At 45.1% G+C, this 63,105-nt stretch overlaps 1 protein-coding gene across 2 annotated transcripts; it reads right to left on the reverse strand.

The window, feature by feature from the left end:
- Positions 1-3,327: 3,327 nt before the first annotated feature.
- On the reverse strand, positions 3,328-46,840 carry DPY19L3 (dpy-19 like C-mannosyltransferase 3). Of its 2 annotated transcripts, none has more exons than XM_040409951.1 (19): positions 46,595-46,840; positions 42,780-42,919; positions 34,893-35,017; positions 30,951-31,041; positions 28,688-28,809; positions 27,118-27,263; positions 25,764-25,887; positions 24,826-24,960; positions 22,677-22,808; positions 22,082-22,183; positions 20,921-20,991; positions 20,586-20,744; positions 19,580-19,702; positions 17,675-17,786; positions 17,284-17,340; positions 15,057-15,139; positions 12,409-12,541; positions 8,828-8,986; positions 3,328-4,563 (listed from the first exon to the last, which is right to left on the reverse strand). In XM_040409951.1, exons 2-19 carry the CDS (start codon positions 42,880-42,882, stop codon positions 4,396-4,398), a joined length of 2,145 nt encoding a protein of 714 aa, XP_040265885.1. In that variant the 5' UTR covers positions 42,883-42,919; positions 46,595-46,840; the 3' UTR covers positions 3,328-4,395. The 2 variants fall into 2 exon arrangements, with proteins under 2 accessions (XP_040265885.1, XP_040265886.1); XM_040409952.1 differs by having other exon boundaries at positions 42,789-42,919; positions 46,595-46,839.
- Positions 46,841-63,105: the final 16,265 nt, after the last annotated feature.

The raw sequence follows: 63,105 nt of genomic DNA on the forward strand, positions 1-63,105 counted from the left end.
TACTCTGACGCCCCTAAATAAAATCCAGTGTTACTAATTGCTTTCAGAAGTCACCTAATTAGGAAATAGAGTCCTTCTGTGTATAACTTATTCTCAGTATAACTACAGCTGTTCTGTCAAGGTCTCAGAGGTTTGTTAGAGAACATTAGCGTTTAAACAGCATCATGGAAACCAAGGAACACATCAGACAGGTCAGGGATAAAGTTGTGGAGAAGTGGAAAGCAGGGTTAGGTTATAAAAAATATCCTAAGCTCTGAACATCTCCAGGAAATGGAAGGAGTATGACACAACTGCAAACCTACCAAGACATTGCCGTCCACCTAATCTGACAGCCCAGGCAAGGAGAGCACTAATTAGAGAAACAGCCAAAAGGCCCATGGTCACTCTGGAGGAGCTGCAAAGATCCATAGCTCAGGTGGGAGAATCTGTCCAGGGGATAACTATCAGTATTGTACTTCACAAATCTGGCCTTTATGGAAGAGTGGCAAGAAGAAAGCCATTTTTGAAAGCAAGTCAGAAGAAGTCCCGTTTGCAGTTTGCCATAAGCCATGTAGGGGACACAGCAAAGATGTGGAAGAAAGTGCTCTGGTCCGATGAGACCAAATTTATCTTTTTGGCCTAAATGCAAAACGCTATGTGTGAAAGAACGCAACACTGCACTTCACACTGAACAAACAATTCCCACCATGCAATATAGAGGTGGTAGCATCATGCTGTGGGGAGGCTTTTCTTCATCAGGGACAGGGAAGCTGGTCAGAGTTGATGGGAACATAGATGGAGCTAAATACAGGGCAATCCTGGAGGAAAACCTGGTAGAGACTGCAAATGAAGAGACTGGGGCATTGGTTCACCTTCCAGCAGGACAATGACCCTAAACATACAGCCAGAGCTACAATGGAAGGGTTTAGATCAAAGCATAGTCATGTGTTAGAATGGCCCAGTCACAGTCCAGATCTAATCCCACTGAGAATCTGTGCCATGACCTTTTCATATGGGGTCTCATAGGGTGATATTGCTGGTAGAAGGAGCTAACACTTATTTCACTTAGTGTCGCCTCCTAGTGGCAGCAGCTGTAACCACGGTCGGTTTTCGGTGCCCTCAATGAATGTAGCAAGAAAAGGATTTTACAGGCGATTCCAAAAACCCCATTTTTATGCTAGGTAGTATTACTGCAGACTCTCTCCCCTCAGGGTAGAATTACATACACTGTAAGGCCTCGTGCACACGACCGTTGTTGTGTTCCGTTCCGCAAAATGGGGTTCCGTTGTTCCGTGATCCGTTTTCGTTGTGTCTTCCTTTATTTTTGGAGGACCACCAGACATAAGGGAAAGTAAAAAAAAGTCTAAGACAGGTTTGCCATGCAAATGATAGGAAAAAAAACAGACACGGACGCGGATGACAATCTTGTGTGCCTCCGCGTTTTTTAGCGGTCCCATTGACTTGAATGGGTCCGCAAACCGTTTTCCGCGAAAATAATAGGACAGGTTATATTTTTGGGACGGACTGGAACCATGGATCACGGACGCGGATGGCAAACGGTGCATTAGCCGAGTTTTCAACGGACCCATTGAAAATCAATGGGTCCACAGAAAATCACGAAAAACGGACACGGAATAAAACAACGGTCGTCTGCATGAGGCCTAAATTGCATCAGTAAAATCTGCTGAGAATCAAGCAGGACTTACATGCAGACTTGTTGCAAATTTCATCCAATGCATTTTGCAAAGGGTTCAATCTCCAACATAAACTGACATGCTGTGGATTTAAAATTTTGGTAAAATTTCATCCAATTTGCTGTTACTTTAATATGCTGAAGACTTTCCCCCTTCAGTTCTGTAGTGGAATATCTGCGGTGTTTCTGCCCCATGTAAACATTTTTTAGAAGTTTTTTATACTTTTCTACAACCATCCTGTAATCGAGAACATCCGACATTCCTCTGCTAGCAGACTATTATACATTTTAGATGAATATTTTTTTGCGCCTTCACGCCTAATAGATGTTTTATTTTCTTCTTTCATCAAAACTCAGTTGCAGTTTACGGGACATTTAATACTAAAGGGTTAAAACTACAATATGTTATTTTTATGGAAAAGACAAGCACCACATCCACAACTGTGACTGTAAAGATAGCGGCCGATGAAATTCACAGCGATTTTGCAGCAAAATCCACGTGTTACATGCAAATGGGTTGCAGGTTTTACATTACAAAGGGTAAAATCCACAGCGGAAATCTGCAGCATAAAATTGAACTATTGCAATATATGGTCCGTGCTGCAGGTTAATTTACTGTGCAGATTTTTATTTTCGGTAACGTGTGGATGAAATATGGTAAAGTCTCATCCATTTTGCTGGGACTGAAAACACTGTAGAAAATCACGCCACCTGTAAACTTACTTTAAGGGCTACCTGCGCAACTTGCAGTTTAGGTGCGGAAAATAAAAAACGCAGTGGAAGGCCCCATTCACACGACCGTATTTTTGCTCCCCATCCGATCTGTATTTTTTTGCGAATCGGATGCAGACCCATTCAGTTCAATGGGGCCGCAAAAATATATGGCTGTATGTCCAGTCCGCAGCCCCGCAAAAAAGATACTACATGCCCAATTCTTGTTCATTTTGTGGACAAGAATAGGAATTGTTACAATGGGTCTGCAAAAAAAAAAAACTGATGCAACACAGACATCATCCGTATTTTTTGCGGATCTGGGTTTTGCATGAATGCACCCTAATATAGTTCCAACAAAATGATTGCGATCTAACAAATCTCATGTGTGCACTTTGCCTTTTCTTTCCGTTTGGAAATTGACCTGTTGCGCAGATTTAGGCTACTTTCACACTAGCGTTCGGAGCGGATCCGTCTGATGTTTCATCAGACGGATCCGCTCCGATAATGCAGACGTTCGCATCCGTTCAGAACGGATCCGTCTGCATTAAAACTTAGAAAATTTTCTAAGTATGAAAGTAGCCTGAGCGGATCCGTTCAGACTTTACATTGTAAGTCAATGGGGAACGGATCCGCTTGAAGATTGAGCCATTTGGTGTCATCTTCAAGCGGATCCGTCCCCATTGACTTACATTGTAAGTCTGGACGGATCCGCTCGCCTCCGCACGGCCAGGCGGACACCCGAACGCTGCAAGCAGCGTTCAGGTGTCCGCTCACTGAGCGGAGCGGAGGCTGAGCGCTGGCAGGCGGATGCATTCTCAGTGGATCCGCCTCCATTGAGAATGCATTGCGGCCGGGCGGCTGCGTTCAGGACCGCTCGTGAGCTCCTTCAAACGGAGCTCACGAGCGGACACCTGAACGCAGGTGTGAAAGTAGCCTTAGAAGTCGGCAGCATGTCAACTGCTTGAGCGAATTTCATCCTTTAGAACAGCTGCAAATCTGCAAAGTAACACATGCAGATTTTGGCGCAGAAAACGCTGAGAAATCCGTGCGGAATTTCTGTTTGTCAACAGGCACCCATGTGCAGGTACCCTTAGCACCAATAATATATAATACTGACCCTTATGGAGAAGATCTTAGATCTGACCAGGTAGACTATGTTTCCGCTGAATGTGCCACCACTTCTGTCCAATCACTTGACGGTTTAATAAGTCCATATCAATATACAAAACATCACCGGCTACGACAACATCTCCGAAGGGGAGTCTTAGGCAAGGGCTACACCTGTCGCGGCTGGGATCGCTGAGAGTAGCGTTGATCCCATAGAAATGAATGGGATCGCCGCGGCAGTCGCAAGAAATCCAGCCGGGTTGGATTTCATCCGACTGCTGCGGCGATCCCATGCATTTCTATGGGATCACCGCTACTCAGCAATCCGTGGCTGCGACAGGTGTCACGTGACCAGTGTCGCCTTGTAGCCCTTGCCTTAGTCCCAAGAAGAATCAACAGGAATCTGGTGCTGGCTGTTCACAACCGTCTACAATTATTTTCTAGCTAGACTGTAATAAAACCAAGAGTCCTTGAATTCATAAGCAGGATCTGAACGATACACAAAATCACTAAAAATGACAAAAAATAAAATAAAAATAGAAAAAACTTGATCAATGGCCAAAGTCCCATCATTTGAGAAATGCTGGTCCCTCGTTTGCCACGACAACTCATGATATTGAAGTATTTGGCACATAATACTATGAATGGTCACAGTTGGATTGTAGTTTTGTAACAGCTGACCCCCAGTCTGTTAAAAAAACAAAAAGGGGGCAAAAACGGCAGAATCCAGTGGAAAGAGTGGACAGTGTTGCCCAAGATTAGGTCTCACAGTCCGCTGTGGTTCATAATTCCCCTCACTTCCAGTTCAAACACTATGCTAGTAAAAACACAATAAAACAGGCTAGACCTGGCCGGGCGGACTGCACACCGAGGAGCCCTCCACCTTCTGCAGCGCAGTTCTACTACTTCACCACTTTCCGAGATAATCTGTAAACATGGAAAGTTTTGTTCTTGAAGACCCTGGTGAAATATTTTGTGTAGGAAGGCGAATCTCGCTTTAATTCGTCACAGAAACGCGGTGACGGTGAAGGCTTCAAATCCGGGTCGTTGTATCCAGGACCATCCATGATCTGTTGCAGAATATAGAAAAAAAATTATTATAATTTCTGTTGTGATACAGAAGAGTGACGACGTGCAGCAATACCAACACATGTATTTAAAAGGGATTTCCCATGTAAAAAAAAAAAAAGGAAAAAAAAAGCAATACTCGCCTCAGTGATCCCCTTCCCGTTCCCGTTCTTCATACAGAGATGCCTGCTCAGCCAATCACTGGTCATAGCGGTGACCTGGCTGAGCAGCCATCTTGCTGTTTGTCGAGTGAGGACCTGGAAAGCAGGGGATCGGTGAGTAATGATTATTTGGCAACTTTCTGCTTTGCGTTTTAGTTTCATCTCTCTTTTCAGGATGTGTGATTGCCGTCAGCGACTAGGAACATTCTTCTTTAAAGCCAGAGACTCAGTCTGCCTCCTGATCTAATACTGTTCACAGCTGAGGTTTTGCTACAGTTCTCTACCTGTCTACACAACCCTCTATGAGTTAAATACATCAGCTGCGGGGGGCATGTGAGAGGACGCACCATCCTGAGTCCGCAGCACTACTCACTGCTCATACGGACCCCGGGCAGCTTCCCTGTTTCGTACAGCCCCCCCCTTTGCCGGAATGACCCGCACCGGGAAGAAGGAGAGGGAGTAGAGCGATGTAGGGCCTCTGGCAACCCCGAAGCAGGATGGCGCAGCGGCAGAGGTTGCGGCCCACCTGGTTAGATATGCACACTCCTCTTCTGTGCCCCTTCTGACACCAACGGTCAACACCCCTGTACACCCCTTAGGGGAGCCCATCCTAGACTCTTCTGGAGGTACTGATAAGGCCAATATGGCCCCCAAAATGGCAACCTTACAATTAGCAGGGGGAAAAGAGATGCAGGCAGACGCCCCAGCCTCTGAGGTACCAGCTGGGAAACTATGTTGCTCCTGGAGATGAGCCCACTATTAAAGATATTTTAACTCGCTGCACATTCTTAAAGGGGTTGTCTCATCATGGACAACGGGGGCATATCGCTAGGATATGCCGCCATTGACTTATAGGTGTGGGTCCCACTGCTGGGACTCGCACCTATAATCGAGAACGGAGCCCCGCAAGTGAAGGTGGGCGCACTGCGCATGCGCAGCCGCCCTCCATTCATCTTCTATGGGGCCGGCGAAAATAGCCGAGTGCTGTCTTGGTTTTTTCCGTCGGCCCCATAGAAATGAATGGGAGCGGGGGCCGAGCATGAGCGGTAAGCTCCCATTCACTTCTATGGGGATCTGGCTTGGTGGTGGCCGGACCGGAGTATCACCTGCACCTATAAGACAACGGGGGCATATCCTAGCGATATGCCCCCATTGTCCATGATGAGAATACCCCTTTAATACACATATAGGCAGCCTGCAGGAAAATGTCTTCCTCATCAGGCAAGATCTCAGGCAGGTGAATGAGAGGATCAAAGAGGTGGAGTGAGAGAGAGTGAGCACTATTGAGGATCAACTACCCCCAGTGAAGAGGGATCTCGGCAGAATCATACATATGTGTCTTTATTGATGTTCAAAACTGATGACGCAAGAAATAATCTCAGGGTGATTGGGGTCCTTGAAAAGGCTGAGGGTGTTCTTTGAAGATTGGCTGACTAATCCACGGCCATATTCTATTTCCTCACAAATGCAGCAATTGAGGGGTTGGGGAGGACACCCGGGGACAACGCATCTGCGCGGCTGATAGCCCACATTATAGAAAATGAATCCCCTATAGCCCTACTAGAGCATAGTGGTCTCTCTGACAAGTTGGTGGGATATCCTACACTTAATTTGATATATAAGGTTTGACATAAGTGTTGTGACTTGCTGTCTACACGGGGCTTCACTCAGGTCACCCCTCTATGGAGGAATCCTCAGTTGCCTGAAATGTTTCGCCTAGAGGGGTTCTCCCCTTGGGAACGGAAGGGTGCGGTGTTCTTGTATCAGCTGCAAAGAGATGGTGTGTTCCAATCATTCCAACAATTCAGGAATCAGTTTGCTCTTCCTCATACAACCCGTTATCAATGCAATCCAAGCTCAGGCACGGTCTGTGTCGCTTACATGTACAGTAGTCCCATTGTTGCAACAGATTCTCACATGCGGATTAATATCATCCATATACAGAAGCCTTTTAGTGAAATCTGTGAAATGTGACCCCTTGGTGGTCAAACAAAAATGGGAGGGGGAAGTTGGTTCTATTTCAGAGGATCAATGGAAAACAGTACTGGCACTAACACCTCGGTTATCAGTCTGCGAGGGCCAGCGTATGTCCCAATTATTTCTTGTTCATCGGGTATACCGGACTCCATCCTTTCTGTTCAAGATCGGGGTTATGCTTCCTGCCCCAGATGTGGGGAGAGTCCTGGATCCCTGATGCACATGTTTTGGGAGTGTGCGGAGCTTCGGAATTTCTGGACAGGCGTGTGAACTTGTATTAAAGAGGCAGATCACATTGTGGTCCCGCCTGGTCCGAGGACGTGTGTATTGGGAATGTTGGACATTACAAACTGTAAGTCGCGCCTGGGGGTGCAGCGTCTGCTCTTCCAGGCCAGGAAGTTGATTGCTAAATACTTGCTTAGATCCAGTAGGTGTCGCTTTTTTGTGACTGTTGTGTTGCAGTCGTATTACGTCCCGCGCGGCACCGCAGCCGCATCACGTCCCGCGTGGCACCACAGCCGCATCGCGTCCTGCGTGGCACCACAGCCGCATCGCGTCCCGCGCACTACCGCAGCACTTCCCGCGCAGCACCACAGCCGCATCACGTCCCGCGCAGCACTGCAGCTGCATCACGTCCTGCGCAGCACCACAGCCACATCACGTGCCGCTTAGCACCGCAGCCGCATCACGTCCCGCGCACTACTGCAGCCGCATCACGTCCCGTGCACTACCGCAGCCGCATCACGTCCCGTGCACTACCGCAGCCGCATCACGTCCCGTGCACTACCGCATCACGTCCCGTGCACTACCGCAGTCGCATCACGTCCCGTGCACTACCGCAGCCGCATCACGTCCCGTGCACTACCGCAGCCGCATCACGTCCCGTGCACTACCGCAGCCGCATCACGTCCCGTGCACTACCGCATCACGTCCCGTGCACTACCGCAGTCGCATCACGTCCCGTGCACTACCGCAGCCGCATCACGTCCCGTGCACTACCGCAGCCGCATCACGTCCCGTGCACTACCGCAGCCGCATCACGTCCTGTGCACTACTGCAGCCGCATCATGTCCCGTGCAATACTGTAATCACATTTACCATATGCAATGTGACTTTGGTGTTACATGACCAAACCCCTAGACTTACAAAGCCACAAATGGGTTTGTAAACCAGCACATGTGGAATCTGGACCTGGACGTTCAGTTTATCTATACGAGTAAAACTACATGAGTGTCTCTGCAGCATATGAAGGGTTACGTTCTGCAGAGAATAAATGCACTGCTGCAAAAAAAGAAAAAACCCGACGTCCTGTAACACTGTCCGCGCTTGTGGCTGTCGGCCAAGTCCTTGCAGTGAAGTCTTCAAAGTGATTGACACGTGTCAGCTGAATACTCAAGGTCAGAAGAAAGCTACTCAAGAATAACTTAATATACAGCAAGAACTCAGCAGGGAATATTTTTAAACCACTGCATCAAATCCACAGATGACGACATCAAGGAATTGCAATGTCTAATATAATAGTACAATGTAAAGTGAGGCACACGAGTAACGTGTAGATGATAAACTAAAGAGAGCTGCAGGAATTAGCCCAATGTGCAGAATGTGATTCCTCCTGCAGGTAATTGGAGGAATTATGTCATCAGGATATATATGATAGGGAGGTATATCAGCTCACAGTAAAATATACATGAGCTGCAGCTAATGCCAAGTAATACTCAGTAATAAATATGGTGACGCTTATAAAATATTAGCACCAAGTAAGTCCGTGCGTTGTCACGGCTTTCCCCAAAAAGCTCATCAGCAGTCTATTCATAAAAAGACGCCACAGAACCAGTTCAGTTACCAGCAAAAATTGTCTTAGGTAGTAAAATTATGTATAGACCTGCGTGTATTATACTGAATATTACTTGTCAATACATAAAAAGGCGTCACAGAATTACTTCATTTAATAGCAAAAACCTTTCTATCAAAATATGCACAATTCCACTGCATGGCATGCCAGACGAGTAATATTCCGTATCATACACACAGGGGCATACAGAATTATACTACCTAAAAACAATACATTATGGAAAGAAAAGCAGAAAACCGTGCACTACACTGAACAGACATGTAAAAACGGTCTTACGTGTCCATTATTAATATCCAGCAGATCTCGCAGACGACAACCTCGGCCGTGTCTTCTTTCATAACATATGCTGTCTTCTAGTATCACATAGTCTGTCCCAAACGACCTCAGAATGCTATGGACGTCTTCTGGGGACCTCTTTGCATATACCTGGTACACCTAGTAAATGAAGCCATCACATTAAAAAGAGAACTAATCTAAACTTATTAACCATAATACTATAGCGCTATACTGCTCCCATGTACAAGAATATAACTACTATAATACTGCTCCCATGTACAAGAATATAACTACTATAATACTGCCTCCTATGTACAAGAATACAACTACTATAATACTGCTCCTATGTACAAGAATATAACTACTATAATACTGTCTCATATGTACAAGAATATAACTACTATAATACTGCCTCCTATGTACAAGAATATAACTACTATAATACTGCCTCATATGTACAAGAATATAACTACTATAATACTGCTCCTATGTACAAGAATATAACTACTATAATACTGCTCCAATGTACAAGAATATAACTACTATAATACTGCTCCAATGTACAAGAATATAACTACTATAATACTGCTCCCATGTACAAGAATATAACTACTATAATACTGCTCCCATGTACAAGAATATAACTACTATAATACTGCTCCTATGTACAAGAATATATACTACTATAATACTGCTCCCATGTACAAGAATATAACTACTATAATACTGCTCCCATGTACAAGAATATAACTACTGTAATACTGCTCCTATGTACAAGAATATAACTACTATAATACTGCTCCTATGTACAGGAATATAACTACTATAATACTGCCTCCTATGTACAAGAATATAACTACCATAATACTGCCTCCTATGTACAAGAATATAACTACTATAATACTGTCTCATATGTACAAGAATATAACTACTATAATACTGCTCCTATGTACAAGAATATAACTACTATAATACTGCTCCCATGTACAAGAATATAACTACTATAATACTGCTCCCATGTACAAGAATATAACTACTATAATACTGCTCCCATGTACAAGAATATAACTACTGTAATACTGCCTCCTATGTACAAGAATATAACTACTGTAATACTGCTCCTATGTACAAGAATATAACTACTATAATACTGCCTCCTATGTACAAGAATATAACTACTATAATACTGCCTCCTATGTACAGGAATATAACTACTATAATACTGCTCCCATGTACAAGAATATAACTACTATAATACTGCCTCCTATGTACAGGAATATAACTACTATAATACTGATCCTATGTACAAGACTATAACTACTATAATACTGCCTCCTATGTACAAGAATATAACTACTATAATACTGCCTCCTATGTACAGGAATATAACTACTATAATACTGCTCCTATGTACAAGAATATAACTACTATAATACTGCCTCCTATGTACAGGAATATAACTACTATAATACTGCCTCCTATGTACAGGAATATAACTACTATAATACTGCCTCCTATGTACAAGAATATAACTACTATAATACTGCCTCCTATGTACAAGACTATAACTACTATAATACTGCTCCTATGTACAAGAATATAACTGCTATAATACTGCCTCCTATGTACAAGAATATAACTGCTATAATACTGCTCCTATGTACAGGAATATAACTACTATAATACTGCTCCTATGTACAAGAATATAACTACTATAATACTGCCTCCTATGTACAAGAATATAACTACTATAATACTGCTCCTATGTACAAGAATATAACTACTATAATACCGCTCCTATGTACAAGAATATAACTACTATAATACTGCTCCTGTGTACAAGAATATAACTACTATAATACTGCCTGCTATGTACAAGAATATAACTACTATAGTACTGCCTGCTATGTACAAGAATATAACTACTATAATACTGCCTCCTATGTACAAGAATATAACTACTATAATACTGCCTCCTATGTACAAGAATATAACTACTATAATACTGCTCCTATGTACAGGAATATAACTACTATAATACTGCTCCTATGTACAAGAATATAACTACTATAATACTGCTCCTATGTACAAGAATATAACTACTATAATACTGTCTCCTATGTACAAGAATATAACTACTATAATACTGCCTCCTATGTACAAGAATATAACTACTATAATACTGCTCCTATGTACAAGAATATAACTACTATAATACTGCTCCTATGTACAAGAATATAACTACTATAATACTGCCTCCTATGTACAAGAATATAACTACTATAATACTGCCTCCTATGTACAAGAATATAACTACTATAATACTGCTCCTATGTACAAGAATATAACTACTATAATACCGCTCCTATGTACAAGAATATAACTACTATAATACTGCTCCTATGTACAAGAATATAACTACTATAATACTGCTCCTATGTACAAGAATATAACTACTATAATACTGCTCCTGTGTACAAGAATATAACTACTATAATACTGCCTCCTATGTACAAGAATATAACTACTATAATACTGCTCCTATATACAGTACAGACCAAAAGTTTGGACACACCTTCTCATTCAAAGAGTTTTCTTTATTTTCATGACTATGAAAATTGTAGATTCACACTGAAGGCATCAAAACTATGAATTAACACATGTGGAATTATATACATAACAAACAAGTGTGAAACAACTGAAAATATGTCATATTCTAGGTTCTTTCTTCAAAGTAGCCACCTTTTGCTTTGATTACTGCTTTGCACACTCTTGGCATTCTCTTGATGAGCTTCAAGAGGTAGTCCCCTGAAATGGTTTTCACTTCACAGGTGTGCCCTGTCAGGTTTAATAAGTGGGATTTTTTTGCCTTATAAATGGGGTTGGGACCATCAGTTGCGTTGAGGAGAAGTTAGGTGGATACACAGCTGATAGTCCTACTGAATAGACTGTTAGAATTTGTATTATGGCAAGAAAAAAGCAGCTAAGTAAAGAAAAACGAGTGGCCATCATTACTTTAAGAAATGAAGGTCAGTCAGTCAGCCGAAAAAATTGGGAAAACTTTGAAAGTAAGGGCTATTTGACCATGAAGGAGAGTGATGGGGTGCTGCGCCAGATGACCTGGCCTCCACAGTCACCGGACCTGAACCCAATCGAGATGGTTTGGGGTGAGCTGGACCGCAGAGTGAAGGCAAAAGGGCCAACAAGTGCTAAGCATCTCTGGGAACTCCTTCAAGACTGTTGGAAGACCATTTCAGGGGACTACCTCTTGAAGATCATCAAGAGAATGCCAAGAGTGTGCAAAGCAGTAATCAAAGCAAAAGGTGGCTACTTTGAAGAACCTAGAATATGACATATTTTCAGTTGTTTCACACTTGTTTGTTATGTATATAATTCCACATGTGTTAATTCATAGTTTTGATGCCTTCATAGTCATGAAAATAAAGAAAACTCTGAATGAGAAGGTGTGTCCAAACTTTTGGTCTGTACTGTACAAGAATATAACTACTATAATACTGCCCCTATGTACAAGAATATAATTACTATATTGCTGCCTCCTATGGACATATCTAGTGTCTTACCTGTTTTGTCCTATCCCTGAGGACCTTGTCTTCATAATGGGGGTGATTGGTCAGTATTCTCCCCGTACACAGTTTCACCCCTGCCAGTAGCTGCATGCTTCCAGCAAACACTGCATTATTTGGGGTATTTGACCTACAGGACAGAAATATACATTAGCTACACATCACTATATCCACTGTTCTTAAAGGGGTAACATTTATCACCGATCTGCAGGATTAGGAGAATGAGGTTCCCTTGTCTGGATATAGGGGCGGTGTCCCTGTGTGACTAGGGTTGTAGCGGTTGAATCCCCAGAGAACATAATTTCATCAGTGAACCTCTGCTCAGGCAAGGATAATGTCGGGGACACAGTACCATCACTTTATAAGATAGGGGGAACATATCATTTACTGATGGTTTTAAAGCCAAGTCACAAATTTCTCCCGAGACTCATAGCCGTCATTGGCTCTAATCCAAATGTACTGCATTTTAGCGCGGCAGCGACATCCTGAAAGACGAGTACATCCCTAACTTTCCTCTATTCAAAAAAAGCCCAGCGGAGATTCTGTCCTCTCAGCTTTTTTTATCCTCTTCCTCCAGGATGCCGACGATACAGTCTACGTATTGAGTTATATCTGCTCCAACATAAAACGGCTCTCCGGAGACAAAAAAAAATGCATAAAGTATTAGGCGGCGTTAAATAAGATGATGGTCTTAAACATCTTGTCACCGGAACAGTTTATCAAAAAAAAAAATATCAATAGTTATTTCAGAAATCGCCGAGAACGGCTTTTTTCGCTTTCAAGGACTTTGCATCCTCTGGCGGAGAGCCGAAAGATTAGCATAAAGCAGATGTGATATCATTACTTAATCAGGGAGAGAGATGACAAAGTGGGGACTGCACACGGGTGAGCACCATCATGACACCGGCCCAACAGGCGGGAGGCTAGACATAATGAGCTGCTAATAGGAAGACTTGTGGTAGTGGTGCTAGAGAAGCTACGTACCGCACAGTTGTGGCCTGTTCATATGGAGATATATATATACAGCTTCTTTTTATTTTCTTTACAGTTGGCTCTTCCCACAAGATTTAAAGACCACATGTCAGCAGGATCAACCCTATAAAAAGCGGATCCTGCTGATTTAAATCATACCTTATTTATGGTTCCATAGGGCGTGGTTCCCAAAAGAAACGTAAATGTTTATATGCAAATGAGTTCAATGGAGCACCGAGGGGTTGGCCTGTGCCTTCAGAGCACCATATTGTCACCAACCCGCAGCTCCAGCCACTCCCCCCCCCCCTTGATTGGCCCTGTATTGTTGCACCTGAACTGTTTCTCCGGGTATCGGCGCAAGCATCTAGGATCTGCTGCTTCCTAAGCAGTGCATATACCTACTGCGCATGCGGCAATGACATCCGCATGCACCCAGAAGTGGAGGTGGCGATTTTGGTTGGAGGAGTCAAGCCGATTGGTGCATGTGTAATAGGCCAGAAAGCAGTAGATTATAGGTGCTTGCATTGATACCCAGAAGGATGGTGCAGGCACAAGAATATAAGGCCCAGTTAATCAAGGGAAGGGGGGAGAGGCCGGAGCTATGGGCTGGTGATGATATGGTGCTCCGAGGGCTCAGGACGGCCCCTCAGTGCTCCAATGACCTAATTTGTATATTAATAAAAATGTAAATTTCTCTAGAACAGTGCCACGTAGAATCACAAATACGGTATCATTTGAATCAGCCCTACCAGACGAGATGCTCTTTTAAAGGGGTTTTCTGCTACCACTATGCATTTTTACTTCCATTTAATCCCCACCTAAAATCCCATGTACATATCCCTCTACTACTTTATCCTTTTTTTAATTGATCTGTGCCTTCCTCCATGAGGTGCTAATGTCATCACCAAAAGGATGAATGTTTTCAACCCGCTGGGATGCATGCCCATTAATAAGGGGAAACTGCGCATGTGTCAGGGAAGTACGGCTTCTCCTCCAAAGCCAGCCTGCAATGTACACGACATTACTGATGACGCCCGTACATTGCCTGGATTTGGAAGACAAAACGTAAGAAGTGCTGAAAACAGGAATGTGACCGCCATGTGACCACAGCATGAAAGAACTGGCGACACTTCGATAAGGTAAGTCGTTTGCAAATCTCTTCTTTCCACAGGTAGAATTGAGGCCTGTTTTCAATAACTGTCCTGGAGAAACCCTTTAAACCAGATGACAAATTTATCAACTGTGAATGTTTAAAGACTCACAGAAATTGTCGGAATCTCACTCCAGTAAGAGGGTGGCATAGAAAGCAGAAGTATCAGACTTAAAGCTGCACCACGCGTGAGAAACATCAGGCGATAAATCTGCCTCAAAATTACAGCAACGCAGACTGCAAGACTGACCTTAAAAAACTCCCCTCATGATAAATCTCCCCGTTAAGAGCCAAAAAGATCAGTAACCTCAGACTGACGGGGAAGGATGTTCTGTCTGACAATCATTAAAAACATTCAGGTCGGCAGGCAGAGTGTCCCTAGCAACTAGGCCTGACTATGGCGTGTCACTGTGCCAAGAATGGTAGCAGTCACACCATGAGAGAGACCGCCACCATCAGCCCTGCTCCTTCTATACGCTCTGCAGTCTCTATTGCCCGCTGACACGTATAAGCTTCCTCTTACTTGATCCAGTTCATTAGCTGCACGGTGTCCGGGTCATAGAATTCCCGCAGCTCGGAGATCTCCTCAGCGATCCGGGGCCAGAACTAAAAACACACAAGGTACCCAAGTTATACTGGGGCAGAGCGATGCATCACTGTATAGACAGACCCTGGGTATATGGGGAAAAGAAACAGGCTACCGTCCTCTGTTATCACCAGTCTTATACCCAAGGCGCTGCATTATGTTTAGAGACAAACTTGTGTTTGGATAGGAATGAGGCAAATTAAAGGGAGTCTGTCAGCAGTTCTAACCCTTTAAAACTGCTGCAGCCCTATACAGGTGACGGGAAGAACAAGGTAATCATATCAGGTGTTAAACATCTCCCACAGGACTACGATCACAAGTGCCGGGGGGTGATCCTTCAATGGCCCGGGAGGGAAGGGATAATAAAACTTCAATTTCTGTGTCAAACAGTCTGCATGACCATCACCCCAGGTATGTCTGCATGACCATCACGCCAGGTATGTCTGCATGACCATCACGCCAGGTATGTCTGCATGGCCACCACCCCAGGTATGTCTGCATGGCCACCACCCCAGGTATGTCTGCATGGCCACCACCCCAAGTATGTCTGCATGGCCACCACCCCAGGTATGTCTGCATGGCCACCACCCCAGGTATGTCTGCATGGCCACCACCCCAGGTATGTCTGCATGGCCACCACCCCAGGTATGTCTGCATGGCCACCACCCCAGGTATGTCTGCATGGCCACCACCCCAGGTATGTCTGCATGGCCACCACCCCAGGTATGTCTGCATGGCCACCACCCCAGGTATGTCTGCATGGCCACCACCCCAGGTATGTCTGCATGGCCACCACCCCAGGTATGTCTGCATGGCCACCACCCCAGGTATGTCTGCATGGCCATCACCCCAGGTACAGTACAGACCAAAAGTTTGGACACACCTTCTCATTCAAAGAGTTTTCTTTATTTTCATGACTATGAAGGCATCAAAACTATGAATTAACACATGTGGAATTATATACATAACAAACAAGTGTGAAACAACTGAAAATATGTCATATTCTGGGTTCTTCGGAGTAGCCACCTTTTGCTTTGATTACTGCTTTGCACACTCTTGGCATTCTCTTGATGAGCTTCAAGAGGTAGTCCCCTCTAATGGTCTTCCAACAGTCTTGAAGGAGTTCCCAGAGATGCTTCGCACTTGTTGGCCCTTTTGCCTTCACTCTGCGGTCCAGCTCACCCCAAACCATCTCGATTGGGTTCAGGTCCGGTGACTGTGGAGGCCAGGTCATCTGGCGCAGCACCCCATCACTCTCCTTCATGGTCAAATAGCCCTTACTTTCAAAGTTTTCCCAATTTTTCGGCTGACTGACTGACCTTCATTTATTAAAGTAATGATGGCCACTCGTTTTTCTTTACTTAGCTGCTTTTTTCTTGCCATAATACAAATTCTAACAGTCTATTCAGTAGGACTATCAGCTGTGTATCCACATGACTTCTCCTCAATGACACTGATGGTCCCAACCCCATTTATAAGGCAAGAAATCCCACTTATTAAACCTGACAGGGCACACCTGTGAAGTAAAAACCATTTCAGGGGACTACCTCTTGAAGCTCATCAAGAGAATGCCAAGAGTGTGCAAAGCAGTAATCAAAGCAAAAGGTGGCTACTTTGAAGAACCTAGAATATGACATATTTTCTGTTGTTTCACACTTGTTTGTTATGTATATAATTCCACATGTGTTAATTCATAGTTTTGATGCCTTCAGTGTGAATCTACAATTTTCATAGTCATGAAAATAAAGAAAACTCTTTGAATGAGAAGGTGTGTCCAAACTTTTGGTCTGCATGGCCACCACCCTAGGTATGTCTGCATGACCATCACCCCAGGTATGTCTGCATGACCATCACGCCAGGTATGTCTGCATGACCATCACGCCAGGTATGTCTGCATGACCATCACCCCAGGTATGTCTGCATGACCATCACCCCAGGTATGTCTGCATGACCATCACCCCAGGTATGTCTGCATGACCATCACCCCAGGTATGTCTGCATGACCATCACCCCAGGTATGTCTGCATGACCATCACCCCAGGTATGTCTGCATGTTTGCAGAGACTATTTGGACTGTTTCCCTAAGAAGCATACAGTTCCTCAATAGAAGGGGCAGGAATAAAGAATCTTATTAGTATATCCATGGAGTAAGAAGTACACCCACCTTGTATACCACAGCAACAACCACCAGTATAGATGCAGAATATCGGAGAGCACTAGTCTGGAAAATAATTAATTCTCATAAATCAATTGTCTCCAACCCATGGCTCTGCAGCTGCTGATAACTACAACTCCCAGCATGATCTAAAAGATAGCTAATGAGACCTGATGTGAAGAAATGGAAAACTTTTACTTGCGTCTATGTAATCGGTGAAATGTGACTCGATGCTGCCATCTAGTGCACTGCAACAGAATTACAATCTCAAGATCTCTACCTGTAAATCTGCAGGTAACTACTCATTCCTTTCTGTGTTGGAAAAATCATGCGCTTAAAGCAATGCTTCAACCTTAAGAACCATATTAACTATAACAGCAAAGTGAATGCTAGTACTAACCCTCTGTGGTGTGTGCAGGCGCAGCAGTCTCAGTGCAGCTCCCCAAATCTCCATACTGGCAAGGCCAAAGGAAGCAAGCACGCACATGTGGGAAGTCCAGAGGTATTTCATTCTGCAACACAACAGGTAAATGTACAGGTACAGATGTAGCGGAGCTAAAATTGACTCTGGTGACACGTGGCACAGAGTTATCTTGGTTATCTCGTGACAAAAACCATTCAAATCCATTGAAAAGTTAGTGGTCTTTTTCTTGCCATTCTTTATTTCATGCGTTAACCATCAAGTTTAGCTCGGCAGCATCTGTATTTTTAATGATAACATGCTGGTCCTTTAGATTGGTTGCTATGAATATCTTTACCTTTTTCTTTGTAGCAGGTTTGATAAATCTGCCCCAATGTTCACAGTATCCAGGTGTATAAAGTATACACTACTTACAAAAAGTTAGGGATATTTGGCTTGTGGGTGAAATTTCAGGAGGAACCTAAAATGCCCTCTAACCTTTACAGGTGAACTTAAGGTGACCTTCTCTAAACTTCTGAATGCACATGTCCAACTGTTCAATGTTTTAGGACTTTTTGCACAACTTGCTGTTCTCCAACAAGGAGCTTAACAGCAAAATTCATGAATTGCCCAATAAATTTCCTGGTTCATTTAGAATTGGTATTTAAACAGTCCTCCTCATCATGATGCTCACATTTTGACATCATGAGACTAAGACGACTCCTAATAATTGATCAATAGTACCTCGCCATTGCGAGGCTTCAAGCAGGAGGTTCTCAGATGGAAGTGGCCACTGAGCTTAGAGTGTCACAGAGTGCCATCATCAGGTTGTCACAGAGATACAGAGAGACTGGAAGAGTCACAGAAACTCATAGAAGTGGACGTCCTTTGGCCACATCCCACACTTCTCACTGCTTCATGCCCTACGGAACTGGACAATGAATGCCACACAACTCCAGGCACATTTAAGGGAGGTGAGAGGCACCCAAAAGTCACGTCAGACCATTTGAAACCGTTTATATCAGCGAGGTCTGCATGCTAGACAACCTGCAAGGGTACCTGACCGCATCACCAGGCACAGGCATCATTGTCTTGCATGGGCCAAGGAGCATCAGTGCTGTTCACTGGTGAAAGTCGATTCACGCTGAGCAGAAATGATGGCTGTCAACACTGTTGGAGACGTCAAGAAGAGCGCTCTAGATCAGCCACTGTTGTTACCAGACGAGCCTTTGGTATTGTTACAGTGTGGGCAGGTGTGTTAGTCAATACAGAACTGCCCTACACTTTGTGAATGGTCCAGTGACAAGCCCATACTACTTGAAGAACATCATTAATCCAGTCATTGTGCCTCTTCATGAACAACACAGGCCTAATTTCATGTTCCTGGACGACAATGCGCCAGCTCATCGAGGTTGCATCATTAGGCAACGGCTGCTGGAGACTGGGGGACCTCAAATTGAGTGGTCTGTACTTTCTCCAGACCTGAATACCATTGAAAACCTATGGGATCAGCCGAGTCGCCATATAGAGGCTCGTAACTCTGTACCCCAGAACCTCAATGACCTGAAAGCCGCCCTTCAAGAAGAGTGGGATGCCATGCCTCAGCAGACAATAAGTCGACTTGTGAACAGCAGGAGACGTCATTGTCAAGCTGTAACTGATGCTCGAGGCCACATGACAAGTTATTGAGACACTGACATTTTGGGGGGGGGGGGGGGGGTTTGGCTTTTGTTTCAATAAATTGTTGGAGATGAGGAAGTCACCATTGCTGCTTCTACTTAAATGTCCTACTTTCATGATATAATATCACTGTAGCGTGAACTTTTTTACGTTTTCCATAAATTTCACCCGAAAGCCAAATATCCCTAACTTTTTGTGAGAAGTGTACATGCAGGACGGGCTCACCTCATAGTGCTGATGGCCAGGCCCCCGAACAGAATGCTGTGCATCAGGTTGTAGGCAACGTCTGCTCTTACTAAGCACGTCTTCTGTTCTTGCTGATTCATCTTTTTAGAAGTTGATGGATTACTGCAAATCAAACAAAAATCTTTATAAAGTGACTAAGTCGGTTTCAAAGTATGACGTAGAAAGGAAAAGAATCCCGCTTCAGCAGACATTTCAAGGGTGACGGGGGCCCTTGCACAAGAACAGTGTAAAGGCCGCTTGCTCTCTAATAGCTCCTCACAGAGTAATTATAAGCTGTGAAACTCCTTACCTCAGGGCAGTCTGATAAACCTCAGTAAGATGCTTTTAAAGTGGCAGTAGGCCCACCTACCTATTGGGACCCCAGGCCGGTGGCTCAAATCGCGAATGTGATGTGTCCATTTCAAGTCTATACAGAGGAACATGGAGCTCCCGTGGCACCGTACTACAGAGCTGTAAAGACTTCATGTGGGAGACCACTGCATGTGTGACTCCATTTACTTTTATGGGACTACTGAGTACAGCACCTGCAGCAGTCCCAAAGAAGTGAATGAACGGGTGGTCACGCGTGCAGTCCGCTTTTCCATTCTCTTGCAGCATTCAGCGACACTTGCGGACCCCCATTCTTCTGATCGCTGTGGTACCAGCAGTAGGACCCACATCGATGAAACACTTATTCCCTATGCTGTAAATAGGAGATAGGTGTTACTAGTGGATTGGGCAGAATTAGACAGACATGGCGGCTTCTGTCCAGGAACAAAGTCCCGCCTGTCCATGGGATGGGTCTGGTTTTGCATTTTACTGCAGCTCCACTGAAGTGACTGAAGCTTAGATCCAATAACACACATAATAGTGAAAGATAGGACATGTCATTCAAGTCAATGGGTCCGCACCGCAGCACGGTAGTCCACTACACAGGCATGGCGACCGTCCGGTCATGTGAATGAGCCCTTAGACAGTGTCACTGACCAAAAATAACATGAATTACCTGAGGTTGTAGAACACAGTGATGGCGGTCACGATGATTAAGAAGAAGAGAATGATAACATAGGGGTAGAGTAGAAAAGAGTCCGACAGTCTCCCAAATGTGTCCAGTGGCAGTAGCTGGAATGGTTCCTCACAAAGGTAAAGTTTGGCATCGAAGTCTCTACAAGAAGCAATAGGCCGTATAAGACATCACGGTCCTTACAGGACAATTATCAGACTAGTCTATAGGTTGGTCCTGGAAAAGGGCAGCATCCAATATAAAGACATAAACACTGGGAACTTTGGTGCGCCCTGTACCTGCGACATGCATCGTCAAGTGCTCATCCACTAATGTACCTCAGTTTAAAGCCCATCTTTGCCTGTATGAACTTGAAGATATGTTCATCCGACTGCAGGTTGAGAGCTTTCTGTTGGGGAAATAAATCTTTAGTTATCTGCAATTTGGAAAACGGACATCAAATCTTTAAATTAATGTAATTTAGTGAGAGAAGTTTAAATGGAACGTCCAAGAAATGGACATTTACCCCCCAAATCTGCCCCATATAAAAGAAATATATAAATACTCTTACCATTAAAAGTAACCCTGCCCCGTGGCACCTTCAGTTCGTGTGGGCATGTATATGACACCTGGCCAGTGACATCACTATGGAGGGAAACACCCTGTGGCCTATGTATATACCGACCAGGAACGTGGGACAGGAGGTGAATTTTAATGGTGAGTATTTTACAGGTTTTTTTTTAGCTATTCTTTGCAGATTTCTGCCATTTTGCATTTACAGAAGGGTAAGGCCTCGTTCACTCTTCAGTGTTTGGTCAGTGATTTCCATTAGTGATTTGTGGGCCAAAACCAGGTGTGGGTCAAAACCACAGAACAACGTATCTCTGTGTAGGCTGCACTTCTGGTTTTGGCTCACAAATCACTGACCAAACACTGAAGTGCGAATGAGGCCTAAATGCGGAGATTATAGCAGCAGGCCACAACTGAAGGCAGTGGTCAGAAAAGCTACCTCTTGGCTCACAGCTATCCTCACAGCTCCCTCATAAGAGGCTGTAAGATACCTGTAGTGCTGATTATGTCTTGTGGAGCCAACAGATTGAAATCCAACCTGTCTCATCCATAGATTCCCCCAATAAACAAGTCATGAAATAGTCAAGCTGTTCCCAAAGACAGAAGATTCTTCCGAGATAAGTGTGTAGCCAGCTTAAAGGTATTATCCCACCACCAATGCAGCACAGAAGCTCCAGCGACCACAAGAGGCCTGCCCATGACTGCTGCAACCAATTGGTGGCCTCAGAGGTCACATGGCATACTACTGGCATCATGGCTCTCAGCATGGCACATGACCACTGAGGCCACAGTCTGGAGGGGACTGCTGGAGCTCCTGCGCTGGATCTGTGATGAAATGATGATGTGTAGTTTGTCCGATGGCTTTTGCTGCTGCTTTTATTATGACTTTTTTCAGAAGATGGCTATTCCTTACATAACTATCTATTTACCTTCACCAACACATTGATCACCGCAGTGAGACACAGGACGATCGCTACGTGAACACACAGGCTCCAGATCCTTCTGTGAAGACGACCACTTTTAAGATTTTTCTAAAAGAAAAAATATATAAATTTGGCGATTATTTTCCAGATTATCAGACTTTGTGGACTACTGAATACCACTGGATTGTATGTAGCAACACTTCAATAGTTCATGAGAAGTGTGATGCCGGATGAAATGATTTTCCATGTCACGTCCTGCTGGCCTCTGTGCGCACTGGCAGAATTTTGGGTATGTCTTCCATGGATGTTTCTGATGTATGTGACTCTATAGGCATACAGTGGCATGTCACCCATAGACTCCATGTTAAAAAACAAAACAAAAAAAGACGGTATACATTTTTTACTGGATGCCTATGTATAGAATAGCACAACTAACTGCTAAACCACAAAAAACAGGTATACAACATATACTGGACTGACAGAGGGCAGTTTGAAGTATAGACCTAGCACATAGGCCACCTGACGTGTGAATCCATTCTAATCTAGTTCTGGTTTTCATTACCAGTACATATAAAGAACCCCCCGGTGACACGCTGCTCACCTGTATCTTTTGGGCTATAACCACTGCCAAGATGAAGCTGAGGAGCAGAGACCCTAGAATCATGGTGTTGAAGAACTGCAGAACACACACCAGGACCAGGCTTGCAGCTTGGATCATGTACAGACTCCTTACCTGGAACGACATAACGCCAGAGGGGCCCAGAATAAAAATGGAGAATATCTCAGTCTTCATGCACCACAATCAGACATATTAAAGGGTTATCTTGGGAGTTTTACACTGTGGATCAGTATCTGATCGGTGGCGGTCCAACACCCGGGACCCCCATCAATCAGCTGTTTGAGAGAGGAAGCGGTGCTCACAGTAGCGCCATGGCCGTCTCTCAGCGACGTTATGGGGCCGAGCTGCAATACAAAGCACAGCCACTATACAATGTACGGCACTGTGCTTTGCCACTGTCAACACCGATGTCCTCTCAAATGGCTGATTGGCAGGGGGCCCGGGTGTCGGACCCCGATGATCAGATACTAAAACTCCAGGAAAACCTCTTTACACAGTTACGGGGTAACATAAGGTCTTGTGTGACTAAAGCTGAATGACTATATGACTTCCTCAGCTTTCTGATAGATTTCTATTCCTCCCCACTTTCAAGATCTCTGCTTTGCTCTCAGTGAATGCAAACCTTGTTCACATCCAGTTGTGTCAATGTCCATTCACTGACAAATACCACTGAAAGTTGTAGGACTTTTTAGCATACAAGGATGCGTACATATGCAGTTACAGTCATAGCTTCTACATGCATGCCATCTCCATTACCTTCACAGGGAGTCGCCGGCTGCAGCAATGGATAAGGACTGTGTAAAGCACAGCGGGCAACAACGTTATCCAGTCAATGATGAAGGAATATTAGGTAATGCTCGATTCACAATTAAGGCTACTTTCACGCTGGCGTTTTGTCTTTCCGTTTGTGAGATCCGTTCAGGGATCTCACAAGCGGCCCAAAATGGATCAGTTTTGCCCTAATGCATTCTGAATGGAAAAGGATCCGCTCAGAATGCATCAGTTTGCCTCCGTTCCCTCTCCATTTTGCTTTGGAGGCTGCTTGCAGCGTTTTGGTGTCCGTCTGATGAAACTGAGCCAAACTGATCCGTTCTGACACACAATGTAAGTCAATGGGGACGGATCCGTTTTCTATGACACAATCTGGCACAATAGAAAACGGATCCGTCCTCCATTGCCTTTCAATGGAGTTCTTGACGGATCAGTTTTGGCTATGTTAAAGATAATACAAACGGATCCGTTCTGAACGGACGCATGCGGTTGCATTATCTGAACGGATCCGTCTGTGCAGATCCATGACGGATCCGCACCAAACGCGAGTGTGAAAGTAGCCTAACCTGCATTCTTACTGGTATCCGGCCCCACTAAGTCCACCATCCCTAAGGAAGGAGAACAACTTTTTTCCCCTCTGAAACGCGTTAGGTTGGAGCGTCCCAGTCATCAGGACTACACGAGTGGCAACTCTCCGCTCAGCCAGACTATCCATGTTTCATCTCTCTTTTTTCTTATATCTCCAGCATGTTGCATTCACAGGATTACCTTCCAGCATTGGAGAATATGCACTTATTAGTGACTTTGATTTAAACTCATCCATTCTGGATTCCCACAGTCCGTCATCCTTGGTCATCGTGAGCACCTTTCTCTGGACTGCATGCACGCCGTAGTGGACTTGTAGGGCCACATACCGGTACGCTCAGCGCAGGAGTGCAGGTTAGTGCTGAATCAGGCACCATCTAATATTCCTTCATCCAGGTTACAGCCCGCCCAGGAACTCCAGCTGGCAGCGCGTCCATCTTATTTGCGCATACGGTGGTGTGTTTTGAGAGGTGGGTGCTACATTTTGGCAGCGTGACGGTATATTTGTATCTTTCATTCAATGGGTTTCATTTGTGGTGTACGGATACCACCCTGTATTGTCTGCAGTTCCCACTGAGGATGTGGGTGCAACTCATTCCTTGCACCCTGCCACCTCACTGGTATTATTGTAAACTAGATCTACCTATACCCATTTCTGTGCTGACGCTTGGTATCGATTCCTTATCCATTCAGTACCCATGAGTGCACTTCATGCAATACAGCGAGTCCTAACGTTACACGACCCACGAAGCATTCAGCTGACTGTTGGCCTTACCTTGTTGGTGGGTATCAAGTCCAGACAGTCCAAAGCGAAGAGAGCGAGACCTTGTATGAGGAGAACAAACTGGTTGAACTGCCAGGTAAGACTGAAGAAGAACGTCGAGATGAACACTACAAGAAGGGACAGTCTCTGGATAGGAATATGAAATTAAACCAACATATAAAAGAAAGATAAAGAGAAAGCGGGAAACAAGTCATAAACGGCTATTCTTGAAGACTCTGGGGCGACATCGGCTTTACGGATATTACCGGAGGTTCCGTTCTATCGCTCTACAATATGCAGACGGCCCAGTGGCTGAGACAGCTCGTCATCCGGACTCAGGTACTGGTCTGCTGAAGACATCTGGTTCATTGCCATCAGAAGAAAATACTTTAAAGAGGTTGCCCAGTTTGGAAAACTCTACATTCTATTAGTGAATTCTGAATTTATGGGGGGGGGGGGGTCCTCTGCTCCGGACCCTCATCTCTTGGCCAGACTTAGAAAGAGTTACTAAGAGCGTCTCTCTGGTGGACCCGTCCTGTCCTGATGAGAATGGACACTGTGTAATGCTTCATTTCTCCAGTGGAAGCACTACAGGGAAAATGAACACTTACTGCCAGGTTTCCCGTAGATTACAGATTATCACTGGGGACCCCAGCACAGGTGTCGGAGGGCCCTTCTAACTGTCCAAAGTGGAGGACCCCTTTAAGAAGTTTTTCCTGCATGATGTCCACATTGAGAAACTTTGAAGCCGTAGTACACCCCCCCCCCCCCCCCCCCCCCGCGGCCCTTTCTATGTCGGGCTCTGCTGTTCCGGGTCCACAGTGTACTATACTGACACATCGTCCATGTACCTTCCTCCTCAGATAATAATCTACAGCGAGTGAAATACTTATGACAACGGTCAATGCAACAACCAGCCTCTCACATGCAATACTCTACATTATACTTACAGTTTTTAATGATGTGAGCCCAGGGCGGAGGAAATAGGATATTCCTGCAATCTGAACGGCAAAGAACGGGAGAGCCCAGTTTTCTCTAAGAGGAATGGTAAACTCAACCCGGGTGGTGTCACTTCTGTCCAAGGAAAAGGAAACAGTCAGAGCAGATCTATCCAGAGGTGAGAACACTTCCATAGAAGGTCCTAATACACATCATGGAACTACTGTAATGGCTGGATAGACACAGAATAGATATCATGTATCTGTCTACTCACCTGCATGCCCGCACTCAGCGACCCTTTCCAGGTGTAATGAGGGGGATGCAGGCGACTACAAGAATAAAAAGCACTTTGGAGCTACCCAGCCATTACAGAAGTTTGGGGGGTTTCCATGGTGACAAATTCCCTTTTTTAAACTTTCAACAACAGATCTTTAGATGCTGACCACTCGATAATGGAGAGTCGCTCTGTACCCATGTCATTATTGGAGCTAGAATGACAGCAAATTAATTATTACCCCGTTTTCAAAGAAACACATATACAAAAGATCAAGAGATACGAAGCGGATATGTCTGGAATGTGACTGACATCTACAACCCCAAAATGTGGGTGGGTCCCCCTTCCACCAGAGAGAGGCGGCTGCTACATCCACATGGGGAATGAATATAGAGGCGGACACGCATGTCAATGGCTCTTTCCACTCCAAGGGTCCCTCGTTCTGGAGATAGGTGCAGGTCCTAGAGGTGGGACCCACATCAGTCAGTTACGGTATATCCTGTGGCTATGCCATAAATGTCTAAGCTGGGAATACCCCTTTAAGGAGTAGGTATTTCTTGTTTGCATCTCCTGTATAATTGTTTATTCAGAACCAGGATGACAACCACTTTGGCTACCGTTACAGCTCCCTGAGTAGTTGTCACCCAGCTTTCTTAGGGCCCTGAATGGCAAATCCTGCGGAAATAATGTCACAACATCATAGGTGGGAATACTCCTTTAAAGAGAATGTATTTCTTCCTTATATCTCTTGTATATTTCTTTCTTTGGAACCTGGATGACAACCATTTTGGCTACCATGACGGCTCCCAAAGTTGCTGTCATCCAGTTTTCCAAGGGACCTAAAGGGCAAACCCTATGGAAATGCTATAAATGTCTAAAGTGGGAATACCCCTTTAATACTACCCATCTATAATCAGACTCTTCCCTAGAAGAGCTTGTAGATTTCCTATGTCTGTGAGGAAAGGTTCGGCAGTGCATAGACCCAGAGAGTTCCACATAAAACCCTCCCTCTCCCTGTGAAGCCGTGACACGATGCGGGGCAGCTGTTCAATGGCTTCCGACAATCATTCGCCGCCCGAGCTGAACCTTACCTGTTAACAATGTACCATAAAGCTGCTAATGATCCAGAAAGCCACGTCCCGCTGAGCAGCCAGCTGTTAATGTACAGAGCCGCCACGTACACCGCCTGAAGGCCGAAGAGTGTGTAAATGTAGAAGTACACCGGCTCCAGGTGACTCTGCCGAATACAAGACGGATAAAGAAATACAGGTGTAAAGGAGTCTCTGGTCGTAGAATCCCCTCTACTGCATCCCAGTATTAGCAATGGACTTCTCTGGCTGTGGGGTGTACAGAGAATCGCTTCATGGATGGCTCAATTCTCAGCATGAAAACACTGCAGCTATTCACTTCACAAAGCTTCATTTCCAGACCTGTGTGTGATGGACATATGAGAGCTCAGATGTGGTGCAGAATTAGTCCTGACCATGGCCCTGCACCATGTCCGAGAGCTGAACGTCTAATAAAAAAGATCTGCAACTTGCTCATATGCATTCTTCATCATTTTCAAGATCTCTGTTTGCTGTCAGTGCATGGAAACACTTTTGTTTATATGCTAAGCCTGAGATCCCATTCAGACCTAATACTGCTGACAGCTGAGGGTTTGCTGCACTGAAATACATGGCCAGGGCAGAAGAGGGGGATTCATGCTGCTGATGGATCCTGTATACAACCTCTCACCTACGAGAAGTGTAAGGTCCATAAGTTTGTAGACGTAAATAAAGTGACTATTCAATGACAGCAATCAGTAATCTTAAAAATGGTGTATATATTAGAAAGTTGCAGATTATTTTTGTTTATTATGCAGTAAAAAGGGGTTCTCCGGGAATAATAATTTATTTTGGCAAGTGCCCCAGCCCAGAAGATTCATACCTTCCTGCTGCTACCGCCCACTGCGCTGCCTCTCGCATGTTCATGTTCCGTTCCCGCATGGTGTTTACATCTGCCACAGCATAGGCATATGGTCACATGCTCCACTGCAGCCAATGACTGGCTTCAGCGGTGACATGGCCACAAGCAGCCGCTGAAGCTAGTGATTGACTTCAATAAGCCATGTGACTGTGCCTATGCTGTGGCGAATCTCCTGTTCACGGAGGCAGGCTGCGGGCACTAGCAAGAAAAAGTATTCCCGGCGAACCCCTTGTTATTCCCATCTTATCAAGTGTTGGCATATCACTAGGATGAGGTGAGTGTCTGACCTCTGGCACCCCCACAAGGAGAAGGAGACCCTGGTGAGGATTTAGTACTGCCTCCTCCCTGCACAGATAAACCCCGGCCACTTACTGTGCGGGAGTCCAAGTAGATGGCGCCAGACACAGTCCCCAAGAAGGGATGCAACTAAACCAGCACTAGTGTCCAATCAGTCTCAGGATCATGGGCGTGGATGGATCCCCACCAGTCATGAAGTGATGGCATATGCCATTACTTTATAAGATGGGAATACTCCGCTAGGCTTTATTCTTTTATAGCCCGTAAATGGGGGGCACAACCATAAAAACTGTTATAAAAATGGCTCAGCGGCACCTGGAGGGGGAGGGAGAGGGAGGGGGGCATTTTGTAATTTAGTCCCTCTGACCTAATCCTGGTCAGGAGATAATCACTTACCCACAAGTTAAGGGCCTGGTAGATCACTGCGAGGAGAACCTCCTGGTATACATTCATTCTTTGCAGAATATTAATGGTTCTCATTGACTCCGTTTTATTGTCATAGATCAGGTCGGTGACACCTGCAGACGGAGTACACAAAGAAGGTGCTGTCAGGGGTCGTCCTGTGAATCACTTTTATACCAAAGGTCTAGAAAGACTACAGGGGTTTTCTGGGATCAGCATATCCTTTGGATAGGTCATCAATATCAGATCGGCAGAGATCCAACTCTGACACCCCCTCGCCGATCAGCTGGGGGACACCTCTTCATTGCTACCTTGGGCCGTCTACCTGCCAAAAATATAGTGGAAGTGGTGCAGGGTAATACTGCTGCTTCTTCCCATTCAAGTCTGCCCTGGTGCTGCTGGGGGGTAAGATCCGAATCAGTCTCCTTCATCCTCGAACAGCAGAGAACTTATGGCGTCTTAAGGAGTCTTCTCAGCTATACTGCCATACAGCAAAAAGCTATTTCTATTGGCTTCTCTGCAGTGAACGGAGGATCTGGCCGCGGGAGTGACAGGACCATGTAATCATTTTCATTTTTATGACCGGCACAATGATATTTACTGGTGGGACACCCCTTTTAAGACGATCCACAGTGAGGTTTTTATCTTACATCTCATAGATTGTGATCTAATGAGGGAAGTACAAATAAAGAGAAAAACTGTAGAGCAGTGGTCTGCAATCCGTGGCTCTCCGGGAGTTGTTACACTACAACTCCTAACAGGCTGAGGCCTATTTGGCACTGAAACCAGACTGTTTCTGCTTTGAAGCGGGGTGCAAAAGCTATTATTAGAGCGCTGCCAAATCCACACGAGAATCCAGCAGCTGCCTGTTAAAGGGGTTATCTCCTCTGAGACATTGGTGGCATCGCTAGGATATGCCACCAATGTTAGATAGGTGCCACCAACGTCAGAGACCTGCACCTATCTCCAGAACGGGCCCCAGAAAGTGAAGGAGATCGCACCGCTTATTCCTGGCATTCTCTCCATTAATTTCTATGGGAGTTCTGAAAATATCCAAGCAAACAATAAATGGAGAGCGCACTGCGCAGCCACCACTCCATTCGCTTCTATGGGAATGCCGAACCAGTGCTCAGCTATTTCAGTCAGTCCCGAAGAAATGAATGGAGGGCGGCTGCTGTCTGCTCACTTCAGGGGTCGTGGGACCTGCACCTATCTAACATTGGTGGCATATACTAACAAAATGCCACCAATGTCTCAGATGAGGCAAGCCCTTTAAGCTGGCCAGACATCAGAATTTGGCAGCATTCACCGACTGATCAAACCTGATCGTCCTCCAAGGTTTCCCGCCGATTCTTTCCCCAGAGATGGGAGTTATCAGAGACAGCGACAGAGACTATCTACCTCCCTCCATTCAAGAGGAATTAGGCTACTTTCACACTTGCGTCCGGCAATCCGGATGCATTTGTCAGATGGATCCGGATCCGTCTGACAAATGCATTAAAATACCGGATCCGTCTATCCGGTGTCATCCGGAAAAACGGATCCGGTATTTATTTTTTTAAAGATTTAAAGGTCTGCGCATGCGCGGACCGGAAGAACGGATCCGTCAATGCAGCAATTTTAATGCCGGCACTAATACATTTCAATGGAAATTAATGCCGGATCCGGCAAGTGTTCAGGATTTTTGGCCGGAGAGAAAAATGGGACTGAACTGATGCATCCTGAACGGATTGCTCTCCATTTAGAATGCATTAGGATAAAACTGATCACTCCTAGGACGGAACTCGATACCGGAAAAGAAAAGCGCTGGTGTGAAAGCACCCTTCGTAAAGACAGCGGCCTGTGAAATGTCCAGCTTTCTACGGAAAGTTACTTGTGGAATAAACCAATTTGCCTTAGTGATCAGCAGGTGCCTCATTGCTCTAAAACATTAAAAACGAATAGTTCTAATTAAACATCACAGAGCAATGCAGGATGCAGAGGGTTAACTATCCGGGAGATGGATCGGAAGCTCCGGCAATGCTCCTAACCGGGACTATCTGCCGGCTGAACAATCGCCTGACTCCGTCCTCCTATCCCACTGACTAAGTGCGCACCAAATGACTAATTCATTCTTTCCAGTGGCAACGGGGCCTCCGTATGGAAGTAATGCCATGTGAAATAACTAGGTTATGCCTCCTTCATGACTTCACAATGGGAAAGTGCAGGCTTGTTAAGAAAGTTCCTGACCCGTAGGTTTGGCCGCCAATGACAGTACCTTGTGTGATGGACGGGGAGTGAAGCATCTGCTTATAATATGAATAATACAGACCGCACTCCGTCCTGAAGGAGATTTCTCTCTCCACGTCCTATAGAGACAGAAAACAAAATGACAGAGGCTTAAGCAATGCTGACAGTTCACAGGTATCCCGCTAGACAAGTGTGCCGATGTTCTTAAAGGGGTTGTTTAATCAGAAGCAACCCCATGCAAACGGCAGCTGCCCCCGGTCCCGCTCCCTACAAACAGCTAATTTTGCTGGCGAAACCCCCTCAGCCATTTTCCTGCCAGGAGAGATGTATTATATGAATGGCTGTCCGTGTAATAAAAGGATGGTTTGAGTCCTCCAGTACAAGACACCCCCCCAATGGAGTCCAATATGATTATAGGCAAGATCGGTGTCACTACCAGAGCTTTGGGACGTTCTCACAGCTCTGTTTCTCCACCCCTGTGATGATGTCACTACTAGAGCTGGGAGGAGTTCTCTGTTTCCTTCCTCCCAGGTGTTCCTCCTGCGTTTGATTTCCCTGCCTTTATATTCCCCCTCCTCCTATTGTAAGGTGTGGATTATATTTCTCATTTGAGTTGTAGCTCTTGCTTGAGTATCTTCCCTTGTATGCTATCCTTTCACTGGACCTGTGTTCTGCTGCAGCAAGTACTCCGGATATTGCCAGCCTGTCTTTGGATCCGTCTTCACTGCGGCTGCAGCCCCTTCAGCTAAGTGTGCAGACATTGTTGTGTATCTGTGTGTTTTCTGACTGGATCCGAGGCGACCACGGTTCCCTCCATATACTGAGCAGGGCACCGGTGGCCGTGCCCCTTCCACTATTGTAGGGGTTACAGTGGTCATCAGTCTTAGGTACGCGGGCATGCCTCCTTCCACCATTTGGATCCGGGCATGGGCTTAGCAGCATAGGGAGAGCTTTGAGGGTCTGACAGGGGTCACCCTTTATCCTCCCTAGTTTGGGTCCGGTCAGTAGCTCTATTTTCTGTGCATGCTCTTGTTGCTCACATACAGCCGTGACAATCGGTCTTCATGAGACAATCCCTTTAAAGGGCATCTGTCATTAGATCTGTACCTATGACACCGGCTGACCTGTGACATGTGCGCTTGACAGCTGAAGACATCTGTGTTGGTCCCATGTTCATATGTGCCCGCACTGCTGAGAAAAAGGATGTTTTAATATATGCAAATGAGGCTCTAGGAGCAACGGGGGCGTTGTCATTACACCTAGAGGCTCAGCTCTCTCTGCCACTGTTGCGTCCCCTGTCCTGTCAAACAAGTGCAGAGGATGCAACAGTTGCAGAGAGAGCTGAGCCTCTAGGTGTAATGACAACGCCCCCGTTGCTCCTAGAGCCTCATTTGCATATATTAAAACATCCTTTTTCTCAGCAATGCGGGCACATATGAACATGGGACCAACACAGATGTCTTCAGCTGCCAAACAAACATGCGCCATGTCAGCCTGTTTCATAGGTACAAATCTGCTGACAGATGCCCTTTAAGGTGCAGTAATAACCTGCTGCTGACAACATCTTCAGCCGTCAGTGCGGCAAATCTGTGGATTTCACACTGCACATTGCAAAGGATGAAAAATCTGTGACAAATCAATATCAAACTAACACGCGGCGGATTACAGAATCAATTCTATGCCCATTTTTCCTCTTTTTTACTGTACTGCAAATTGCTGAAGATTTTCCCTGCAAAATCTGAACTGAAGATACGAAGTATTTCTGGGTGAAGCTTTGGCACCACAGGAGCAGCACTGACTGTAGTCATACGTGATGTTGTAATGAGGTGCCCAATTTCAGGGCTGAACTGTATGGCAACTCTCTGGTCGCATCACTATATGGACGTGTTGTGCAACTCCTGAGACTTAGCACCCCCAGCCGGTTTATACTTAGAACCCCCCCCCCCCCCCCCTGGTTTATACTTAGAACACCCCTCGGTTATTACAAAGCAACCGCTCGGTTATTCATTAACACCCCCCTCGGTTATTACATAGAAACCTCATGGTTATTCCTTAACGCACCCTCGGATATTACTTAGCACCCCCCTCGGTTTATACTTTATCCTCAGGATAGCCCATCATCAGCTGATTGCCGGGTGTCCTGCACCTTGCTGATCAGCTGTTCGGTGCACACAGCTCCATCAGCACAGTAGTGGAGGGAGCACAATACTACAGCGCTGCTCTCATTGACATCATTGGGGGGGTGATCAGCTAGTGAGGGTCTGTTCTGAGGATGGGCCATCACTTAAAAAAAGTATGGACAACCCCTTTAAACTACAGTTTTAAATTCCTAACACCAGAAACGGGATGCCTGCCTAAGGGAGCATTCACACGACCGTGTTTGTCTTCCGTGTCCGTTCCGCAATTTTTGCGGACAATACCCATTCATTTCTATGGATATGCAAAAATTGCGGAATGCCTTTCATTGTCATCCGTGTGCTGTCCCGTTCCGTGTGTCCGTTCCTTTTATTTTAGAACATGTCCTATACTTGGCCGCAAATTGCGGTCCGCGGCCCCATAGAAAGTCAATAGGTCCGTAAAAAACGGATAGCACACGGAAATGGATCCGTATGTCATCCGTTTTTTGCGGACTCCTGGACTGAAAACATTCTAGGAAACCTCATTTCAGTTTTTTGCGGAACGTGAAAAACAGATGACACACGGAAGCACCACGTCCGGATTATACGGACTTACGTAACGGAAAGATAACTGAAGACATACGGAACACACGGATCCGTGATTTGCGGACCGCAAAACCAACACGGTCGTGTGAATGCTCCCTAAATATATTTATATTTTTTTAACAAAAATGCCAGACTCCACCACTAGAGGGCTCTGCTGCCTTTCTCTTCTGGTTTCACCATGCTGTGAGAGGAGGCTCCATGATGACAATACATATAGTGATAGTATCATCATACAGTGGGAATACACGTCTGAAAAATCTGACATCTGCCGTGGATTCAGGTTCTGCAGTGGGCTTGCATTTGTACACGCCGTGATGAGGAAGTGCCATTCAATGGGACCAATCCATACGTGGCCAGCGATGTTAACAGCACATAGGCCTTTTTCACAAACTATTTTTTTTAACTTGTAATTTCTTTTAGTTTTTTTCTGGCAATTTTCACCTCCTATACAGAAGCCTATGGGGAAGAATGGCAGCAACAAAGAGCAAGCTGCACTTTGAGCCAAACTGCCATCAACCAAGTATCTGTGCATTGTAGACTCTTCAATAATCTGCTATAGACTTAAAGGGCATCTGTCAGCAGTTTTGTACCTATGACACCGGCTGACCTGTTACATGTGCGCTTGGCAGCTGAAGACATCTGTGTTGGTCCCGTGTTCATATGTGCCCGCATTGCTGAGAAAAAGGATGTTTTAATATATGCAAATGAGCCTCTAGGAGCAGCGGGGGGCGGGGGGGGGGGTCACCATTACTCCTAGAGGCTCTGCTCTCTCTGCACTTTGAATGGCAGGGCCAAGCAGTGAAAACGTGATCACGCCAGACCCTGTCAAAGTGTAGAGGACAGGGCAGTTGCAGAGAGAGCAGAGTGTCTAGGTGTAACGGCAACGCCCCCGTTGCTCCTAGAGGCTCATTTGCATATATTAAAACATCCTTTTTCTCAGAGATGCGGACACATGTGAACATGGGAGCAACACAGACGCCTTCAGCTCCCGAGCGCACATGTCACAGGTCAGCCGGTGTCATAGGGACAGATCTGCTGCCGTTGAATTAAAAATATTTTGACAAAAAATAAAAACACCAACAACGTCCCCACACCGGACATAAGCCAGAAGAGAGCCCCCCTCCGTCAGGGTAGTGCGGGCTGTTGTACCAGTTATTTTACTGTACAGGAAAATCCTATGATCTGTAGCAGGGGCTCTGGAAGCCCCACATTACGTATGGTACATGCCCGATTATACTGCCCTTTACCTTAATACTGGAGAACCACAAGTCATTCTCATGGAGGGTGGCGACATAATACGAAGTGACCAGACCCAGGCACAAAGCCAGCGAGCCTCCTACGGTGTAACACAGGGCGCTCCATGATGAGCGGCCTGTAAAGAGAGAGAGAGGGATACAACAGGATTATTACATCATATCCAGCACCCACCTCCCCCTCACTCCTCTCAGTAGCTCCCCCCTTGTGTCCTACTTTATGTTCCCAGATTAGCACACAGAACACCCCCACCAGCTGTGACATGTGCTGTGGAGGGAGCGGGCAGGGCCACATAGTGCTCGGAACATAATCCCCTAGCCCAAACCTCCACCAAATCTACTCAAGCCAAAAGCATTTATCACCTATCCACTCCCTATTCCCCCAGCCACACGACAGCAGCGAGGAAGAGTCTGAATGTGCTTGGAGGCTTCTTTTATATGTGAGTGCAGCTCTGGAGTAAAATACAGGATGTAACTAAGGGTCAGGACTGGATAAGTAATGTATGTACACAGTGACTGCACCAGCAGAATAGTGAGTGCAGCTCTGGAGTAAAATACGGAATGTAACTAAGGATCAGTGCAGGATAAGTATTGTATGTACACAGTGACTCCACCAGCAGAATAGTGAGTGCAGCTCTGGAGTAAAATACGGAATGTAACTAAGGATCAGTACAGGATAAGTAATGTATGCACACAGTGACTGCACCAGCAGAATAGTGAGTGCAGCTCTGAAGTATAATACTGGATGTAACTCAGGATCAGTACAGGATAAGTAATGTATGTACATAGTGACTGCACCAGCAGAATAGTGAGTGCAGCTCTGGAGTATAATACAGGATGTAACTCAGGATCAGTACAGGATAAGTAATGTATGTACATAGTGACTCCACCAGCAGAATAGTGAGTGCAGCTCTGGAGTATAATACTGGATGTAACTAAGGATCAGTACAGGATAAGTAATGTATGTACAGTGATTGCACCAGCAGAATAGTGAGTGCAGCTCTGGAGTATAATACAGGATGTAACTCAGGATCAGTACAGGATAAGTAATGTATGTACATAGTGACTCCACCAGCAGAATAGTGAGTACAGACAGCTCTGGAGTATAATACAGGATGTAACTCAGGATCAGTACAGGATAAGTAGTGTATGTACACAGTGACTGCACCAGCAGAATAGTGAGTGCAGCTCTGGAGTATAATACAGGATGTAACTCAGGATCAGTACAGGATAAGTAATGTATGTACATAGTGACTCCACCAGCAGAATAGTGAGTGCAGCTCTGGAGTATAATACTGGATGTAACTAAGGATCAGTACAGGATAAGTAATGTATGTACAGTGATTGCACCAGCAGAATAGTGAGTGCAGCTCTGGAGTATAATACAGGATGTAACTCAGGATCAGTACAGGATAAGTAGTGTATGTACACAGTGACTCCACCAGCAGAATAAACATTCAGATAGTAGGTGACGGCAGCATCTTTCTCCATAAAGTGACAAATGTACAAAAAAGGCCACTAAAAGCAGCACCGCTTTGACTACGCCGTAGTCTTTGTCCAGCATAGTATGCAGTCTTACTCCGCACATTTATAAGACACAGGTTTGACGCCCACAATTCACGTAACCAATCACAAAACTTAAAAGGCTTCCAATAGAAGTGCACCCACTAGTGATTATCCACCAATGAACAGCTCACCTCATGCTTCATGTCACAGCTTGGCGTCTCCGGTTTCTCCACGCGCATGTCTCACAAATGACGAGTCCCGCCATACCTCGGCCCTATCTAATCATGTGATCGCCGCTACGATCACATGTTCACTCTCCGGTTTCCCTTCAGGTCCGACTTGTCAGACGTCCGCTGCAGTATTTGCGCAATCGCAGAAGCCACAGTTCCCACGCTCCTCCCCGGAGTCTCTGGGTCATGTGCTTGCATCCAGATCACACGATCGGGCCGCGCGTGCAGCAGCCGGTCAATCTAACCGGCATATAACACCACAAGCGTCATGTTACCTAGGTAACCAACGCCACAAATGGTAAACTTATACAATAGGACGTCTGTCAAGTGGAATTGTTCTCAATTTACATATTATCACACTTCAATTAAACATGAAAGTGGTTTAAGGAGCGCTGGTGTGGCGTTTGCCAGCGCAGGATTCTCTCCAGGTGGTGCCCAGTTTGTCTTTCAGCTGCTTGAGGTGGTCCTGAGGAGGAATTATTTCCTCTTCGGGGACACCTTTTATCGACAATTGCGCGGAACGGCGCTGGGGTCCAATGTGGCCCCCACGTACGCGAATATTTATATGGCTGGTGTTGAGGACGGACTGGTGTACCAGACAACATTCATGGAGGATCCTGTGCTGGTGGCGCTACATAGACGACATTTTTTTTAATTTGTACAGGTTCAATAGAAGATTTGGAAAACGTTCATAGGCATCTCAATATGAGCATCCCGGGATTGCAGGTCACCAGGACTGTGTCTCAGAGCGAGGTCAAGGTTTATGTAGAAGAGGGATGTATCAAGACAGATTTATACCAAAAATAGGGCTGCAGCCAACGATTATTTGAATAATCGATTAGTTGTCGATAATTTCATTGATTAATCGATTAATCGGGGAAAAACACCAAAATGACAAAAAAAAGGGGTTTATATGATTTTACTTGAAAAATGATGTTCAAATTTTGCATTACACTGTAAAAAAGACAAGTTATGGGGGTGATCTGTAGATGGCACTGTTATGGGGGATCTGTGGATGACACATTGTTTTTGGGATCTGTGGATGGCACTGTTATGGTGGGGATCTGTGGATGGCACTGTTATGGGGGGGATCTGTGGATGGCACTGTTATGGGGGGGATCTGTGGATGGCACTGTTATGGGGGGATCTGTGGATGGCACTGTTATGGGGGGGATCTGTGGATGGCACTGTTATGGGGAGGGGGATCTGTGGATGGCACTGTTATGGGGAGGGGGATCTGTGGATGGCACTGTTATGGGGAGGGGGATCTGTGGATGGCACTGTTATGGGGGGATCTGTGGATGGCACTGTTATGGGGGGGATCTGTGGATGGCACTGTTATGGGGGGATCTGTAGATGGCACTGTTATGGGGGATCTGTGGATGGCACTGTTATGGGGAGGGGGATCTGTGGATGGCACTGTTATGGGGAGGGGGATCTGTGGATGGCACTGTTATGGGGGGGATCTGTGGATGGCACTGTTATGGGGAGGGGGATCTGTGGATGGCACTGTTATGGGGAGGGGGATCTGTGGATGGCACTGTTATGGGGAGGGGGATCTGTGGATGGCACTGTTATGGGGAGGGGGATCTGTGGATGGCACTGTTATGGGGAGGGGGATCTGTGGATGGCACTGTTATGGGGAGGGGGATCTGTAGATGGCACTGTTATGGGGAGGAGGATCTGTTGATGGCACTGTTATGGGAGGGGGATCTGTGAATGGCACTGTTATGGGGAGGGGGATCTGTGAATGACACTGTTATGGGGAGGGGGATCTGTGGATGGTACTGTTATGGGAGGGGGATCTGTGGACGATACTGTTATGGGGAGGGGGATCTGTGGATGACACTGCTATGGGGGGGGGGATCTATGGATGACACTATATAGCATCGTATGCTATATGTGTCATCCACAGATCTCCCCCATAACAGTGCCATCCACAGATCCCCCTCCCCATAGCAGTGCACAGATCCCCCTCCCCATAGCAGTGCACAGATCCCCCTCCCATAACAGTGCCATCCACAGATCCCCTCCCCATAGCAGTGCACAGATCCCCCTCCCCATAACAGTGCCATCCACAGATCCCCTCCCCATAGCAGTGCCATCCACAGATCCCCCATAACAGTGCCATCCACAGATCCCCCTCCCCATAGCAGTGCACAGATCCCCCTCCCATAACAGTGCCATCCACAGATCCCCTCCCCATAGCAGTGCACAGATCCCCCTCCCCATAACAGTGCCATCCACAGATCCCCTCCCCATAGCAGTGCCATCCACAGATCTCCCAATACACCGGCCACATCAGTATTCAGACTATTCCTTAACTGGCAGTAACTTTTACTTGAACTTTAGATCGGCTCTATGAACTTTATTACCTTACAAATACAATGAAGCTCCAGTAACAGGCAGAGCAGGCGGCGTAACGTCACTCACTCACATGACGCGCCTGCTCCGCCCACTTTATGAATGAAGCAGGCGCGTCACGTAAGTGGTGTAACGCCGCCGCCCGCTCTGCCTGTTACCGGAGCTTCATTGTAAGTTAGTAAAGATGCGCTGATTTAAAGTTACTGCTGGTTAAGGACCCTGATTGCCCGCTCCCGCCCCGCATAGCAACGAATCGGCCGATTATTCGATAACGGGATTAGTTGACAACGAATCTTGTTATCGAATATTATCGATAACTTCGATTAATCGTTGCAGCCCTAATCAAAAACCTACTGACAGAAATAATCTGTTAGAATAGGGTAGTAATCATCTGCGCAAAATGGTGGAATCACTTCCATGGAATCAATTGCTCAGAGTCAGGCGGGTGGTCTCTGATGATCAAACATTTGATATAAGGGTGGAAGAGATGTGTAAAAGATTCATGGATAGAGGCTATCCCTGTGAGTTATCAAGAAGGTCATGTAATGAGATAAAGATGACTAATAGAGACAGGACATTCCATTCTTCAGAGTACAGAGGATTCCATTTGTCTCTACGTTTGGTGATCATAGTGGTAAAATAGCGAATATACTAAAAAAAAGAATGGCATACGTTATATAAAGGGTCGCCCTCTATCCGTGAGTTTGAAGCACCTCCCTTGAAGCTAACCTTAGAGATCGATTGGTGAAAACCGATCCAGGTAGTGCACAAGTAGATGGACAACAATATCTGGCTCCACCTAAAAATGGCAATTTCCCTTGTTTGGGGTGTTGCAATTGTGGCAATATGATTAAAGGTGATACTTTTATGCACCCCTATACGGGAGGGAAATTTAAGATCAAGGGATACTATACATGTAGATCGAAGGAGGTCATTTATAGGATTCAATGCCCATGCAGCTTGATCTACATTGGAGAGACGACAATGGAGATCAGGGAAAGAATCAACAAACACAAAAGTACTATTCTATCCATTCACACGTAATTTGGGTCCGCATTTGTTCCGCAATTTGCGGACCCATTCACTTTCAATGGGGCTGGAACGGATGCAAATTCACATTTCCTGGATCCGCATCCATTTTTTCGGGATCCGCATCCGTTTTTTCGGGATCCGCAATTTCGTTTCTGGAAAAAATAGAACATGTCCTATTCTTGTCCGCAATTGCGGACCAGAAAAGGCATTTTCTATTATAGTGTCTGTGATGTGCGGATCCGCAAATTGCGGATCGCACATTGCAGGTGTCCGTGTTTTGCGGATCCGCAATTTGCAGATCCGCGAAACACTTACGGACGTGTGAATGGACCCTAAAAGAATGATGGAAAAGCTGTGGCCATTCGATAAATTGAGAGTAATTGACTCGGTGGGAATACTGAGAAGAGGGGGCGACAGAGAAATGATTCTTAGAAAAAAGGAATTAAAATGGATATTCACATTAAGAGCATCACAACCTTGAGTTTAATGTAAGTGGTAAGTGATACACATGGAGGTGATGATATGTAAATTGAGAACGATTCCACTTGATAGACGTCCTATTGTATAAGTTTACCATTTGTGGCGTTGGTTACCTAGGTAACATGACTCTTGTGGTGTTATATGCCGGTTAGATTGACCGGCTGCTGCACGCGCGGCCCGATCGTGTGATCTGGATGCAAGCACATGACCCAGAGACTCCGGGGAGGAGCGTGGGAACTGTGGCTTCTGCGATTGCGCAAATACTGCAGCGGACGTCTGACAAGTCGGACCTGAAGGGAAACCGGAGAGTGAACATGTGATCGTAGCGGCGATCACATGATTAGATAGGGCCGAGGTATGGCGGGACTCGTCATTTGTGAGACATGCGCGTGGAGAAACCGGAGACGCCAAGCTGTGACATGAAGCATGAGGTGAGGTGTTCATTGGTGGATAATCACTAGTGGGTGCACTTCTATTGGAAGCCTTTTAAGTTAGGTGAATGTGAATAATAATCACCCATTGTGATTGGTTACGTGAATTGTGGGCGTCAAACCTGTGTCTTATAAATGTGCGGAGTAAGACTGCATACTATGCTGGACAAAGACTACGGCGCAGTCAAAGCGGTGCTGCTGTTAGTGGCCTTTTTTGTACATTTGTCACTTTATGGAGAAAGATGCTGCCGTCACCTACTATCTGAATGTTTATCTGAGGGCGACTGTGGATCTGGTGCCAGAGACAGGCTGCTGCATATCTTCAGAATTGAGTCAGTAAGGTACAGAAGTGCTGCTCTACACAGAAAATTACTCTACCAGCAGAATAGTGAGTGCAGCTCTGGAGTATAATACAGGATGTAACTCCGGATCAGTACAGGATAAGTAATGTAATGTATGTACACAGTGACTCAACCAGCAGAATAGTGAGTGCAGCTCTGGAGTATAATACAGGATGTAACTCAGGATCAGTACAGGATAAGTAATGTATGTACACAGTGACTTCACCAGCAAAATAGTGAGTGCTGCTCTGGAGTATAATACAGGATGTAACACAGGATCAGTACAGGATAAGTAATGTATGTACACAGAGACTCCACCAGCAGAATAGTGAGTGCAGCTCTGGAGTATAATACAGGATGTAACTCAGGATCAGTACAGGATAAGTAATGTATGTACACAGTGACTCCACCAGCAGAATAGTGAGTGCAGCTCTGGAGTATAATACAGGATGTAACTCAGGATCAGTACGGGATAAGTAATGTATGTACACAGTGACTGCACCAGCAGAATAGTGAGTGCAGCTCTGGAGTATAATACAGGATGTAACTCAGGATCAGTACAGGATAAGTAATGTAATGTATGTACACAGTGACTCAACCAGCAGAATAGTGAGTGCAGCTCTGGAGTATAATACAGGATGTAACTCAGGATCAGTACAGGATAAGTAATGTATGTACACAGTGACTTCACCAGCAAAATAGTGAGTGCAGCTCTGGAGTATAATACAGGATGTAACACAGGATCAGTACAGGATAAGTAATGTATGTACACAGAGACTCCACCAGCAGAATAGTGAGTGCAGCTCTGGAGTATAATACAGGATGTAACTCAGGATGAGTACAGGATAAGTAATGTATGTACACATTGACTCCACCAGCAGAATAGTGAGTGCAGCTCTGGAGCATAATACAGAATGTAACTCAGGATCAGTACAGGATAAGTAATGTATGTACACAGAGACTCCACCAGCAGAATAGTGAGTGCAGCTCTGGAGTATAATACAGGATGTACCTCAGGATCAGTACAGGATAAGTAATGTAATGTATGTACACAGTGACTCCACCAGCAGAATAGTGAGTGCAGCTCTGGAGTATAATACAGGATGTAACTCAGGATCAGTACGGGATAAGTAATGTATGTACACAGTGACTGCACCAGCAGAATAGTGAGTGCAGCTCTGGAGTATAATACAGGATGTAACTCAGGATCAGTACAGGATAAGTAATGTATGTACACAGTGACTCCACCAGCAGAATAGTGAGTGCAGCTCTGGAGTATAATACAGGATGTAACTCAGGATCAGTACAGGATAAGTAATGTATGTACACAGTGACTCCACCAGCAGAATAGTGAGTGCAGCTCTGGAGTATAATACAGGATGTAACTCAGGATCAGTAATGTATGTACACAGTGACTCCACCAGCAGAATAGTTATTTTGATTATTTTCTATAGGTAAGCAGGTGTGTAGAGATGGGTCATATATACATCTACTAACCAGTTGTACCTTTTACATTTGGCTTGGAGGTTTTGATAGTATGGTTGCTGTTGTGACTCTGTTCAGATGCATTATTTCTCTTCCTCTGCCGCACAGTGGTCATTGTTCCAGCACCTTTTACATAATTCTTTGACAGATACCTGTAGACAGACGATAATATCAGTGAAGATCTAATTAATCATTTCTGCTCTCAGTCTATGGTAACACTAATGGAGGACTGCAGTCTACAGGGCACCGGAGGCTCCTGAACTGTACAGAAATATTCTATGTAAAGATGAAGCTTCATCACTGTATGAAAACCCTCTGAACAGCGCTCTCGTATATATTTATTGGTTCAATTCCTCACTATTTTCCCCATCTCTGCTTGCTGTCAGTGTATACGTGCATACACAGTCAATCACCACAGAGGGAGGATGGGATGCCCACCCCTCGTGGGCTTATAATTAGGATGTAGCTGTATTCTTTCATCCCTCACATTAGCCAAATAGTATACTATGTATCTGAGGGATCAGAAACCTTCCGCACTCCACCTGCTGTGAAACTACAACTCCCAGCATGCACACTTACTCAGCTGTTCTTATTTTTTTTAACAATCTTTTTATTGTAATTTTCAATTACAGGAAACATAAATAAAAGGTATAACAAGTAATGTCATAAAAAGAAAAGAAAAAAAGTGCAAGTGTATTTCAATAAAAGTTTTCAATTTTTTAAAGAATTGTGTGTTTTTTTTCTTTGTTTAATGTGTCTATTCTCTCCATACCCATCATGTATTTCATTTGGGATATCACTTCTGCAGCTGTGGGCGTTGTCTGGTGTATCCAGGAGCTACTAATAGAACAGAATGGATTATTTCTGGGATTTGTGATGTTTGATTTTTCCCGTCTTGTTCTTTGTAGTGAAATATATATGATATCGGGTCTAGTGGTAGATTTATTTACTCAGCTGTTCTTGTAGCCGCCATAGAAGTGAAAAGAGGATTCTGGGAGTCGTGTCTCAGAACAGCCGGATGCTGGAGGTTGCTGAGCCCCGATTTGTCTGGTTGCATTGATTTTCAGAATCCGCACTCAAAGCTTCCTGGACGAATCAGGAGGCAAAAGTGGCTGCAACTATGACGGTCACGTCCGACACAGCCCCACATTTCATCAGCTTTCTAGAAAAGAACGTTGCAAACCACAAAAATGTTACATCCGCAAGTACACACTACATACATATACAGTATATACATACACTACATACATATACAGTATATACCTACACTACATACATATACAGGATATACCTACACTCCATACATATACAGTATATACATACACTACATACATATACAGTATATACATACACTACATACATATACAGTATATACATACACTACATACATATACAGTATATACATACACTACATACATATACAGTATATACATACACTACATACATATACAGTATATACATACACTACATACATATACAGGATATACACACACTACATACATATACAGTATATACATACACTACATACATATACAGGATATACATACACTACATACATATACAGGATATACATACACTACATACATATACAGTATATACATACACTACATACATATACAGTATATACACACACTACATACATATACAGTATATACATACACTACATACATATACAGGATATACACACACTACATACATATACAGTATATACACACACTACATACATATACAGTATATACACACACTACATACATATACAGTATATACATACACTACATACATATACAGGATATACACACACTACATACATATACAGTATATACATACACTACATACATATACAGTATATACATACAGTATATACATACACTCCATACATATACAGTATATACATACACTCCATACATATACAGTATATACATACACTCCATACATATACAGTATATACATACACTCCATACATATACAGGATATACACATCCCCACACTACATACATATACAGTATACACATACACTACATATACAGTATATACATACACTACATACATATACAGGACACACATATACAGTATATACTAGGGTTGTTGCGGGTATCGAAATTTCGATACCCAATCGATACTTCTGTCCCGGTATCGATACGATACCGGGATTTCCATTTTTTCGATACTGGGCTGCGCTTCTGCGCAGTCTAGTATCTCTGAACATGAGAGCGCTGCTCTCAGCGCGCTCATATTCTCTCAGCAGCACGGGGAGAAGGAAGCAGTCTCTCCCTCCCCCTGTGCTGCTGCCGCCGCTGCCACCAATGAGAAGAGAGGGGTGGAGGAGGGGCGGGCGCACTGCGCCATCAATGATAGTACTTTTCCTACACAGAGCGGCGCCCAGCGATGTCCCAGCACTCACCATTAGTCCTGGGCGCCGCTCCGTTTGCCCGCTGTGCCCCATTACTGTCTCCTCTCCTGCTCCACATGCTGCTGATTACTATCGGAGGGATGGGGAGGAGACATCAGCTTCTCTAGTGGGCGTTCCTTCCTGCGCTGCGATTGGACAGCGCTACAGCCAGGGAGAAGGAACGCCCACTAGTGAAGCTGATGTCTCCTCCCCATCCCTCCGATAGTAATCAGCAGCATGTGGAGCAGGAGAGGAGACAGTAATGGGGCACAGCGGGCAAACGGAGCGGCGCCCAGGAATAATAGTAAGTGCTGGGACATCGCTGGGCGCCGCTCTGTGTAGCCTAATACTGAAAGTCTGGACCCAGGAAAAGTAGACTTTAACCCATAATACAGGAGGCGGGTGCCGGTAGCAGAATCGCATTGCCGGCATCCTGCCCCTGACACCCGCCTCCTGTATTAAGGGGTAATTATCATTGGTGGTGCAGTGTGCCCCTTCCCCCCCCCCCCCCCCCTCAACCCCGCATCCCATTAAAATCATTGGTGCCGGCCCCTCTCTACCACCCCAGTATTAAAATCATTGGTGGCAGTGGCCACAAGGTCCTCTCCCCTCCCCCTCATTGGTGGTGCAGTGGCAGCTTCTGATCGGAGCCCCAGCTGTGTAAGCCTGGGGCTCCGATCAGTTGCCATGGCAGCCAGGACGCTACTGAAGCCCTGGCTGCCATGGTAACATCCGTGATGCTGTGTGCACAGAGCCCAGAGCAGCAGGGACAGTGTGAAGTCCTAATTACCCTGATAGAGCTCTATCAGGGTGAATAGGACAAGGGATGAAAAGATCCCAGGTTCTGGCCCATAGGGGGGGGAATCGTTATTAAATAAAAAGTGTAAAAAAAAAAAGGAAAAAAATACCCCACCAACATATGAAGTATGAATCACCCCCTTTTCCCAATTTCACATATAAAATGTATAAATAATAAACATATTACATATTGCCACGTCAGAAAAGTCCAAACTATTAAAATATAAAAAAAATCTATGCGGTGAACGCCAGAACAGAAAAAATAAAAAAATACTGCGCGATTCGCCATTTTTTAAAATGCAGAATGCATGTGTCTTTTTTTTTTTTCACGTGGTATCGAATGGTATCGAGTATCGCAATACTTTTTCATGGTATCGAAACCGAATAAAAAAATTGGTATCGCAACAACTCTAGTATATACACACACTCCATACATATACAGGATATACACATCCCCACACTACATACATATACAGTATATACATACACTACATACATATACAGGACACACACATGCATTCTATACACACATGATGCACACAGACACATTATACTGATCACATCACTGCAGCCACCAATAAGACAATAGAGCCGCCGCTCAGCCCATGCACCCCCAGGAGGATGCCCCCCTCACACCCACCAGTAATACAGAACACCCTGTATGTCCGGGTCAGGATTCGCGCGTCTGAGGCCTCCGCCGCCAGCGGGCTAGCCTGAATCCCACCGGTGAAAAAATGGGAGCTGATGGCGGCGGGGGCGCGTCTGGTTTCCCTGGCAACCAATGCTAGGCCTCATCACCCATCCCGTCAGGCTGACTAAGATAAGCTCCGGTGGTTTTCTCTCTCCATTTGTTGAAGTGTTCCAGGCAGACAGCGGCTTTTGCCTGGGAGAGCTGGGAGTTGTAGTTTATATGAGTGTTTTGAAAAAGCACTTTCTGTCAACAAAGACCACAACTCCCAGAGGCCAGCGCGGTGGCAAACTGGAAGCGCTTACAACCAATCAGCAGCATTTGTTAATACAGCAGGTTAGGCTGTACTAGTGGTACATTCCGCGGTATCGTGTAGTTCGGTTGACCTGCAGGATGCAGCACATTCTGAAGAATTGCACCAGTCATTTGCTCTTCCGACCTGGTACTAGGCAGATGCTCGGAGTAGTTGTCAGACAGGCTGCGCCTGAGGCAGTTTTTACTACAGTTATCAGGTTCCACAAGGTAGTTTTCAGTAAGTTTTTTTTATACTGATAGAATTGGCTGTATTTATGAAAACAGACCAAAATGTGCAAGTGTTACCCATAGCAACCACACCGTACGATATGCACTCTTTCTTATGCGGGTTGGAGCTGAATAGGGATGAGCTACAATACCAGACACAACCTGTTTACACATGTGGCGCTGTCGGGTTTAAAAACAAAACAAAAACGAATCTTGAAGAAGCGTTAACTTCTGGAGAATTAGAAAGAGAGTTTTCAACCAATCCCTTTAAAGGGATATTCCAGACTTTTGATATTGATGGCTAATCCTAAGGCCATGCTTCTCATTCCTCACAGACCGGGCCCTGAAAAAAGGCCAGAGTCCGTCAGGTGGTGTTCGTTTCAGTCGCTTCCATTATTTTCATTGTTCTTCTCTTATAACCCCTTCACAATATTTGCCATACATGTACAGCAGATGTCGGGTCTTTAGAGATGGAGCTCAGAGTGGGCGCCATAGCCACTGGGTGCCTGCGGTTTCACCGACGCCGAAGGCTAAGGTCTGCGATCGGCAATAATGCCGATCACAGACATTTAACCCTGCAGATGCTGTGGTCTTCTGAGTGTTAAAAACAAACAAACGGGAGAGCTGTGCTGCCAGGGCTGAAACGGCATGCGGGAGAGAAGTTTCTTGGTTGTGAAAGGCCGGAGCCTGCTGGAGGCTCCAATGCCTATCACAGGTATATTCCAATGTAGGCCTGCAGGTTGGAATATACAGAATTCTCTATTCAGTAGGGCATTAAATCCAGTTACTGAATAGAAATGTGAGATATGGTTGGAAAAAAAAAGTTGAAAAAAATATATAAAAATTCAAATCACCCTCCTTTCCCCAGAATAAAAAATAATAATAATAAAAAAAATCATAGGCATCGCTGCATCCCAAAATGCCCAAACTATTACAATATAAATCAAATTATCCTGGTTTGCCGATTTTTCATTGCTTCTCCTCTCAAAAAAATGTAATAAGTGATCAAAAAAATCAAACACATTTGAGCCTTCACACAGCACCATAGAGTTAAGTATAAAAAAAATATGGCAGTCAGAATATGGCAATGAAAGGAAAAAATATATATTTTCCAAAGTTGAATTTTTTTTTAAACACAAGCGAAATTATTCAAATGTGGTATCACCAAAATCATACTGACCCGGAGAAAAAAAAAAGGATCAGGTAAGTTGTATTGCACGGGGAACCCCGTATAAACAAATCTGTGGCGGAATTGCCATCTCATTTGGATTTTTTCCAGCTTCCCAATACATTCTATGGAATATGAAATGGTGCCATTATATGGCTATGTGAATGGGAAAATAAAAATTTTATGGCTCCGGAAAGGTCGGGAGTTTAAAAAATAAAAGCGCAAAAATGGAAAACCACCATGTCAGGAAGGGGTTAATGAACCCAGCCTAACCCCTGGGGATATGTATGGCTACACATGGAGAGGAGGATCCACACCGGGTGGCTGAGAGGTGGGGGCTCCTATCTCCAGCATGCTGCGCTATTTTGTGCGGTAAAATGTCGTGTTTTCTAGATGCTATTAAAGTCAATAGTGCCCATCAGGTGTCATACTTTTTCGTAATTTCAAGAAAACACCACTCCCATTATTCTGCTCATATTGGAGCAACATTACAGAAATAAAAGTGCCAGTGTGAACCCAGCCTTAGCGCTCCTCTAGGATGTAGTTACACAGGGACTTCTTCAACCTGGACTATATCTCAGGCCGTATAGCACCTAGAGACACGAGTCAGGCCTGGTTTTAAAAGCATTACCTGCAGATCTCACGGACCTGCTTTCTATGAGTTATACACAGTCGAGTCCCATTATTTGGACTACTTTTGATGTCAGGTGTGGTGAGCGGGCTCGGTGGGTATATAAGGTGTGTGATTGTCTGCAAACATATCCCTCAGTGCTGTCATGGGTAAAAGGGGCGATTTATCAGAGCTGCAAAGAGATGAATATTGGCTTTCGAGCACCTGGTGGAGGTATTTCTGAGACTGCGCAGTGTGTATTGTCCTCGTGCTGCCGTGGTGAAAGTTTATGGTGAGTGGACAAATGGCACCATTGTGAATGAGCGATGTGGAAACTGCAGAGCACCACATGCCATTAATGTGAGAGGGCACAAGGGTGACTGACACACTACAGGGGAGCAGCCCGCCGCCACTTTAAACCACAGGCTACCAGACACGTGTGTAAAATAGTGAACCCGGGGGCGGAGCTTGCGCCGGATGAAGATGGTCGCATAGCTCTGAGCTCTGTGTAGAGATCGTCCCTAACGTCAGCTAATATCAGCTTTCTAAGGCGAAGATGGTCAAGATCGGGAACGCCAAGCATGGTGACACTCCTGCTCCCTCCAAAAACCAAATCGCTGGAGGTGACATGGAGAAATTCTTAAAGAAAGCTGCCGCAACGGTAGCAGCCAGAGAGCCCAAGATGGCGCCGATCACCACAAGCCAAGTCACAGAAGCGCGCCCCGGCACAATCAGAAGGGGAAAGCGATTCGGATGATACACATACCAGCTCTGACCTCCCGGTCACAAGAAAATATCTCGACCGCGCTCTGAGCAGAATAATGGAGCCGATTCTTGCAGAGTTGTCAGCATGCAGGAACGAGGTGAGGCATATTGGGGACCGTGTAGAAAACCTGGAGTCACACCAAGCAGAGATGTTAAATCACCAGTCCGCAGTGACAGATTCTTTTCGCCGCTGTGCCTTATACTTAAAACGACCTACACAGCTCGCTAGAAGATCAGGAAAACGGGGCGCCGAAATAATTTGAGATTCAGGGGTGTACCAGAATCGGTCTCCCCTGGAGACATTCCGACCTCCATTATTGAAATAAGCGGGATTCTATTGGGCCCTAACTTCCCTCAAGATATAATCATAGAAAGGGCGCACAGAGCCCTCAGGCCTAAACCCAAGCCGGCTGAATCCCCCAGGGACATCATTTGTAGGTTCCTTAACTTCCAAGTGAAAACTGCCATTTTGGAAGCAGCAAGAAATCACCCGGATATAACATATGAAGATTCTAAAATCGACATATATCAAGATCTAGCCCCCTCAACTCTGAAGAAGCGTAGATCCCTCAAGCCGTTGACAGATTGGCTACGCTCCAAGAAAGTTCTATATCGCTGGTCTTACCCCTTTGGCCTAATCTTCTCATATGCGGGCAAAAGGGCCAATATATGATCATTCACAGATCTCGCATCTACCTTTGAGCTTCTAAATATACCGCCATTGCCGATTGAAAATTGGGAACTCTTTCAGGACCTATGTGCTCTGCCAGATATCCCCAAAGTGGCTCCTTTTGAATTACCACGTACGCCGAAGTCCTCCAGATCTAAGAAAAGAGGTCTCCAGCTTACCCCAAGAAGTCTTTCACAAGAGCAGTAAAAAGACTTTTTTGGTATATAATATGGTAGCCTTATGTTATGCTAATATCCAAAGCCGCCACTCATATATTGTCCAGTATATGTGTCATTGCTGTTTGTATGTTTTCTGACAGCCTGCTCACAAGTCTTTTGATGTTCCTTTCCATCTTTGCCTTATTACTGCCCTCTTATGGGCGTTACACAATCTCCCAACTGGTCTACAGACCAATTAACCCCCTCCTGATTACGACAAATTACAATTTGTCTATGCTTGTTCTTATTGTTGGTTTAACAAGTTATGCTCTGTTCCTTTTCCCTACCCCTAACTCAAGGTATATGTCTCTTTCATTGAATTGGAGTGACTCCTACCCACGCATAATCACCACGATACATGTGACAGAAGACCATAGTGAACCTGACATTTCTTCTAAAAAGAGACCACAACAGCTTCAAGGTAACTTCACACACAATACAAATAATGGCTGACTTGTCAGTAGCCTCTTACAATGTCAAAGGTTTTCACTCCCCTTCCAAACGGAGCCAAATCTTTGCCATTCTAAGAAAAGCCGGGGCTAGTGTGATTTTTCTTCAGGAGACACACTTCCGCTTCAACCGATATCCAGATATGCGGTTCTCCCATTTCTCCAACTGGTACCATTGTGGGAGCAGTTCCTCAGCCTCTAGCGGGGTTAGTATTGGGCTGCAGAGGAGAATCCCTTTCAAACTAGTCAGCCAAAGTTTGGACCCAGATGGCAGGTATATATTACTCAAGGGTACAATAGGGCCACAAACGTATACTTTCGTTAACTTATATGCCCCCAATTCCAACCAATCACGCTGGTTTTCTGAAGTTTTCCCTATTATTGAGTCATTTAAGGAGGGTATAGTGATCGCTGGAGGAGACTTAAATGTGGCTCTTGTTCCTCAACTAGATACCTCCTCCCATAAATCATCTCACTCCAGAAGGGCACTTTAAGCTATCAAAAATACTCTTTGGGATCTGCATCTGATTGACATCTGGCGATCCTTCCACCCTAGTGCTGTAGATTTCACTTTTTTCTCACCTACACATAAAACCTACCACAGACTAGATTACTTGTTTATCTCCAAAGAACACATACACCTTTGCAGAGAAGCTACCATTGGTGCTATTCATTTATCAGACCATTCCCCAATATATATTACAGTATTGGCCCCAAACGAAACACCCTCGAGTTTCAACTGGCGACTAAATGAGACCCTTCTGGGATATCAAGATTCGGTTGAGCGGATCTCCAAAAGAGTACTTCTCCCTAAATAAAAGCTCTGATATATCTGCTAACACCCTCTGGGATGCCCATAAACCAGTTATTAGAGGACAATTTATTAACATTGGCACATACCAAAAAAGAGAGCGGGAAAGAGAAATAGATGACACCCTAAAAAATATCCAGACGCTAGAATCTCTCCACAAAGCCAATCCCTCTGACACTCAACTCAAAAAGTTATCAGAATATAGGGCCAAATTTAGATCACTTTTGGCTAATAGATCAGCTAAATACTACATGAGCTTCCAACACAAATTCTTCGCACACGGGGATAAGGCTACCAAGTTCGTAATGAACAAGATCAAAGGGAGGAGGTCCACTAACTATGTCCACCAACTATCCTCACAAGATGGCACTCCTATTTTCTCGGTCAAGCAAATTACTGCCCAATTCCGCTCGTTTTATAACGATCTATATAATCTCCCCTCTACTCTTGATCCAAGAACCCATGTCCCATCCATATCTTCCTTTTTGGAAACCGCGAAACTTCCCAGTATTGACTTGGAACAGAAGTCAATTCTTTCAGCACCTTTTTCCCTAAACGAATTAAAGAAAGCTATGAATCAAATGCCGACAAACAAAATTCCTGGTCCTGATGGCCTTCCTTTAGCATACTACAAAACGTTTCAAGAAATCCTTCTTCCTCATCTTTTAGAAGTTTGTAATCAGACACTTAAGGGAACCCCCCTTTCAAGAGACATGACGGCAGCTCATATAACTCTCATCCCCAAAGAAGGGAAAGACGCTAAATTATGCTCCAATTACAGGCCCATTTCCCTCCTAAACATAGACCTAAAACTCCTGGCCAAGATGTTAGCTAATAGATTAGCCATTCTCCTGCCTCAACTCGTCCATGGGGATCAGGTGGGTTTCGTCCGTAGCAGAGAAGGCAAGGATAATACCACGAGGGTGATTAATGTTCTTTGTCATGCTAAAAAGATTTCCTCTCCCTTGCTTTTACTCAGTACAGATGCTGAGAAAGCATTTGACAGGGTCAACTGGTCATATCTAAAACAAGTGCTGCATGGATTCGGCCTACCTGATCCAACCCCTTAGTGACCACAAATACGTTTTTTTACTGACGTAAACAAAGGGGGTTTTATCTAAACGGCTGGCTTTAATCAATCATTACATGTACTTAAAATGGTGTATTAAAAACTATAACTTGTCCTGCAAAAAAATAAGACCTCCTACAAGTACATTTATGAAAAAACAAAAAAGTTCTAGCTCTTGGAATGCAATTTTTAAAAAATGTGCTTGGTCACTAAGGGGTTAAAGCAGTTTTTTCAATGTATGAACAAGCTACAGCTTCAGTTCTAGTTAATGGTACTATATCCCCCTCCTTTGCTAGAAATGGGACTCGGCAGGGTTGCCCCCTCTCGCCTCTCCTATTTATACTAGCTCTTGAACCGCTTTTAGCAAATATAAGATTGGACCAGGAGGTGATGGGTCTATGTTTGGGAGGCAGGGAACAGAAAATTGCAGCCTTCGCGGATGATGTTCTTATAATGACGACCAATCCAAAAGCGTCTCTACCCCGAATTCAGTCCCACCTAAATACATACAGCTTATTGTCAGATTTTAAAATTAACGCGAATAAATCGCTGGTCCTATGCTCAGGTATTTCTCAGGCAACCAAAGATCATTTAATGTTGGATTCTCCATATAATTGGTCTTCTCCCAATATCACATATTTAGGGGTCAAAATTAGTCCAGATGTCACGGAACTCTTTTCTCTTAACTATATCCCCTTAAGAAAATCTATTATAGAGGCGATTGATAATCTGGCCAGATCTAACCCAACACTGTCTTGGTTCGGTCGAAAGAACCTTCTTTCATCCTTAATACTTCCCAAACTTACCTACTTACAGCAAGTCTTACCTATTCCTGTCCCCAAGTGTTATTATAATTCCATTATGAAAAAATTTAGGTCTTTCATTTGGAATGGAAAGAAGGCGAGACTCTCTACTTCTCTCCTCACTAAGCCTAGGCAAGCGGGAGGAATAGGCCTACCAAACCCGGAGCTATACGGGAGGGCCATTCTCCTCTCACGCTTATTGGCATGGATGAGCGCTTCTCCGCCTTCGGCTGTGGTTCAGATAGAGCTTGATATACTGAATAGACCAGCTAGAGCGCTTCTCTTGGGTCAGGAGACGGTCTTTACTGGACATATGTCCCCTTATCCAATCGTTCGGGCTGTACTGGAGACGTGGAGGTGGCTATCATCCACACATTGTTCTATCCCATTCCCCTCGCCCACTCTAACTGTAAAAGATGTATTAAGCACGGCCCCTTCTGCATTAAGAGACTCTACTTCAATAGGTCTGATGTCTTCTTTAACACCAATAATATCTTTAGCTCTCCCTAATGGGGGTTGGATGGACTTAAGAGACACAAATACCCTACTTAACCCCCATCCACGAGATTTTCTATCTGTTTCTTATCTCAGGGCCTACATAAAACAACACGTCAAGGTGGGTGATCTTCTTCGCCCACTAGTTTGGCTGGAAGCTTTGATATTACAACAAACACTGCCCAGAAAACTCATATCACGGCTATACAGTAAACTGCGTCTACCTCCTATGGTAGCCAAACCATCCTTCATTATGCAATGGGAATCGGATCTCAATACCACACTTCCTCATGAATCCCTACCTAAATTACTAGAACTCCCCCATGGTGCCTCCCGCTGTGTCAGAATCCGGGAAAACAGCTACAAAATCCTTACAAGATGGTACAATACACCAGACAAGATAGCAAGATTTGCTGGTTCTGCTTCTGATACGTGCTGGAGGTGCCTTGGAGAGAGAGGAACTTTCCTCCATATTTGGTGGACCTGCCCACTTATTCAGAAATGGTGGAGTGAAGTCTTTTCTATGGCTAATGACGTCTGTGGAACAATGATTCAGCCCTCCCCGCAAATTGCCTTACTCTCACTTTATCAAGAGAGAGTGAATGCTAAACCACCATTTGTATTTACACAGATGATTCTGGCAGCACGCCTCCAACTTCCTAAATTCTGGCTACAGACTACTGTGCCAACCCTGGATCAATGGATCCAAAAAATTGACCAGATCCATAGATTTGAGGAATTATCCTCCTGGGAATCCCGCACGCATCTGACTTTCCTCAAGAAATGGTCAATGTGGCTCAAATATAGATCCCCCAAATCATGAGCTTAGCTCATTGTAACATACGCTAACTGAATTATCATTGTAACCTCCCAACATAAGCACACACCACTTCATCTGCTCATCCAGGCAATATTGCATCTCAGATGATAAACTATAGCATCTTGTTACATAGTCTCATTCTTCACACCGGGTCTTGACTCCTAGCTTCATAAATACCTTGGATATTAGAAATGTATTTTAAAGTCGCCAGAGACAGACTTGTATCTTAACTCATGTTCTACGTAATGCATGGTCTCTCACTTGTACTCACTCTGTATTGTATTACTATGATATGGCCTGCGAGCCTATACCTTGACACCCTGTTATTTCCTGTTATATTGTAAAAGTTACAATAAAAATATAAATAAAAAAAAATAAAAAATAAAACAGTGAACCCTACTGCATATAGGGCTCCGAATCAGAAGTTGCACCAGCAGAAAAGGCTTAAATTTCCACAGCAGTATCAGAATTGGACCTCCACTGATTAGCGAAGGGTTGTCTTCTCCAACTAGTCACGCTTTCGGCTTCTTGGCACGGATGGGTGTTGGTGCATCAGGCAAGAAACATCAGAGAACAAACACCCTGCAACCATTGCTGGAAGAACACAAGCTGGTGGTGGCAGCGTTATGGCCTGGGGAAGGTTTTCATGGCATTCTCTGGGCCACCCAACCATGCGGAAGGCACTCTCAGCTGATTTGTGTATAAATCCATCCTTGCAGATCATGTACACCCATACATGCTGATTGCATTCCATGGGGCAGATGGCATCTTCAAGCAAGAAAATGTGACATGTCACACGGCTAGATATTTCTGACATTGGTTGGAAGAGCATGACCAAGACTTCCTAGTACTACTCTGGCTGTCTAATTCCCCAGACTAGAACATCTGAGGGACCACCATGATCCTCGCTCTATGGATCCCCTCTAGCAGCTGTGCCGTGCAATGCAGCAAGTATGGCTCCAGATACCTGTGACAACCTACCAGGACCTTATTGAGTCACCCCCAGCCCATCTAGCTGCTGTCCTTGCTGCACAGTGGTTACTCTGGATATTAGCTGCTGCTCAGAATGTGACTTGACTGTGTATCTCAGGTTGTATGGTAGCTAGATTGGTCCGTCTAGACCTGGCTCATATCTCTAGGTGCTATACAGCCTGAGATATAGCTGTTAGTAGACTACTGAAAATTTCCACTGGCACTGGCCTCTCGCTGGAAATACGGGAAAGATTGGTTATTTACCCGCCAGGTGGCAACCCTATTTAGCAGCAGTCCGATACCCTGCACCCAGACGATTGGCAAAGGTTGAATTTACATGCAGGAGATTTGAGAAAAGTTTTGCAACGTTTCATTTATCTGAATGGGGCTTGAAGAAATCTGTGCACATGCAACAAACAAGGCCCTTCAGATGCAAAGAACAGATTTTCCGGGAATTTAACATGAAGAACACAGGCAGTCATCTATTCACCGCTGCTCCCGTCCCTGACAGAGAGGAAGTGTGATGTCCGCTGTGAAGCCATTCACTGGCCTCAGCAGTCACATACTGCTTGGAGACACGTCACGGCTGAATGTGAACGGGCTCTAATTGGCGAGCCATACTTCCTTGCATTCTCAGAAGACGCACAGGCTTAATTAAAATGTGTTTATTACCAAAATACAATATGAAAGTCAATATGTGACAAACTTTCTTGTAAAGCAAAATAAATTATTCTAACATTTTACAGTATCTTCCATTGTAGTTGAAATAGTAAAGGTTGTTTTTATTTTTACCTCCTTGCCCCGTACAGATACTGCCGCAGCTAGAAGACGGACAGTCTGGCGTCTTAAGGCGAGAAGGGCGTGAACATTTGGAGATATAATGTATCAAAACAGGAGAAGCCATTACACTGTCAGTTTATGAGAGCAGAGAACTTTGGCTTATGGGGGTGGGATACATTGTAGTGTTCCATGATCCTGCGGAGGAAATCACTGGATGGTAAAGACAAAAGTATCGAGAGCAGAGCACCATTATGTCTTATTCCTGGAAATGACAATGTACGATCGTGGGGCTAAAAGCAAACACAAGGTCTAGATGCCGACAGACAATCATTGAGCCAATTCCCCCTAAACAGTGAACATGTCTAGTGGGAAGGGGATAAGCGGCACAGCTGATCTCTACAGAACACAAAGGGTCCTTTATCCCCTGACAGGACTGGGTGGAGAACCCTTGGCAGTACTTGAACAAACTACATTGTCAGTGGATCAGAATCCGTTAAGAAACGTGTAATGTCTATGTCTGCTGTAAAGGCGATGTCCAAATGCTGATTGGTGAGGGTCCAATGCACCCCAACAATCGGCTGTTCGGCAGTAGCGTCAGCATCCAAACTGCAGGTCCCTCCATTGTGTAGGGACGGAGCTGGTTACCATTCATTACAATGGGAGCAGCGCTGCTGTGTAGCTCTGGCGCCTCTGCAGACCAGCTGACCGGTGGGGAGCAGGGTGTCCAGATAGTGATGGCCTATCCTGAGGATAGCACAGGGTTGGACAACCCCTTTATGCTACACAGATGACATCAAGCAGACCACAGTGACTTACCACAAGGCTGATGTGAACAGAACCAATTTATAGGAACTCAAGTGGTTGTCAAGAGCACAAAAATATGTCTGCTTTCTTCCCAAAAATGTACCACACCTGTCCGTGGTATTGCAGCTGAGCCTCATTCACTTCAATGGGGATAAGCTGCAATACCAAACTGAACCCATGGGACCGATGCGGTGCTGGTTCTGGAATACAGCGGCCATGTATTTCCAATTCTGGACAACTTCTGTAATCTATTGTTTGTGGATGCTGATTCCTGCTAGGGTTTATTCAGGAACTGCTACAAAAACCTCCACAGATGGCGCCACCTACAGGTTGCTATAAACACACCCAAAGACCAGGAAATATACATTATATCTAGCGTGTCTAGTTGTGCATTGACAACTACTCAATGTCCATTGTCCAAGTCAGAAAAGAGGTTGTCACACTTAAAGGGGGTTCTCAGATCTGGACAATCTCTTCTTGTTTTAAGGGTTCATTGACGGCAACCTAATCACAAAGTCCACCTAATGTGTATGGAGGGGCCTCCTGACTCTCCCACAGCAGCAGATGTCATGGCAGAGGAGGGTTCGACCTATTGATCCCAGGGAGAGGTGTCCGATACTGGCTTTCTACCCTTGGTCGAGCAGAGCATGCATGTGAATGGCCAGCTTAAAAAGGACCCGTCACCTTTCCTGACATGTGTGGTTTAGTAGCCACTTGTAATAATAATTCTGGAGCAGGTTTTCTTATGATTCTGTGCAGTGCCGTTCTTCTCTTATTCCTGGATAGTGTCAGACACCCATCTGAACCTTTATCAAACTTCTAGCAGGAATAAGAGAAGAATCATAAGAAAACATGCTCCCGAATTATTATTGCACAGGGAATGCAAGTATCTACTAAAACAGACATGTCAGGAGCGCTGACAGGTCCTCTATAACCACTGTAAATACATGTTCAGGATTTCTGAAATCTGCAGGTGTTCGCAGGGAAATCCGTGCAATCAATCCGCATCAATTGGTGCGGATTTCCTGTCCCCATTGAAGTGAATGGAGAAAATCTGGGACAGGAAAAATAAAATAAATTGACATGCTGTAGATTTTATCTGCATCGTGTGCATTAGAATTTCAAATTCTCATAGAATACAATGTACAAATCCGCACGCAATCCTGATCGTGTGCATTTAGCCTAAAGGAAGTCTGAGAATATGTGCTACCGCTGCAGCCGACTTGCATGACACTTCTGCAACTTAAAGTGAAGCACCGCTGAAGTCCATAGGAATACACTAATTCGTCAGGCAGTGGCATGTCTGTGGCCCACAGGTGCTGAACCCGGACATACCCCTCCATTTTCACCCCTCTCGCCCAGGGCAAGGGCTGTTTAATGTTTTTTAAGGCTACTAGGCGGAGGCTTCCGCCTAGCATTGTTGCCGGTGACGTCACCAGCTCTGATGGGCGGGATTTAGCGCTGCCCTAGACAGTTTACAGACTAGGGCAGCGCTAAAACCCGCCCATTAGTGCCGGTGACGTCACCGGGCTCACTGCTAGGCGGAAGCCTCCGCCTAGCTTTCCCCATGGAGAGCCCGGTACATCACCGGATCTCCTAAAAAAAATGGCTTTTTCCCTGCGTGATTCAGCACAGGGCAAAGGAGAGCATGAAATTCTCCGATGCTCATATCAGGGGGAATGCCTGGGTGAAAATGTGGGTAGGTCTGGGTTTAGCTCTGAACCCGGACAACGCCTTTAGGCCTCTTTCACACTACCGTTTTTTTTTTTCCGTTTTGCGGGCAGTTTTTTGCGTTCCGTATACGAACCATTCATTTCAATGGTTCCGCAAAAAAAACGGAATGTGTTCCATATGCATTCCGTTTTGTTGAAATATAGAACATGTCCTATATTTGGCCGCAAATCACGTTCCGTGGCTCCATTCAAGTCAATGGGTCCGCAAAAAAACGGAACACATACGGAAATGCATACGTCTTCTGTATCCGTTCTTTCTGAACCATCTATTGAAAATGTTATGCCCAGCCCAATTTTTTTCTATGTAAATTACTGTATATGCCATACGGAAAAACGGAATGGAAACACAACGGAAACAAAAAGAACGGAACAACGGATCCGTGAAAAACGGAATGCAAAACACTGAAATCGACATACTGTAGTGTGAAAGAGGCCTTAAGTATATACCTGTGGGCCACAGACATGCCACTGCCTGACGAATCAGTGTATTCCTATGGACTGCAGCGGCGCTGCCTAGTCCGTGTCCCTAAAGTGAGAACAGGGCAGAATTATACAGGTCAGAAATGCATCAAAAGCAGAAAACTGTTACTTGTACGTGTCCCTCTTAACGTCACCCACTGTACAGGTTTAATGGCGGATGACCTGAAAGCAACCAGAATACAGCTGTCATTTTTCTAAGGCAGACTGGAAAATGACAGTCGAGACCCAACCGGTTGCTGTGGGTCTCTCCTCCGCCATTTTTTGCACCAGGTTTCTTCCTGGTCATAATTCCCCTCGCCCCTCTGTGCTTCTAGGTTCTTTCTCAATAGTCGTTCATATAAGTAATGTCTAGCGCAGATTTATAGAAAGCGCGTCATTTTACACGGGAAAACAAAGAAATAAAAACACTCAAAATACAAAGCCTTATACATTATAATACAGAGTACAAAAAAGAAAACGCAGTTATATTACTAGTCAGTTATGAAACCCTAATAATAAATGTAGAGTAAGAAATGTGCAAAACTGTAATGAAAAACCCTGTGACGCTGTGCACATTGCGCCTGCACATCTGGGGCAGTCATGGCGGTTTTAGTCTCCACATGATTGCAGCCTGTGTCTACAGGGAAAACGTCCTTTGAGTAATTAGACATCAACGTGGCTGCTGCTAGCATGTGCAGGCAACAAGTACGCCGAAACTAAACTAAAGGCGACAGCCAAGTGGCCGACGTAGCAGTGCTGAGCTGTCAGATGTGACAGGCTTCATCTCCATCCAGCAGTCACACCATATGTCTGGCGAACCTTACTGGCAAGGCTGCCATAGCAATAGGGCTAAGATTCTAAGGCTGCCATATAGCTCGAGCCTAAAGTGGTTGCAAACTTTTGGAGAACTGTGCCTTTTAGGGTCCGTTTATTAATATGGCGGATTGTGATGCTTTCAAAATCCACCACAACGCTGTGGTTTTTCACTTTGGATGCTGCGGACCCGCCAAGCGGCGGCTGTCTGTGCACCACGTCCCTTCTTGGCATGGTCGCGGATTTAAACTGCTGACCCGCAAACTGCAGCGCTGCCTCCCACTGATAACAATGGGAGGCAGACATCACGCAGATGCCGCTGGCGTTTCGGTGTAGAGTCCACACCAAAATTTCACCATGTGAACGGGCCCTTGAGGTCCAAAGCTGGTGGTCTTAAGGTGACCATAGATCTTAGATTAGTTAGCTGAATGCTTGCTTGGTCGACAGCTATTCCTCCCGCCCCCATGCACATGCACTTTCGGCTTGACCCCTGCATGTGGGAGAAAGGAATAAGCCACTGCCCCTCACATAGAATTGGCCATGCTAAAATTCAACAACCTTATCCCTTTCCCCTGACATTAACAGAGCCGGGAAGCCCCCATATACATTGGATAGTGGGCACCAAAATTGACGGGCTCAGCCAACCTTCATCTAATCTGTTTGACCACCTCATGTCCACAGCAGACACATTCAGGGCCATGTCTGTCAAAGATCAGGTGCCGCCAGCAGCCGATTGCTCCTGCCATTGGCTATGGACAACCCCTTTAAGATGTAAACTGCAAAGGCCAGTACAAGACCCTGAACAGATACCTGTGAAACTACTACACCAGCTGTTACTCCCATCTTGAAGTTATTTATTTATTTTTAGCCATAATTCCTATCCAATACGTCACTATGAATGAACTTGGAGATAGCACCACTGAGAAAATGCATCAGGACTCTCCGCTGATGACGACTGTGAAATGACATATAAATACTTAATAATAAATAGGTAAGAAAAACGACACACCGGGCAGAATACTAAAAAAATAGATATTTTAAAAGGACTATACAAAAAAAAAAAAAATATATATATATATATATATAAACATGCTAGAAATGGAGGATTAGACGGCATTGGCTGCTAGCACAATGAATATCCAAACTGCAGTCCGCCCAAAGCGCTGAACAGAATTAAAGAGGATCTCCACCCAAATCTGGCGACACATTACTGAATTACACCGCTATTAATCCTTTTCACCACCAGATATGTTTGCATTTTTTTATTCAGTTTTTTTTTGCAAAAGTGACAACTGGATCGGCTGCCATACTGGTATTCACTTTCTGCCTCCTGCTTACAGCAAGGCCGTGACAACTTACCGCCACACAACGATATGAAGAAATTCAGCAGGTTTGGATTTCTTGTGACTGTCGTGTCGCGGTAGTTCACAGCCGTTATTTATGATGCACTACACTGCAATCTTTGGCTGTGTAGCCCTATTGACTTATTATTTAAAATTTTACCGCCACCCTGCTGGTCCTGTTATCGGAAGCATACTTACCGTTCCCCGCTAGTAGGTTGCGGCTCTATGGGTCCCAGGTTGTCTGCACTGCACTTTAGTCCAAGCAATAAACTTCTGGCATGGGTGGGGGTCACATGTGCAGCTGTAGCCAATGACTGGCCTCAGCAGTGACCCTGTCCGTGGTGCTGGAGGTTTACATGCGTGGACTGAAGTGCGGTGTCGACAGCCCTGGACCCACAGAGTCAGGGAACAGGTATGTATCCTTCTCATCTCACGTCCGGCGGGGTGTGGGTGAAATTTTTAACTTATATACGTCCTAGAATAACCCTTTAAAGGGGTTGTCCAGCTTTTACTAAGTGACGGCCGATGCTATGACCCTCTGGACTACAATGGGAGCAGCGCTGTGGAAATGAGCTCCCTCCATAACACAGTTGATGGCGCTGTGTAGCTCCACCACCAGAGATACACCCCAACGTCTGGCGGGCGGGTGTTGGACCCCCACTCATCAGCTAGTGATGGTCTAGCCTGAGGATAAGCCATCACTTAATAAAAGCTGGAAACCCCTTTAAGACGAGGAAAGGAAAAGTTCACTACCAGTTGCTGAGAAATCTATAAAAGTGAGAACCAGTATGATGGCAGAATCCTAACGTGTTTAGCTTCGTAAACCTCCGCTACAGATCTAATATCTCTCATTCACCATTAGGTGGCCATTTTGAATGTAAGGGCTAAAGCCCCTCTTTAAACAAGTTTTCGATATTTGATTGGTGGGGTCCGACTCCTGGCGTGCTGCAGCCTCCTCGCAGCATACCAAGCACAGCGCCTTCCATTGGATAGTGGCTGTGCTTGGTATTGCAGCTCAATCCTATTCACTTGAACAGTGCACACAGAGGCCATGTAAATGATAGATGTAACGACGCTGCATTCACTGCTGGACCCCCACCGATCAGATACTAACAATCTATCCTGAGGATAGGTCATCAATATACAAGTCCCGGAAAAC

Source organism: Bufo bufo, chromosome 10, assembly GCF_905171765.1.
Source record: "Bufo bufo chromosome 10, aBufBuf1.1, whole genome shotgun sequence".
Classification (NCBI taxonomy): domain Eukaryota; kingdom Metazoa; phylum Chordata; class Amphibia; order Anura; family Bufonidae; genus Bufo; species Bufo bufo.

Coding starts and splice junctions, on each gene's coding strand:
- DPY19L3 (XM_040409951.1), bottom strand. CDS start 42,882: ATGACCACTGTGCGGCAGAGGAAGAGAAATAATGCATCTGAACAGAGT. Junction 35,018..42,779: donor AAATGTAAAAGGTACAACTG/GTTAGTAGATGT, acceptor CTCTCTTTACAG/GCCGCTCATCATGGAGCGCC. Junction 22,184..22,676: donor TTATAGCCCAAAAGATACAG/GTGAGCAGCGTG, acceptor TTTTTCTTTTAG/AAAAATCTTAAAAGTGGTCG.